At 42.3% G+C, this 63,031-nt stretch overlaps 3 protein-coding genes across 6 annotated transcripts; 1 reads left to right on the plus strand and 2 right to left on the minus strand.

Annotated features, from left to right (window-relative positions):
* Nucleotides 1–3,320: 3,320 nt before the first annotated feature.
* LOC139368841 (sarcolemma associated protein b) lies at nucleotides 3,321–17,628 on the minus strand. Of its 3 annotated transcripts, XM_071108248.1 has the most exons (11): nucleotides 17,376–17,498; nucleotides 17,150–17,259; nucleotides 16,764–16,820; nucleotides 11,977–12,102; nucleotides 11,681–11,755; nucleotides 9,972–10,277; nucleotides 8,864–9,113; nucleotides 8,259–8,430; nucleotides 6,054–6,188; nucleotides 4,710–4,797; nucleotides 3,321–4,313 (listed from the first exon to the last, which is right to left on the minus strand). In XM_071108248.1, exons 3-10 carry the CDS (start codon nucleotides 16,810–16,812, stop codon nucleotides 4,714–4,716), a joined length of 1,197 nt encoding a protein of 398 aa, XP_070964349.1. In that variant the 5' UTR covers nucleotides 16,813–16,820; nucleotides 17,150–17,259; nucleotides 17,376–17,498; the 3' UTR covers nucleotides 3,321–4,313; nucleotides 4,710–4,713. The 3 variants fall into 3 exon arrangements, with proteins under 3 accessions (XP_070964349.1, XP_070964348.1, XP_070964350.1); XM_071108247.1 differs by having other exon boundaries at nucleotides 17,150–17,628; XM_071108249.1 differs by lacking the exon at nucleotides 4,710–4,797 and having other exon boundaries at nucleotides 17,150–17,517.
* Nucleotides 17,629–23,491: 5,863 nt separating this feature from the next.
* LOC139368843 (ceramide synthase 5-like) lies at nucleotides 23,492–29,967 on the plus strand. The gene is made up of 11 exons (XM_071108252.1): nucleotides 23,492–23,896; nucleotides 25,566–25,668; nucleotides 26,080–26,210; nucleotides 26,318–26,375; nucleotides 26,598–26,648; nucleotides 26,807–26,899; nucleotides 27,936–28,064; nucleotides 28,599–28,705; nucleotides 28,893–29,049; nucleotides 29,299–29,472; nucleotides 29,584–29,967. Exons 1-10 carry the CDS (start codon nucleotides 23,724–23,726, stop codon nucleotides 29,458–29,460), a joined length of 1,164 nt encoding a protein of 387 aa, XP_070964353.1. The 5' UTR covers nucleotides 23,492–23,723; the 3' UTR covers nucleotides 29,461–29,472; nucleotides 29,584–29,967.
* On the minus strand, nucleotides 29,933–37,459 carry LOC139368842 (NACHT, LRR and PYD domains-containing protein 12). 2 transcript variants are annotated; one of them, XM_071108251.1, is made up of 9 exons: nucleotides 37,109–37,459; nucleotides 35,175–36,804; nucleotides 32,442–32,603; nucleotides 31,929–32,102; nucleotides 31,645–31,818; nucleotides 31,312–31,485; nucleotides 31,018–31,191; nucleotides 30,696–30,863; nucleotides 29,933–30,284 (listed from the first exon to the last, which is right to left on the minus strand). In XM_071108251.1, exons 1-9 carry the CDS (start codon nucleotides 37,134–37,136, stop codon nucleotides 30,215–30,217), a joined length of 2,754 nt encoding a protein of 917 aa, XP_070964352.1. In that variant the 5' UTR covers nucleotides 37,137–37,459; the 3' UTR covers nucleotides 29,933–30,214. The 2 variants fall into 2 exon arrangements, with proteins under 2 accessions (XP_070964352.1, XP_070964351.1); XM_071108250.1 differs by having other exon boundaries at nucleotides 30,017–30,284; nucleotides 31,018–31,485; nucleotides 37,109–37,302.
* Nucleotides 37,460–63,031: the final 25,572 nt, after the last annotated feature.

Here is a 63,031-nt window from a genome sequence, read left to right on the forward strand (position 1 = left end):
CTTTAGTTAATTACATTTACATGATTAGCTCAATCAGGTGATATTAATTACGGAGAAATTATTTTATAGAATAGCATGTCATATCACTTAATCCGGCATAGCCAAAGACACGACAGGGGGCTCCAGGTTTCAGTTGAGCTTTGGGGAACATGGAGAGGTAAGTCATGATGGACTGCTCATCCTCACGAGGGTCGATGATCTTCTCTGGGGCAATGTCCTGGACGCAAAAGAGAAACAATGGTTATGTATATGTTTGTATGTCCTTTCCTGATGAATTATGCTAGCACCAATTATTCCCCAAACTGGCCTCTTCAGGTCACATGCAGGGTGACATCGACTCCTACAAGCTAAAACAACGTGCATGATGTAAATCTGCTACATTTCATGTATTCCTTTCACTATGAGCAAAGGACTCTACTTCCTGAAGGCTTTGTTAGTGTGGTGAATTCTTACATGCCCGATGATGTCGTAGGCCAAAAGATTATCCTCCAGAGGCTGTTCCGAGAAGTTAAAACCTAAAATGAAATCTGTACAAATTCCTAGAGTTACACCAATGTTTTCCAATGTAATGGGAACCATATGGGATCTTGAGGGGTGTTGACCACTCTCATAACAATTCAGGGCACGTACGTTTTGAAATGTCAGCCCTGTTCCCCTGTGATTTGGTGGTTTATTCAGTATGTAATATGTGGAAACCACAAGAGTGTTGATAGTCCGAGGACTCACCTGTGGCACTCCCAGCCACTCGTCAGCCTGCTGCATTGCCACTCTGGCATTGTCTACTTGCTGTACCTCGTCCCAGCTCTCCCAGTCTGGACTAAAGCCTGCAGGCAGGGAGAAAGACAGAGTATCAAAGATCAGGTCCTAGACTATATACGCTATAGGAAGTATGCTTTACCCAAAGCTGGATTTTGTTTTCATGAATCCAGTTATAGTTCACCTGGGGCCAGTCTGTCCACCAGTGTCCCAAGAGCCATGCCATTCTGCCAGTCCTGGCTGAAGTTGGTGATAGGCAGTTCGGGCACCTTGTCCAGGATCCACCCAACAGCCGTAGCTCAGGGGTCTGTTTCTTGGTCTTGTCCTCCAGTAAATGAGAAGAGATGGAGTAGTGTAGGATCCACACCAACCCCAAAATCAGCTTCATATTCCAGTCCACGATGGCCTTACTGTCTGTTGAGGCAGCACCGTATTATACCCACAAGAATGGATGGGAGATCCAGTGTTATCTAACACAAACAGTATCGCACATCTCCCAGGGTAAATCAAACAGTCCTATAGTCTTTACTTTTATAACAAAAATAATTGTGGCAACATGTGCAATGACATGACTGTACACAGTAACTGTGAGGTACATTAAACATAGACTAAACTGAATCATAGAAAACTGGCCAAATTGTATACTGTATAATTACAAGTAATGGTACCTAGAAATTAAAAATAAATATGGTATCTGCACAATGCAACCTCATGTAAAGTGTAACCAAAGAAGTGTGACTTTATCTTTTTCCTTAACTTGGCCTGGCTGCCAGACTGAAAATGATCCCTGAGCATTTCAACATGTCCCTTACCTATGGACATCATCTTGACATTCTCCTGTTCCAGAAACTCGAGCGCAGCAGAGACATTATCCAGCCTCATCTGTCTGAATGTGGGCCTGGTGTGGTACTTCCTGAACATCTTCTTATGGCTCAAGACCTCCAGTAGGGCGATGAGAGTCAGCCCGTCATTTAGGTCAAACTGAAGGTCATCTATGAACCTGTTTACACACTTCAGGTGCTTGTTGCACCACCGTGTGATGGTGTTCTTCTGGATATTCTTCAATGGTACATCATCTGTCAGGTTACACTCAGCGGCACACACACTGTGTTCAGCCAGAGAGACCTCGCTCTTGGTAAATGGCATACTGTAATATACTAACGTTGCTTGTTCCTTGTTGCCTTCTTCCCCTTCCTCTGTTGTTTTGAATCTGATCTGTCTGTCTCCCCATAGTGTGGTGGAGCTTTTAAAGAAGGGCGAGGTGTGGAATATGAGAAGCGATAACCTCACAAATTTCAGGAGTTTTTGCTGGAGGAGAGGGATAAAATATTCCCTCTCCGTGTTATAACACAAAACATTGTCCAAACTGTTAGCATAGAAAGAAGTGCATCAGACACTAGATTTCATGACCTCACTAGGATGTGTATTTAGGGTTATTGGATGGAGGTCAGTAAGAATATCCCTCGGATGTAAAGCTGATCCCCATCTGGGGGCCCTATGTGTAACATCTGCTTCCAACTCATACCCTCAAACATGTAGATCCCCTGAACGCAGCTCACTCTCCAGATCCCAATCACCTGAATTCTAATCACCTGCATGTCATTATCACACACTATTTAGTTCAGTTCTTTGCACCCCTTCACTGTGAGGTATTGTTTGTTTTGTGACACGTCTTTCAGAGCGCTGGGTTTCCCGTGTGTTATTCCTATGTATGATAGTTTTTGCCAGCCTCACTAACGACACCTTTTGCCTGTTGGATTTCCTGTTATCTACCTATTGCCTAATCCCCCGGACTACGTTACTAGCCTTTTCCCTGCCTGTACTGTTGCCCTTTTGGACCTCCAGTGTATGACCTTCTGCCTGCCCCTGGACCCAGATACCTGCTGCCTCCTGTGGTCCTTTGCAAGAAACACCTGCTGCGCCCTGTGCTTGAAACCAGCTCTGTCTCCCCTCGTGTTCATTACACTATGACTAATATCCAGGCCTGATTTCATCCCTAAACCCCCTGCCTGCATTGATGTTATTCATTATTAATATCAGGATAAGACTAATACATCATTTGATGGGCTAGAAACAGCTCACCTTACGTTGTCGGTGTAGCATCTGTAGCTCAGGGGTCTGTTTTTTGGTCTTGTCCTGGCCCCCGTCCTCATTGAGATGGACTGCAGGACGGCATTGAGGGGTGTGTGTGCATGCGTGATATTGAAAAATGTTGACTCTACATCTTTGCAAAATACTGAAACAAGAGTCCTCTAAACGCCAAACACATGTCCAAGTTTAAGGTACTTTCCTCTTTCTTCCGAAAGCACCTTTTCTGATTATCAATAGTAAAGTAATATCCATCAGAGATGCCTGCAGAAGTTAAAAAAAACCTGGCATGATAGATACTTTTTAGCCGATGGCCAAATCAACAACCGTTCAACATGACTCACATGCCATACTGTAAACATTGAGATTTCATACAGTCAATGAGAGTTTTCTACCAACCCAAACTTAACATGTGGCTCCACTTATTGTCTAATATGTGGTACTATCAGGGTAATGGAGAAAAATAATCATGATCATGAGATTTAGAAGGTTTAATTAAGGTCACACAAAGTACATTTTAGAGCAAATAGTTTTACTTCAAACTTAAACTATACCATCACCTATCTTTTTCAAAATACAGTATACTCCGCACAATTATTTACATTTGAAAAAGCAATGCTTGAATTACAGTATGTTTTGTGGTGAATTTAATTGGATGACAAATTAATTGATACTAGAGGTTTAAATTGCATGCAAACATTGATTCAAAAGGGAGGTAGGCCTACTGAATAGTCAACAGTTAACATCAAATTGAGGGGGAACTTCTAACTTCTTGGCCTCAAGATCATTAATCTCTGGTTATTCCTTAACCCTTTTTACCAGAATTATGTGAGTGAGTGTATGCAAATGATCTAAGATCATTCACCATGTATTCACACAGAGCTTAGGCGTTGCAATGCAGCAAATTAAAGTTTAAGGTGAATTTACATATTTTACTGGACTCTAAAACAAAGTGTTTAGGGCAGTTGGACCTCGAAGACAGGTCTTTCTGCAGAAATATTAATCATTATCAGTGAGGATAACAGTGTACAGTATCTTTAGCCTATATTCATTGTTGAAATCCTATTAGAAGATAGCCCTAATGTAAAACATAAAGAGAAAACCAAAAATGCATTTATGAGTTTCTGAAATTATACATTTAGGAAGATTGAACTTGTCTATAATTGTACAGTATATTCATTTCTCAAATTTCTCTAAAATATATCAGTGAAACTATATAAGTATTCAACTAAAGGGCTCTCCTTTTTAAAACATCTGAACATGAGTAAACAACTGAACAGATCAGGAGGCAATGCATTTAATAGGTTTAGTGTACAGAAGTCTGACCATATGTACGTATGTGTGCATGTTTGCACTAATATCCTTGTGTGTGTATGTGTGTCTCACACTCAGGTCCTGGCGTAGAGCACAGCAGCAGTCATAGTCGCTACCACGGCAACTGCATGAGGCACCCAGACGATCCATCCACTCTGAAATAGGAAGTGACACAAACTGAAACACTGACCTCAGCACCGTCTGACAGGCTGCTCTAGCCCTTTAATAGCACCTGATTGGCCAAAGCTGTCATGGAATGCACAGAGAACAATGACGGTTGAAAGCAACATGTTCACGTAGAGCAAGACGAGACAAAAATCAGCCCATAGAAAGAGAGATTCGTTAGATATTAATGATCCAGGCAAGAGGAGAAGATGTCATATTAGAAATGTTAGTTCTGCCATGGGGAGACATCATATTTTCCTCAGTATTTCAGAGGAACGAGAGAGACTTTTCAATTTCGAGACTTGAGATTTGTTTCATGCAGTGTGCTGACAGAGACAAACAATGCGAGATGTAGGCCGGGTTGACTGGACAGGAGTACGGTGTACCTTTCTACCACAATGCGCCGAAGCACCAATACAGCAAAGCCAGGATAAGGCCGATGAGTATGGCTTGGACAGGCAGCAATAGGGAGGTCTACAGGAGGGAAGGGATATTAAGACATCATTGGGAATGGGTGAGTTTGACCCCAGGAGAGTGGGTCAACTCATCAAATATACTGAGTGTATTAAACATTAAGAACACCTGCTCTTTCCATGACATTGACTGACCAGGTGAATCAAGTTTTATTTTTTTTATTTTTACATTTAACCTTTATTTAACTAGGCAAGTCAGTTTAGAACAAATTCTTGTTTACAATGACGGCCTACTCCGGCCAAACCCGGACGACGCTGGGCCAATTGTGCGCCGCCCTATGGGACTCCCAATCACGGCCGGATGTGATACAGCCTAGATTTGAACATGGTACTGTGGTGACGATTCTTGCACTGAGATGTAGTGCCTTAGACCGCTGAGCCACTCAGGAAAGCTTAAAAGGTTAAAGCTATGATCCCTTATTGATGTAAATTGTTAAATCAATTTCAGAGGAGAGAGAATTGAGACATGGATTGTGTATGTGTGCCATTTAGAGGTTGAATGGGCAAGACAAAATATTTAAGTGTCTTTGAACGGGGTATGGTAGTAGGTGACAGGCGCACCGTTTTAAGTGCGTCAAGAACTGTAATGCTGCTGGCTTTTTCCCACTCAACAGTTTCTCGTGTGTATCAAGAATGGTCCCCCACCCAAAGGACATCAGCCAACTTGACACAACTGTGGGAAGCATTGGAGCCAACATGGGCCAGCATCCCTGTGGAATGCTTTCAATACCTCGTAGAGTCCATGTCCTGACGAATTTAGGCTGTTCTGAGGGCAAAAGTGGATGCAATTCAAAATCAGGAAGGTGTTCCTAATATTTTGTACACTCAGCATATATTGATATTGGTACATAAAATACACAACACAATATGTATGTGACCATATTCTAACATACTACAAGGGTGTCCAAGCGTGTCTAAGTCTAGAAGTAATAGTCAAGGGACAAGCTGGTTGGGAGGAGGAGGGGAGCAGTTGTGGTGTGATTAGAAAGGCTCTGGTGAACACCTGTTGTATCTTGTGCACGTGTCGAATAAACTCTGAAACTTTTCAACTTGAAACTCAAAGGAAGAGGTAGCCTGCTACTGGTGATGCTTGAAGTCAATTTCATCTGAACTCATCTCAACTCAACATTTGAATTCAACCCAACATTTCCAAAACATATATATTTACAGAATGCATGTTGAAGATGATTCATGCAATATTCCTCCCTCTTCTTAGTCGCAGTATATTTTTTAAAGTCTTGATAGTGGATAACTCACTTTGTTTCCTTTCTCCCGCAGCATTTTCAGGTCAGCTTTACACTCCTCAAGCTCATCAGTGATCGACTGCTTTTCCTGTTCGGTCCTCTCAAACTTCTCCTTCAGGTCTGACAGCTCAGTCTGCGTCTCTTCGTACTGAAAACAGAGGTTATAAATATTACAGGGCATTCATAAAACATGCATAGTTTGAGCAACCGTAAGGATTCTGTTTCAAATGGGATAAAACGGCGGTTGTAAAAGTTCAGGCCCTCATCAAATACTTTGAACAAATACTTCCTTCCTCCCTTCTGTCATGACGTTGGCCTCTTTGGGTATAGCAAGCCCATCCCCCTCTCCCCGCCTCCCCCTTTTCTCCTTCAACTAGGTTGCTGTGGTCAGAGAGACGTCATAAATTCCTGAGAATCTCCTCATGGACACACAGTATAGAGAGAGTAGATTTTCATGGAGAACAAAGGAAATCCTTCTACCTCACAGAACTTGAGGTACGAAGAAATGTCATGTTCCGGAGAAAGTATAAAAGATTGGTGAAGAATCCAGCTACGAACTGGTCCGTTTGTCACAACTTGGGGAAGCTCATGGGAGACGGTGTGGCCACATTACCATAACACTGTTTATATAATAGCCTCAGATACGAGGTTTACATCTAATTGTTGTATAAAATGAATGAGTGAGTATGATACAATGTGATTTTGGACTGTTTAATGAAGGAAAACTCAAAAAGGGAATTGGATTTGAACTAAATCAGAGGACCGCCTCTGAGCCCAGTTAGGGTCAGACATCCTGGGACAGCCTTTTCTGCCATTCCGATTTAAACCCCCACTCTGGTTTTCGATCAGCAGACCGAGCTTACCTCAATTACGAGATGGCTAAAGGTTGCAGACCATGATTCTCTCAATCAAGGGAGGACAAAAGGTTGCAGACCATTGCTGAATCTTTTAACCATACCACGTGGTTAAACTCTTAGACTATCGATACCGACAGAATAAGAACAAGTCTTTGATATTAATTACTAGTCTGCAGCTAGGAATTCAGTATCATTGAACGCGAAGAACGACAACCGCCGAAACATCCATTCTATAACGAAACAAATTAATGTCACTCTGAACTATCCACTATAACCACGACAGAGAGAGAGAGGGAGAGACGGACAATTCTACAAAAGAAATTAACTTTTCACCAGCGATCAAGACGACACACTGAGAGTAAATCTATATATTGATTGCAATTGTTCCCGAATGAGTGAGCGTTCATGTGCAAAGGATTAGCATTTCAATTGTTATAATTATCACTTTGTAGTGACTTAGTCGATCCCCACTTCCCCTTTTGTCTAACAAGCCCCAATGCCGGTTTAGCCCACTAGGGCACATTCTCATTTCATGTCACCACATTTACCTTGTTTGTTTGTATATGAATTTCTGTGAATTACTTAGTTAGTAATAAATAAATTATTTAAGACAATTGATGTATGGATGACTCATGGTGAAGACTAGGTTTGTGCAGATAACCAACAATTTACGACGTTTGGAATGAGACTAACATGAGGTAAAGTAAATAATTCATTAATCAGAAGACTATGGATCAGATATGAAAATATCTGAAAGGTTATATTAGGAAATTATAACCTTGTAATCTGAATATTTTTCCTTGGTGCCCCGACTTCCTAGTTAATTAGTTACATTATTAATCAGTTGATCGTGCAATACTAATTACAGAGAATCTTTGATAAAAACTATAAGTCTTCAGTTAATGATAGTAAAGACACGACACTTCCATGAAGTGACCACTGGGCTAACAAGATAGGATTGTGATCCTTATGGGTTCCATTATATACTTAAGCAATAAGGCCCAAGGGGGTGTGGTATATGGCCAATATACCATGGCTAAGGGCTGTTCTTATGCACGACGCAAAGCAGAGTGCCTGGACACAGCCCTTAGCCGTGGTATATTGGCCATATACCACAAACCCCTGAGGTGCCTTATTGCTATTATAAACTGGTTACCAATGTAATTAGAGCAGGAAAAACATTTTTTTTGTCATTCCCGTGGTATACGGTCTGATATACCATGGCTGTCAGCCAATTAACATTCAGGGTTCAAATCACCTAGTTTATAATGTAGCTTTTTTTTTCTTCCTATCCAGTCATGTCAGATCATAGATCAGGGATTACTTCAAGGAAGGGAGGAAGACAGCATGCATGTGCCCACCTCTCTCTGCAGGTCCTTGGTGCGGCTGTCTGACTGGTCCAGCTGGCTCTGAAGTTTGGTGTTGTCCTGCTGGTGCTGCTCCTGCTGGGCCCCCAGCCTCTTCTCCATCTCCCCCTGAGAGAGCTCCAGGGCCTTCAGAATGCTGCCTAGCTCAGCACTCTGGGCACGTGAGCTGGGGGAGAGAGAGGGGTTGAAAGAGAGAGAGAGAGACAGAGGTTCAGGAACAGTGTTACTGTCTATGAATGATTTGTAGACCAATGTATTCTAATTGTGACCATTTCAATGTCAAATGTATTGGTCTGTTAATGTGTGTGTGTGTGTGTGTGTGTGTGTGTGTGTGTGTGTGTGTGTGTGTGTGTGTGTGTGTGTGTGTGTGTGTGTGTGTGTGTGTGTATATGTCTGTGTGTGTCGGTGTGTGCACGAAAGAAAGAGTCAAAGATAACTGGGCATTAGAGTAAGGGAGAGTGTGAGAGTGGCAGAGACAGACGTGCAAATACTGGGACCATTTTTGAGTTGAGTTGTGCACCGTCGAATCTGTGTATGATGTTTAGGCACAGATGCTCTTTTGTGATGCTCTCCAGTTGTGTTTCAGACTACAGACTGACCTGGCCAAATCCTTCTCTAGCTCCTTTTGTTTCTTCAGCATGGCCTCTTTCTCTGAGCGCATGACAGAACTCTCATTCTGTAGGTTCCCCTTCTCCTTCTGGTGAGCCCTGAGCAGTTCCTCCTTCTCCGCCCTGAGGGCAGCACTCTCCTTCTGGTGTGTATTCAGCACTTCCTGTTTCTCCAAGCGCAGGGATGACACCTCCCTCTGGAGGCTGGTGCACTCCCTCTGCATGGACTCCATTTCACCTGCTGTAGAAAACCATAGGGATGCTCAGACGTGGCATTATATCACAGCCTGGGTGATTGTCTGTTTCTGCTTCAGCCAACTCCTTGATACTTTCAGTAAAACTATTTAGTCAGTCTATTCGGGGCTAATTAGCTGCCCAAACTAAGTTGATGTGGATATACTTTCATATGGATGCAACTTTGTGTACAAATGCTTTATAAATCACACATAAATAGCACTCATTATTACAGATAAACATTGTGTGTACAGAATATCAATATTTGTTATGTATTTTCTATGCACTGTATATGTAGTACCTTGCAGTGGTAGAAAAAGTACCCAATTGTCATACTTGGGTAAAAGTAAAGATACCTTAATAATAGAACATTACTAAAGTAAAAAGTGAGACACCCAGTAAAATCCTACTTGAGTAAAAGTAAAAGTATTTGGTTTTAAATATACTTTACATATCAAAAGTAAATGCTAAAATATTCTTAAGTATCAAAAGTAAAAGTATAAATCATTTCAAATTCCTTATACTAAGCAAACCAAATGGCATGATTTTCTGGATAGCCAAGGGCACAGTCCAACACTCAGACATAAAAAAAAAGCATGTGTGTTTAATGAGTCCGCTAGATTAGATGCAGTAGGGGTGGCCAGGGATTTTCTCTTTAAGTGAGTGAATTAGACAATTTTCCTGTCCTGCTAAGCATTCAAAATGTAACAAGTACTTGTGGGTGTCAGGGAAAATGTATGGAATAAAAAGTACATTATTTTCTTCACGAATGTAGTGAAGTAAAAGTAAAAGTACAGATACACAAAAAAACAACTTAAGTAGTACTTCAAAGTATTTTTACTTAAGAACTTTACACCACTGGTACCTTGTGACTCGGCAGCCTTCTGCCACTGCTTACTCTGCTGCTGTAGGTCACCTTGCAGGCCGTTAATCTCACGCTCGTACTTGCTGGCTGTCTCTCGCCACTTCTCCATATCCTTGGAGACGGTTGCTAAGTTACCCTGGACCGTAGAGACCTCCCGCTTCCAATCGGCGGTGGCAGCATCAAGGGTGCGACGCAGAGTCTTCACTTCTTCTCGGGATCTGTGCAGTTCATCTTGTGAACTCAGGGAGGCGCTGTCTTTCTGTTCTCTAAGGACCCCCAGCTCGTCCTGTAGCTGTCGCAGCTGGCCTGCTCACATAGAAGACAGTGGACATTTTTAAGGAGGAGAAGAGTTATATCAAGGCCGGTCCTTGCTGTTCTGCCCCAGCAAAACTAGAATAGTCCCAGTAAGCAAAATGATGTTGAAAATACATATTTTTCCAGATGTTGAAGTTAGGTTAAATTTAGGTTCTGAATGAAAGGTGAAAAGATATTTTCCATGTTAAAAATACATATTTTCCAGAACGTTAAAAAGGCATTTTTCCTGATGCAAAAAATACCTATTTTCAGGACATTGAAATCAGGAAAATTTTCTGTTGACATTTTTTTGTCATTTAGCAGATGGTCTAAGAGTGACTTACAGGAGCAATTAGGGTTGAGTGCCCTGCTCAAAGGCACATCAACAGATTTTCACCTAGTCAGCTCAAGGATTCAAACCAGCAACCTTTCAGTTACTGTCCCAACGCTCTTAACCGCTAGGCTACCTGCCACCCATGAACTATTGCTTGCTCTCGTGGTTACCCTCAACAGCTCAGGAAACCTGGGCACATGGAAAAGGCTAATACTAACGTCAACACTTGCTACAGTGGTCCCTAACAGTAAGTCAGGCCTGGAGTGCCACCCCAGTATCCATGCCCCCTTCTCTGGCTAGACAGAGCCCAACCATTGTGTCCGAAGGGCTGGGTGAGTCTGCCTTGGGGTCTGAAGCCATAGTGAGGCGGACATGGAGGGCCATTTTATCCTTTACCGGGCCCCATCTTCTTCTGCTTGGGCACTGGAGGACGTCACAAAGGAGCAGCTGGGTAGATCACCTGGTGTGTGGCGCGATTTCGGGAGACGGTAGGGGAGGGACGATTTCCCTGAGGTCACTATCCTCATCTGAGGATGAACCGGAGTGGTAGTCAGACGTCACCCTCTACACAGCGCTGGTCACCTTAGTCACATCCTCATCACTATCACTGTTCTGAATGAAAGTTGAAAATACGTATTTTACAGATGTTGAAAATATGTATTTTACAGATGTTGAAATGTTGAAATGAAGCAAATTTTTGGTTCTGAATGAGAGTTTAATATATGTAATTTATAGAAGTCTATGTTTAGGCCAAATCAAGGCTGGTCCAGACCGGACAAAATCTGAACCAAACATAGACGGCTTTGGATGTGGAAATCAAGGCCGGTCCGGTACTGCACCAACAAAAGACATCCAAAAGGCGGTGAAGCTCTCTCTATCTCACAGAACTGAACCAACAACACAACTACACACAAACTTTAACCACATATACAGTAGCCTAGATTCATGAACAGTCACGCATACAAACAAAAATCCAGCTCTACCCACACACATTCCTACACATTTCTCACACACCCCAAAGTAATTCTAGTAAGGAAGATCCAAGGCAACTTCAAACACACACACTTTGGTCTATAACTACCGTGTAGGAATTTCAACTGTTTTGCAGACTCGTCAGCTTGCTGCTTGTTGGCTCTCCTCTCCTCCTCCAGGAGACCTATAATGTATGACACAAATAATACAATAAGTTAACTTCTCTAACTATGAACATTCACTGCTGCAGCTGTTGTGTGAAGGTGTGTATGCTTGTGCCTGTTATCTTTGTACAGTATTGGCTAATGTCTGTAAGTCGCTTTGGATAAAAGCATCTGCTAAATGGCATATATTACTATTATAATCCACTGTTGGGTGAGTGTCATTCCTAAGCTTTTCCATTACCTTGCAGTTCCATGCATTTCAGTTTCCCTGTGTTGGAGAGCTCCTGGGCCTCACGAAGCTCCTCGTTCAGATGCTTGATGACTTTCTCTGAGTCACTTGTTCCTGTGTTGGATCGGTTCATCTCATCTGGGAAAGGAATGGAGGTAAATACAGTGTTCAGCAGAGGACAGACCAACATGACAGGGTGGAGACTTACAGTGTATACGGAAAGTATTCAGACCCCTTGACATTTTCCATATTTTTTTAGGTTACAGCTTTCTTCTAAAATTGCTAAAATCATCCTGAGCGCTCTGGAGCTGGTTTTCATCAAGAATCTCACAGTACTTCGCTCCGTTCATCTTCCCCTCGACCCTGACAAATCTGCCAGCCCCTGTGTAACAGTATAGCTTCCGTCCCTCTCCTCGCCCCAACCTGGGCTCGAACCAGGGACCCTCTGCACACATCAACAACAGTCACCCACAAAGCATCGTGACCCATCGCTCCACAAAAGCCGCAGCCCTTGCAGAGCAAGGGGAACCACTACTTCAAGGTCTCAAAGCGAGTGACGTCACCGATTGAAACGCTATTAGCGTGCACCACCGCTAACTAGCTAGCCATTTCACATTGGTTACACCTACTACTGAAAAACATCCTCACAGCATGATGCTGCCACCACCATGCTTCACCGTACAGTTGGTGCCAGGTTTCTTCCAGATGTGACGCTTGGCATTCAGGCCAATCTTGGTTTCAATCTTGGTTTCATCAGACCAGAGAATCTTGTTTCTCATGGTCTGAGAGTCTTTAGGTGCCTTTTGGCATGTGCATTTTACTAAGGAGTGGCTTCTGTCAGGCCTTCTGGAAGGTTGTCCTTCTGGAAGGTTCTCCCAGAGTGTCAGAGTGACCATTGGGTTCTTGGTCACCTCCCTGATCATGGCCCTTCTCCTCCGATTGCTCAGTTTGGCCTGGGGGCCAGCTCTAGAAAGAGTCTTGGTGGTTCCAAACTTATTCCATTTAAGAATGATGAAGGCCACTGTGTTCTTGGACCTTCAATGCTGCAGAAATGTTTTGGAACCCTTCCACACATCTGTGCCTTGACACAATCCTATCTCGGAGCTCTACAAAAAATTCCTTCGACCTCATGGCTTGGTTTTTGCTCTGACATGCACTGTGGGACCTTATATAGACAGGTGTGCGCCTTTCCAAATCAAGTCCAATCAATTGAATTTACCACAAGTGAACTCCAATCAAGTTGTAGAAACATCTCAAGGACGATCAATGGAAACAGGATCAGTGGTGGATAAAGTACCCAAATGTCATACTTGAGTAAAAGTAAAGATACCTTAAAAGAAAATGACTCAAGTAAAAGTGGAAGTCACCCAGTAAAATACTACTTGAGTAAGTCTAAAAGTATTTGGTTTTAAATGTACTTAAGTATCAAAAGTAAATGTAATCGCTAAAATATATTTAATTATCAAAAGTAAAAGTATAAATAATTTCAAATTCCTTATATTAAGCAAACCAGATAGCACAATTTTCTATAATTTTTAATTAACGGATAGCCAGGGGCTTCAACACTCAGACATAATTTACAAACAAAGCATTTGTGTTTAGTGAGTCTGCCAGATCAGAGGCAGTAGGGATGACATGGGATGTTCTCTTGATATGTGCGTGCATTAGACAATTTTCCTGTCCTGCTAAGCATTCAAAATGTAACTAGTACTTTTGGGTGTCAGGGAAAATTTAAAGAGTAAAAAGTACATTATTTTGTTTAGGAATGTAGTGGAGTAAAAGTAAAAGTTGTCAAAAATATAAATAGTTAAGTAAAGTACAGATACCCCAAAAAACGACTTAGTACTTTAAAGTATTTTTACTTAAGTACTTTACACCACTGAACAGGATGCACCTGAGCTCAATTTCGAGTCTCATAGCAAAGTGTCCGAATACTTATGTAAATAAGGCCTTTCTGTTTTTAATATTTTATAAATGTGCAAAAATGTCAAAAGCCTGTTTTTGATGTTTTGGCCGATTTATTCAATTTTAGAATAAGGCGATAGTCAAGGGGTCTGAATACTTTCCCAATCCACTGTATCTACAGTAGGGGAAAATGAGGACAAATGTTCTCGTAAAATTATAGATGACTGACATTAGCCACATGTGGTCTGGTACTTTCTATGACCCTCGTTAGGCCTTTGCGAGATTCCAAAGCTAATGTCAAACTTGACTGAATGTCTGACTCTCTGGACTATTTTGCCTCCCCACTCCCTGCCAACAGATTACATTTAGCCATGGATGAAATGTGAGATAATTTCCCAAGATGACCAAAAATTGTACTATTACATAAACTAATTACATCCCAAAAATAGAATAATTAATAATGTCATCTGAACTCACATATTGGGGTCCGCTTATATTAGCGGGCACTTATAGTAGTCAAGCCCTTTGATGTACCCTCAAAGTAATCACATTTCTCACAGTTTCAAAGCAATGACCTCTACTGACTATGATTTCATAGGTCGAAAAGATGACTAGTAGAGAAAGCAACGCATAACTCTCTCTCAAAATAGACGGAATAAAACCCAGCTAAAACTCTTCTTCTAATCTGCCAGGGCTGTAAAAAGAGACGACATCATCCTAGATCAAGCGTTTGGCAGAGGCCAAAACAAGACGCCATAACAGACGGAGCCTGTGCACCATAAATGGTAATATAAGAGGGCTATGATATCACTGTGGCAGACACTGTATCAGTGTAGAAACTAACAATATGTTTCAGATAACAGACATGCACGCACAACCTCTCACACTCGCTGGCTCGTTTAAATACACATGTGCAAATGTTACTGTGGAATATTAGCTTTGACGTCAAACCAGATAAATAATTAGAGATGTTAGTTATGCTAATAAATGTCCATAAACAAAGCAGTGTTTAGAGTCTGCTGGAGGCTGGTGGTGCACCCACCCCCCATCCCTGTTCAAGCACATGACCTCCCACTGTGTGTGAAGACAGGGAGGAATGCTCTGGCCTCTATCTGAGAGAGTGCGTGTGTGTGTGTTTGTGTGTGCGTGCATGTGTGTGCATGTCTGTAAATGGCTGAATGAGCATGAGAATGTGTGTAGGTGTGTGTATGGATGTTTGCGCCGAGCATATGTCAGGAGCTGAGTGAGTTTCGTTGTGTGTGTTTCTCTGAGGAAATGGATTCTTCGTGAGGAGCTGAGTGAGGTTAAATGTGTCCGTCCGTGTGTGTGAGAGAGAGCGAGAGAAACTGAGAGAGAGAAAGCAAGAGAGAGGGAGAGAGAGAGAAAGCAAGAGAGAAAGCAAGAGAGAGTGAGAGAGAGAAAGCAAGAGAGAGGGAGAGAAAGAGAGGCTGTGTGTGTGAGAGAATGTGTCCGGTGGTAACAGGATGTGTTAGCGCAGGGGTATCAAACATATGGCCTGTGGGCCCCAAAATATACAAATAAAAAGCTCTATTTAATTTAAAATCACTAAATCCAAATTGAAATGACAAATGACAATGTAGAAAATTACAATGGACCTACCATACTGTTTCGTGACTGTGTTCAGCTCGCTAATAATCACCAAAATGAAAGCTAGACAGTCAGGGACCTTAGAAAATTCCAAAAACGGTTGAGGACTATTTTATGCAAATTCTGACCGTGAGGAAATATAACTAATTTTCATCCGGATCTCGTTAAAAACCGAACACGGCCCCGGAATGTATTTTTTTGTTGACATCCCTAAGTTAAAGGTTTATCTCTCACTGACACATCATGGTTGCCCATTACTTATTGGGATATTTGGTGTCATCAAATGATGCCGGATGAAAAAACACAACTGTGGAATATTCCTTTCTACGTCTAAACATATTCCAGACTTGCTTGATCATCGACCATTACGTTCCCTCATAGGCACCACAGAATGAATGTAATGAGAATCCTTCTAACCCTTTTTCTATTTTTACATCTCATCATGCTGAAGGCTATAGCCGTCATGCTCCATCCACCATAATGTCTAAGCCCGCTACCATTGTGGCAGCCATTCAAAACCGAGTCAGAGGCTTCGTGATTCCCTGACCGGTACTCTATTTGTATACATTAACACTCACAAAGAAATCTTCTGGTCTAGGCCTGATGCTTTGGATTACAGCTACAGAATATACTGCAGGTATAATGATTCCTATGTTATAAGGGTAACTTCATATTATTAAACTCTGATGAGATTTACACTATAAACTGTGAAAAAAGATAACCCTAAGGTCAAATGTGTTATTGTTGTTATGGTGAATAGCCAATGTGTTCTGTATAGCCGATGTGACTAGTGGCATTACTAATTAATTGATCATGCACAATTGATTCACTCACAGACATGCATCAGGAACATACACAAGGTACTCCAGTGTCCTCTCTCAAATGTTAACTTCTTGTTAGAATTGGTTGTCAATCCTGTCAACCTAAATGTCAATACTGTCATTTAACAGTCATTTGAGTTGATCCCTAATGTATTAAAGGCTCCTTCAGATTACGGTTTGATTCCACTTGAAACCAGAGAACTGTATCCCTAAACACAATGCCTTTTATAGCAATGCGAGCTCTTAAATGTCCTGTTTCCACACCCAGTCTTTCCTTTACAAAGTCTCTCTCTCTTTGACCCTTTCCTCCTCTCTCGGCAACGAGGTCTGGGATGACTTGCACAAGTCAGTAATAGAATAGGAGATGACTAGTTAAAGACATCAGAAGTGACCCAACAGATCCCGGTCAGTTATTATAATCTGTCCAACTACATGTAATAAGAATAAAGAGAAGGTCTCACTCACCTTTAATGAGTGAGACCTTCATGGGTTCTTTCAGCTCCTGATGATCCATTTGCTTATCTGCAAAAAAGGATACATTATCATTTCATATGAGTACAGTGACTTTGCAAACAGTTCGGGGTGAGAGATGAGCTAACTTGAGAATAAAATATTAACAAGATATCATAGCAGAAGAAGAAATCAATAACATAACATATGAAGCACAAGACTGAAAAATGTAATTGAATGTGAAATGAATGTGCATACAACGTACATTGAGGACTTTATGAAGAGATGTTGTATTACAATTCTATGAAAGGAATTAAAAATGAAAGGATAATAATTGAAAGTAATAAAGCCTATATAAATAAGTACATTACATTTCAAAACATATAATAATGTGATATTACCTCAGGTCAGGTGTTCTCTGCTATTATCAGTGCTGGGGCTACAGCAGTCCCTGGCATGAAGAATTCTTTCCAACTATCTGATTTTTCAGATGCGAAATGGAATAGTCCATCTGAAGAGGGGGACATCAAATGCAATAACAAAGACTCTCCATCAGACTGCCAAGCTATTTTCCAAGGCATGTTAGGAAAATAACCACTGGTACAGTAAAAATGACTGGTTGATTACATTGAAGGTAGTCAAAATCTAATGATAGAGGTCATCCAGATCAAAACAATAATTGTCACAAATAGTCCCCCCTCTTCATGGTGGAGGGTCCCAGTCTTTCCACACTAGGTCATGAATCTGACTGGGGCATCTCGGAAGCTGCAGCTGCATACTGAAACAGAGGGAGGTTTTGTTCAGGGAATGAGCTGCTCCCAGGCCAGTTGGTACTGATGTAGAAATGGGGGCTTAGCCTAACAATAGGACCTTCCAATGTGAGATTGTGTGAGAGTGGGTAGTGTGTGAGTGTATGAGTTTCGGAGTGTGTGTGTGTGTATGTGTGTCTGTGTGTGTGTGCCCTTGTTATGCCAAGTAGGGCACTGCCATTTCCCTTTAATTTAACTCCATGCTGACCATATGTTTCCATAAGGATAAATTATGCTGCAACATTTTGAGCTCTGAATGGGGTACTGTTGACAATAAAAGCAGGACATAGAATAAACAGAAACAAATGATGTGGAGTATGACATAATATAAACGGGTGTAATGTTAGATGTGGAGAATGCAACTAATACACTGAACTAATGTGGTGTGACATTACAAAGGTTAGGAGGCTTTGCCAGAAGTTCAGAATGGGACAGAATAATAAAAGAGATTTAGCAAAACCGCAGAGACTAATCTAGGAAAACCATGAATGAAGGAAATACTGCCAGTACACTTCCCTGATACGTGTACATATTGTAATATAAATTGTGCATTCCTGTATTATACTTATGCTAAAAACATTTTATTATTTCTTATTGTTGTTGCATTGTCGAGAAGGAACCTGCAAATAAGTATTTCATTAGACAGTGTATACCACGTGTATCCTGTACATTCAACTAATAAAACTTGAAACTACACAGTCTCAAGGACAACCTAGAGAACTGTGACCAAAACAGAATGAAAAAATAGAATGTAAATACCACCAGGGTAATACTGCCACTCTGCTGTGCATTTGTGGGTGTGACAACCAAGTACTGTGACTTCCACAGTACTACAACGTTTTTCCTCCTAGACTGAATGGATGCATTTGATCATCCATGTACAGATGAGTATAAATGAAGAAGGGAGTTAATAAAATATTTCCTGTAGGGACCCACGTTTTTTCTGACCATGTGATGTCACCTGGAGTGGAGAAAATATGTAACCTAATTAAAGGGTTGAACTAGGGCCCAGTTTGTACTAGTCAGGTCATGTGGTTACCCTTAAACATAGAACTAAATCTGTATTAGGCCCTACCAGATCAATACATTCTCATCAATGTCCACTTTAATACAACTTATACTGTATTGTGTTTAAGCTGGAGACACACAATATATGTTTTTATATTTCCTGGAAGTATCCTGTGAGAAAAGGTAGAAAAGCAAGAGAGCTCTATACATAGACCTTCTGAATAGTATGAACAAAAAAACTAGGAAAAAGAACAAGGTCACTTCAGTTAATTTCCCAGTTGAACCGTTTGGGAGTGTCTTATGATGAGATTTTGTAGAACTATCGCTAGAAAAACTCAAGACTAAGTCATCTCAAAAAATCCCTTCTCAATAATGAATACATGAATTCCAAACAAAACCTATTTTTTTTATTATCCTTTCTTCAACAATCTAATTATCTTCATTAACACGCGCTCCAGCAGGTGTATCTCACTGATCATCCCTAAAGCCAACACCTAATTTGGCCGCCTTTCGTTCCAGTTCTCTGCTGCCTGTGACTGGAACGAATTGCAAAAATCGCTGAAGTTGGAGACTTTTATCTCCCTCACCAACTTCAAACATCTGCTATCTGAGCAGCTAACCGATCGCTGCAGCTGTACATAGTCTATCGGTAAATAGCCCACCCATTTTTACCTACCTCATCCCCATACTGTTTTTATTGAATTATTTTCTGCTCTTTTGCACACCAATATCTCTACCTGTACATGACCATCTGATCATTTATCACTCCAGTGTTAATCTGCAAAATTGTAATTATTCGCCTACCTCCTCATGTCTTTTGCACACAATGTATATAGACTCTCCTTTTTTTCTACTGTGTTAATGACTTGTTAATTGTTTACTCCATGTGTAACTCTGTGTTGTCTGTTCACACTGCTATGCTTTATCTTGGCCAGGTCGCAGTTGCAAATGAGAACTTGTTCTCAACTAGCCTACCTGGTTAAATAAAGGTGAAATAAAAAATAAATAAAAAATAAAATTAACCCACTACCAAACCCCTTTTTTTCTGTGCTAGTCGAGCAAGTGACAATAAGGTATAAGCCTGCCTCAATATTAGACAGAGAAAGAACTCAATTTCATATAGGCCTGCCTACCATCCTTTATTAGTGTCCTCATTCCAGCGATCTCCACTGAACCCTAGCCTGAAGGCCCAGCATCATACTGCCCCCTTTTTCTCTCTCTCACAGATGAACCATCAAACAGGCAAAGCATCAATACATGACTAAGATTGTATCCTACTACACCGGCCCTGACACTCGTCGGATGTGGCATGGTTTGACTCTTTCTCCATGGTGAGGATCAAAGGTGCCAGATCATCTTGGCACATGGCAGACAGATAGCCAGACCCCCCTCCCACAGGAGAGGAGAGAGGGGGGAATTGGGTCAGTTTGATGACTTAACAGCCGGTCATAAATAGTTTGCAGAAACTCTCCTTCCTTGCCCTGCAGTATTGGGAAATAAATTAATTTATCTACAGAAGACCTTTGCCGCCTTAAAATTCTAATGGCCAGAGAATTAACTTTGGAACAATATTCATAAGACAGGAATGGTAAGAACAGTCTGTTGGGATCTAAAGAATAATCCTGTCATATGGTTTATTATTTTGTGATGTCACTAAGGGCAGTATGACAAAGTAACTGTAACTCTGAAAGTGTATACATCCTATGTAACAAATGTTGTATAAAATATATGATTAAATATGAAAATACTTTTGTGACGGTAACAATGTGATTTTAGCCTTCTAAATGAGATAATTGCTTTTCATATAAACTTGTGCCCTGTCAGTAGCCATGCCCAAGTGAACTCAGAGTTCGTGTCAGCAAGACGGAATGCCCCCTTTGGCCAGAGTTCTTAAAAAGACTCACTAATGAAATTTACATTAGACAATCCTGACTTACAGCATGAGCTGAACCTTACAAAGTGGTTTAAACTCTACAGACCAGAAAACACTCTCGAGCGGCTAGCTGTTCTTTACCATTCGGCCATCAAATTTGCCACCAATGCTCCTTATAGGACACATCACTGCACTCTATACTCCTCTGTAAACTGGTCATCTCTGTATACCCGTTGCAAGACCAACTGGTTGATGCTTATTTATAAAACCCTCTTAGGCTTCACTCGTCCCTATCTGAGATACCTACTGCAGCCCTCATCCTCTAAATGCAACACCCGTTCTGCCAATCACATTCAGTTAAAGGTCCCCAAGGCACACACATCCCTGGGTCGCTCCTCTTTTCAGTGTGCTGCAACTAGTGACAGGAACAAGCTGCAATTTTTTTTTACTAAAACTGGAACGTATTATCTCCATCTCTTCATTCAAAGACTCAATCATGGACACTCTTACTGGCAGTTGTGGCTGATTTGTGTGATGTATTGTTGTCTCTACCTTCTTGCTTTTGTGCTGTTGTCTGTGCCCAATAAAGTTTGTACCATGTTTTGTGCTACTGCCATGTTGTGTTGCTACCATGTTGTGTTGTCGTGTTGCTGCCATGCTAAATTGTGGTCTTAGGTCTCTCTTTATGTAGTGTTGTGGTGTCTCTCTTGTCGTGATGTGTGTTTTGTTCTACATACAGTTGAAGTCAGAAGTTTACATACACCTTAGCCAAATGCATTTGATCTCAGTTTTTCACAATTCCTGACATTTAATCCTAATAAAAATTCCCTGTCTTAGGTCAGTTACGATCACCACTTTATTGTAAGAATGTGAAATGTCAGAATAATAGTAGAGAGAATGATTTCTTTCAGCTTTTATTTCTTTCATCACATTCCCAGTGGGTCAGAAGTTTACATACACTCAATTAGTATTTGGTAGCATTGCTTTTAAATGTTTAACTTGGGTCAAACGTTTTGGGTAGCCTTCCACAAGCATCCCACAATAAGTTGGGTTTTCCTACCTCATGATGCCATCTAATTTGTGAATGTGCACCAGTCCCTCCTGCAGCAAAGCACCCCCACAACATAATGCTGCCACCCCCGTGCTTCACGGTTGGGATGGTGTTCTTCGGCTTGCAAGCATCCCCCTTTTTCCTCCAAACATAACAATGGTCATTATGGCCAAACAGTTCTATTTTTGTTTCATCAGACCAGAGGACATTTCTCCAAAATGTATGATCTTTGTCCCCATGTGCAGTTGCAAACCGTAGTCTGGCTTTCTTTATGGCGGTTTTGGAGCAGTGGCTTCTTCCTTTCTGAACGGCCTTTCAGGTTATGTCGATATGGGACTCGTTTTACTATGGATTTAGATACTTTTGTACCTGTTTCCTCCAGCATCTTCACAAGGTCCTTTGCTGTTGTTCTGGGATTAATTTGCACTTTTCGCACCAAAGTACGTTCATCTCTAGGAGACAGAACGCGTCTCCTTCCTGAGTGGTATGACGGCTGCGTGGTCCCATGGTGTTTATACTTGCATGCTATTGTTTATACAGATGAACGTGGTACCTTCAGGTGTTTGGAAATTGCTTCCAAGGATGAACCAGACTTGAGGTCTTGGCTGATTTCTTTTGATTTTCCCATGATGTCAAGGCACTGAGTTTGAAGGTAGGCCTTGAAATACATTCACAGGTACACCTCCAATTGACTCAAATGAGGTCAATTAGCCTATCAGAAGCTTCTAAAGCCATGACATCATTTTCTGGAATTTTACAAGCTGTTTAAAGGCACAGTCAATTTAGTGTATGTAAACTTCTGACCCACTGGAATTGTGAAATAATCTGTAAACAATTGTTGGAAAATTACTTGTGTCATGCACAAAGTAGATATGCTAACCGACTTGCCAAAACTATATTTTGTTAACAAGAAATTTGTGGAGTAGTTGAAAAACGAGTTTTAATGACAACCTAAGTGTATGTAAACTTCAGACTTCAACTGTATATTTTTTTTTAAATCCCAGCCTGCGTCCCTGCAGGAGGCCTTTTGCCAGGCCCTCATTGTAAATAAGAATTTGTTCTTCACTGACTTGCCTACTTAAATGAAGATACGAAAAAAAAACATTGGTTCCACAAACGACAGAAGACGACGATGTGCAGGTTCGCGAAAAAAAATGTGCTGTTGATTAGTGATTGTCAGATAAAAAAAAATCTATATGTTTTCTATCGACTAAGAGAGCTTCAAAAACGGTTTATTCGATTGTGGGGTTTGAATATTGTGAGAAGTCAACAACATATTTGGTGAGAATCACAAGATAGGGTACAAAGTCAATTATATTCTAGGGACAGAAGCCTACATTAGGTGTTCAGTTTTCAGTTACAGCATTATTTAATCTGCAGTTGTTCTTTTTCTATTTTACTTTTTTGCAAATAATATTTAGATGTTAATAGTATCTTCTGATGACAATTATCACATATTTTAACTAAATGCAATCTATTAACTTCCAAATATAAGTAGGTACAGTATCTAGCTTTCCGATTACACGTTATGATGGAAATGATGGTCCTTTACTTTGTAAAAACCTTGATTGCATCGAGTGAATGTTGGACAAATATATTGGTTCCTTTCTAAACATAGCAATGTGAATGCAAATAGGACTGGGACCACAAATATGTGAAGTGAACTGGCAAGAGTTGAGTCCTTATTCAAAGGCAAATGCAGTGTGAGTACAAAGATAACTGAGTTATTGTTCTTTTTACCCGAGTTCTCTTTAAAGGGGACTGAGATCGGTTATTTTGTTGTGGACTATATGTGAAAACACCCAAAGTTATGCAGCCTCTCTCCATATTTTGTATTTTTAAATAGTTTATTATTGCTAACGTTATTGTTTTTAGTTTTGCGTAAGCTAGTTATTATGCAATTCATGACACACAAAGGGATGCTCGAAACTCTGACACATCGTGGGCGTTGCCAGTTATGGGCGTTACCTGTAATGTATCGTCGTGACTACGCGGTCTCATGGGAATGAGAGTTTCCAAAAATGCCAGTGAGCTGATGGTGCTGGGGAAGAAGGAGGTGACACCGCGCACCTAGCCTACTTCCTCAACTTATCCAGGAGTAGCAGACTCTCTAGCTCCACACATTTATGGGAAGTCTACCAAAGTAGTGCCTGAAACAGGTGGATTCTCCCTCGCACAGCTACACACAACATATTGTTTTTTTTTGTTCTGAGAAGGACCGGAATCACCACAAAATGAATTCGCTCTCAGCTTGGTTTTGGAGTGAGAGTTTCTGGCTTCCACCGAATGTTACTTGGGCGGAACTCGAGCACCCACCACCAGGAGAGGAGTACCCCAGAGCTGACCAGCTACTCTCATGCTTACCGCTTGCTTTTGGCGTGTTGGCTGTCAGGGTGTTATTTGAGAGGTAGGCTATGTAACAAAGTAACGTGTATTGACTTGTCTTTGTAAACAAAATATTTCCGCATTTGATATGTCTCAAAGATTTAGCGGTATAAACCAAGGCCAAGTCCTTGGCTAAACTGATTGTGTGTGTGTGTGTGTGTGTGTGTGTGTGTGTGTGCGTTTAGTAAGTGCCAGTCAGAGGAACTAATTAGCGAACTGCCCTTGGGCCATGATAGGCCTATAAGGAGGCATTGTTTTCTGATGATAGGTCCCCAACACTACTCTAGTCTATATAATTTAGACTATTGACACAAACACTATTGTGGATAATACTTTTAGTATGCTACTGTGTGTAGGCCAAAAGTAGGCTACGAATAGCCATTGAGTATACGTTTGGATCATAGGTGTCTTGTTTAACCTGAAGGGTAGCCTAATTTAGGGGGAAAAAATTGTGCCACTGGTGTGAGAGAAACAGTTACCCTTCTGGCTTCATTGACCTGTGTTATATTAAACGCCATAGAGTCACTTAGTAACCAGGCTTTGAGTAATCTCTGTAACCAATAAATACAATCTCGCGAGTAATTTGGTCAGCTGCACTGATGCTAATCTTTGTAGAGGGACGAAGTTCACGCAAATTGACTGCTGCAAGTGACATGGCCATTGGATTATATTGTGTGCATCTCTAACGTCTAAAATGTCTCTTCTCTCTGTGTCCTTTCCTTTCAAAGTCCTTATCTTTGTGTCCCTTTTGACTGTTTTGATGTGAAATAAGCAACGGAACTGGTAAAAGTCAACAGTCGATGTGTCTATCCATATTTGTATTTTATGAGTTAATTACAAATTCATAAGAACAGTGGGTTAACTGCCTTGTTAAGGGGCAGAAAGACAGATGTTTACCTTGTCAGCTGGGGGATTCAATCTAGCAACCTTTTGGTTACTGGCCCAAAGCTCTAACCACTAGGCTACCTACTGCCCCATCTGCTTTCTATTAATTATCCATATGATTTCACATTATTGTAAATGAGGGTGAAGGATTGGGAAAAACAAGATTATTGATGATATGCACTACTGGTGTTCTCTTCTGTGTACCGCAGTAGAATTGGATGCTGGCTGTCTGCTTATCCAAATAGGTAATTTGAATTCTCTGCATAGCAAGGCCTCTCCTGAACAGATGCTTTCTGAAATGTTAGCTGGGCAAATGTTTAGGCCTAGGTAGTACATTGGATTGTGTGATAGGAAGGAAGTGAATGTTGTTTGAATGGGTCAAAGAGGCAGTACACTGAGGTCGGGGAGGTCTTGTGATAGACCTCAGTTTGCTGGTTAGTGTCTGTCTCACTCTCAGCTAGGAGCTTTCTCCTCCTGACCCACCGCCCTCTCACATGACAGCTCATCAGCCTCCTCAGTTTAGAGTTAGTGCTACATTCCTCCTCATACTCTCCCTCTGACTGTGTTTTCCTCCACATCCCTTTCTCATTCTAACTGCTTTTCTCTTACACACACACACCCATTGCACATAAAATACATTTGTGGGTAAACTGTGAAGGCGCTGTGTCTGTTTGTGGAATAGGCCCCTGGTGAAAGCCATGATCTTCTCTGCTGAGGTTTCTGGAGAACTGTTGGTACTATAGAGCCAACCCTGTGTCCATGTTTAATATTGCTCTCTCTCTCTCTGGTGCTGTGTGTGTGTTTAGGCTAGTAGCCAAGCCCTGTGCCAACATACTTCAGATTCAGGCTGGAGAGAGCCGACGAGCCCAGCCCAACGCTGTCCTGGAGAGGGTGTTTACATCCACAACGGTACTTAAAGCATTGGTCTCATACACTGCTGCTGGGTGGGCAAATGCAGCATTGTGACCTGAAATGTTTCTTATGTTATTGCTCACGATGTAAAAGCAATTCACCACATGTAAATTAACGGGATATTCTGTAAATGCAAGTGGATTAGTGGAAGTAAAAAAATAAATAAGTGGAAATGATAAAAATCCAACCTATCGTAGATGTATTCCACGCTGGTGAACTTGATTTTTACTTGCTACTCGGGAAAGTGTGATCAGAATTGGTTGGTTACTGTCCAAAGCCAATTAGATCTGTTAGATGCCAGTCTGTTTTGTCTGTAGCCAACTTTCCTTAGACTTGTTTAGTAGGACAGCAATGTAGTGTTTTTGACTCTAAAGCAGTGTCTCTGTGTCTCCTGTGCCTTTTCCTCAGAGTCCAGAATCGCGGCGGGTCGAGGGGCTCTCTAAGCAGCTGGACTGGGATGTGCGGAAAGTCCAGAGATGGTTCCGACTCCGGAGGAACCAGGACAAGCCCAGTACACTCACAAAGTTCTGCGAGAGCATGTAGGTTCTGAAAAGTCTTAATCAATCTAGATGCACTAGCTTCAGCATTGCTGTTCTGTTCTGTTTCTTTTCTTTATGTTTCCTTTGCTGTTTGTTTTGCATCATAGGTGGAGGTTGACATTTTATACCGGTATATTTACCTATGCAATTCGCTATCTGTGGGTGGTGAGTTGAATTGACTTCTACTGCACTAAACTAAACAACTTGAATATAATTCAAACACACTTTAAATTGAAAGAAGCCCTTTTAAAATTGTTGTTACTATAGGAATGAAAGTAACAATAAGAATAACATGCTGACTATGCAGATCGCTTTCAAGAGGAAGTCCTATTGATAAGCATTGTTATCCTCTTTGATTATCTTTGACTTGTGCATGTCCTCCTCTAGTCTCCTTGGATGTGGGACACACGGCAATGCTGGTACAACTACCCATTTCAGGTGAAGGATCTACATACCAAGTACCTATATACCATGATCATTAATCTAAATAGTCAACAGATGAAGATTCAATTCCTAACCCTAGGGGTTGTTCATGTTCTCAATATGGCCCACTTTTGCTAAGGATACCGTGTTATTGTTCTTCCTTGCTTCCACAGACGCTGAGTCCTGGCCAGTACAACTACTATGTAGCCGAGCTGGCCTTCTACTGGTCCCTCATGTTCTCCCAGTTTACAGACATCAAAAGGAAGGTGAGCCAGGTGACTGGTTTGGAGGGGCACGGTGGGTGGACTTGTAGTGGGGTAGGTGGACATTGAAACTGCAGCTATTGTGCTCCCCTCTCTCAAAAACACTAATCCTACCACCACTTCAGTCAGTGGCTTTCATTCATGCTAATTGGCCAATCTATTGTAGCTGGTATGCAAGCCATTTAAATCCACTTGATTTTCTGGAAAGTCTTTGGTCGTTTAGCAAGAATTGTTACCAGTATGTCCTGTTTTTGTTACTTCATTTCAGAGACACTTTCCTCTCACTCTAGGTTAGCAAGGTAATTATTGTTTTGTATTAGAAGGCCTACGATACTGTGTGAACTCTGATGAACAGGTTAGACGCAGCAGTGAGTTTCTATAGAGGCATAGTTTGGGACAGGAGTTTATGTATGAAGCACTAGCCCAGAGTCCAATCCTACTGAGAGTAGACCTAATCCATTGTCACATGGGTGCTGCTGGAAGAGGTAGAATTACATTAGCACTGTGCTGTTCTCTGGTAGTGGGTCAAGGGGAAAGGAAGATTTTTTATTTGTATCACTTAGCAAGTTTTGCATGTTGTAAAGTTTTCCAATACTCTTATGTTTGACCCTAGCATCTTTGTACATCATTACAAATGCAAAGATCCTTAATAAGCAGGAGCAATGAAGACCAACACATTGCAAAATCGTAAGCCGTTTCAAGTTAAGAAAATATACTCAGTACATGCGATCTAGTTTAATATATAACTAAAAGTATCTGGTGAAGTTTCTAGGAGATCATTAATCATGTGTGGAAGAATTCTCATTGCCAAGCAGATGCAGCCTTTTCAAAAGCTGGTGACGACATTGTGTCAGGTCAATGAACTTGTTGGGATGGTTTAATAGACCAGGTTGTTGTGACCTTGGTTCCACTCACTCACTAATTCTATGCGTTTTATTGGAATGAAATGGCATGTGTGTAAATATTTTTCCCTCCCCCTCTCTCCCCCCTTGTCTACCTCTATCCCTCTATTTCTTTGTTTACCTTTGTCCTCTGACAGGATTTCCTCATCATGTTTGTCCATCACCTGGCCACCATAACTCTCATCACCTTCTCCTACTGTAACAACATGCTGCGAATAGGCACTATGGTCATGTGTGTCCATGATGCCTCCGACATCGTGCTGGAGGTAGATAAAATGTCAAGTGCCTATACCAGAGCCATGCATTTAGAGAGTTGGCCAATGCGGATTCTGCATTATGATGTACTTACATGACACTTCAACATTCTGTGGCAGCCATGTTAGCTCCCCATTAACATTGCATGGGGAATATTTAAACAATGCTATGTAACTGAATGTCTAGAATTAGAACAATATTCAAAAAGGTATTTACTTTTCTAAATATTAGGCTTTGGCCTATGCTATACTGTATGTGTAGAGCTGTCTTTTTACGGGCTGAGGTGGTTCCACACACAACTGAAATATTATTTATGGTCTGTGGGTGTGAGAGTACAGGGTTTCACCCTGGTGTGTGTTTACTCTGTGTTTGAACAGCTGTGTGCACTACTGCTGCACTTAGTTAATACCTGTTTAACTGGAATCTGACTGTTTAACATGTCTGTTTACCAAGGTACAGCGAGAGGTGTCATTGAAGGAGAATTAAACATGTTTGCTGGTTTGCTATCTGTACTCATGTGTCTATTCATTTCCTTCCCCCCCAAGTTGGCCAAGTTGGCCAATTATGCAAAGTACCAGCGGATTTGTGACACCGGCTTTGTAGTATTCAGCATCGTCTTCTTCATCACGCGACTTGTCATCTATCCCTTTTGGTAAGGGGGGTACATATTGAATTATGCAACAAGGCACAGAGCTGCGTTATCTAACTCCAGCCATTCTGTCCTCAGCACTATAGGATAGATGTATAATTAATTTGATTTCTATAAAGGGATTTGGCTCTTTGGCGTCTCCTTGTGACAGTGCCCTGGTAACGCGTGTGCTTGGTTGTGTGTGTTGAAGGATAATATACAGTGTGCTGGTGGAGAGCTGGGAGATTGTCGGTCCGTACAGGTCCTGGTGGCTGTTGAACGGCCTGCTTCTGGTCCTGCAGTCTCTTCATGTCTTCTGGTTCTACCTCATCGCTAGAATCGCCATCAAAGCCATATTCAAGGGCAAGGTGTGTTTAACTTTACTCTGTCTGAATAATAGTGAACCTATGGTAGCAACAGTGATAGTTTGTATAATATGCTCACGTTGTAGACCTAAAAAATAAACATTGCCAATATCGAAACATTTGTCCTTTTACACAGACCACCTGTTTAGGTTTAGGGAGGAAAAACAGTAATACGTAGATCAGATTTTTTTGTATGATTCCTTTGCAGACTATTCATTGTTACTGAGCACAAACTCTGTCCCTTTTTAAAAGGTGGCGAAGGATGACCGCAGTGACATCGAGAGCAGCTCAGAAGAGGAGACGGACACCAATGTCAAGAGCAGGAACAAGTCACATCCCAACGGTAGCGAGCAATCACCAAAAAAAGAGAACGGGACCAATGGCTTCGCCAAAGGTGGAACAAAAGACCACTGAACACAGGGAGAGGTGATTATAAACTGGACACGGAGGTCTCTGAAATGGATCCCCTCTGCTGTGTGCCACTTAAATGGGTCCCAGCTCTGTTTAACTGAACTTCAACTCTTCTTTCACTTTCAGAAAAACAAACCCTCTCAGGACTGGTGTGGGCTGTGAAGACGATGATAAAATTGACAATGTTTGCTGCCTTGAGGACCTCCTATTTATCACTGTGTGTTTCTTTGTATCAAGTTTACAACTTTGCCTTTGCTTATAGTAGAAATAGGAGAGGAAAGTTTTCATTAAGTTTTACTGGTCAAATACTGCTTCTTCATTTCTACAATGTCGTTTTGATAACTCACTTTTTTTACTTGGAGAGAGCTTTATAGATGAAACCGGTGATATTTTAATGGTTGTAAGAGATTGTGTGCCTTACTGAATATGCTGCCTCCCCTCATCCGAGGGGAAAAAATAAAGTAGTAATGATCTGTATTTTTCTCATTAAAAACCTTTATTTGAACCAAATCATTAGTTAACATCTTTTGACAACCAAAACTTTAGCAATGGCACTCAAGTAACCTCATGAATGTGTTCACTATCAGACACCGTTCAGCCCATGGCTGTTTGAAGCCCATTGTCATGTAACTCTATACTAGTAGAAAGAATGGAGGGATCAAACAAATACTGTCAATGGATTGGTTTTTATTTAGCCTTCTCAGGCTAAATTAGTCAAGTTTTTTTGGTGGTGACATTTTTCAAAGGTCATTTTTGTTTAGTATTTGATTTTTGCACACTGGTCCATCATCTCAAACATGTCTTCACTGAAGTCGTTATACTGCAGACTGAAAGAGACGAAGGCAAATGTCAGAAGAACCCTTACACTTTTCACATGACAAATTGTGATAGCACAAATTTCACAACAGCAGTAGGGATTACGAAACAACGTGTCTTTTGCGTGTGGTACAGAGGAGGTTGTGAAAGGAGCTATAGGAGGTCGGGCTCATTGTAATGGCTGGAATGGATTTCTTTGGAACGTATCGAACACAGCAAACATATGGAAACCACATGTTTGACTAACATTTTATTCCAGCCATTACAATGAGCCTGTCCTAAAGCTCCACCCACTAGCCTCTGGTGTGGTCCTATCAAAATATAAATTGCACCGAACACTAAAACATGAATACTATTGTATAGAGAACCATCAATACTACTACAATGTATCAGTGGAGTCCACCACTACTTGGCTCACTCACTTCATCTCCTGCATGGTGCGACTATCCTGCATGACTTGGACCAGGGCTGGGACTGAGGTGTCAGTCAGATGGTTGTTCTTCAGGACCAGGCTCTTCAGGGAGCCACTGGCCCTCACCGCCACACTCAGGTCTCCAACACAGGCATCCGTCAGCTGGATCATCTCAACACTGTAACACACACACCATTATCTAAGTTTTGCCAAGGACTTAAGCCTTGGTATATACCTCTAAATCTTTGATGTGACATATGAGGATTCAAGTGTTACACTGATCCGCAGCAAAGCAAAACCGGTCTGGCGACACACACTGTCTGTTCACTTACTCCAGGTGCTCCAGACTGCACCGTTTGTCTCCCAGTGCGACCCAGAGGTGTTTGGCTCCTTCGTCTCCTATTTTGTTCAGGCCCACAGACAGTGTTCTCAGTCCAGAGGTCCCACTGCTCAGCAAAATGCCCAACTCCTTGAAGACCAGGGGAGTCAACTCACAGCGGACCAAGCTGCAACAGAAAACCCTAATTGGTACTGATACAAAGGCATGAATCGTCTCGATTTCCAAGGGGGTCCCCAGACTACAACAGATAATACACAATACATAAGTATTCTGTGGACTGTAGTACCGCAGTTTCTCCAGTGGGTGTCCAGGCTTGTTGAGGGCCTTACACAGCTGCAGTGCCCCCTCCTGGCCCAACGCATTCACAGACAGATCCAGCTCAGTCAGCCTACAGCCTTCTGACTGCAAGGCCTCAGCCACACCAGCACAACACGCAGCTGTCAACTCATTATCAAACAATCTGGCAAGGGATAGAGCAGAGAGGGAATCAGGAGAGATACTACATGTCATATCACACATCTCCATATCTGAGCAATGTGTTGGTTTTTGATTTGTCCTAGAGACTTGAGTGAGATATTATAACTATAATAACAGCATCCGTTATCTATCTGGTCCTTACATCAGGCTTTGCAGTTGGCAGCAGGGATATTGGAGTGCCTTGGCCAGCCAATCCACCCCCTGGTCGGTGAGGCAGTTCTGTGCCAGGTTCAGTATTCTCAGCTCTGATTGGCCAACGCACAGTGCAGTTGACAAGGCCTCCATGGACCCCCCCGTCAACTCACACCTCGGTAACCTTCACAAAGTCAACTAATTACAGGCTAATAATGATATTTGAACTGTCAATCATAGATGTATTCTTCTTCCAAAATGATACCAATACAATATCTTTGCTAGAGTACGTACTGCAGCTCCTGCAGTTTGCAGTGAGGGCTTCCCAGTGCATGGCTCAGCTTCCTGAGCCCCTGGTCATGGAAAGTATTCCCCCTCAGCTCCAACACGCGGAGCTGTGATTTCTCTGACGTCAGGACTGCCACCAGGTCCCCACAGCAAGCCTCTGTTAACCCGCACACTGGAAGTCTACAGAAACCAATCATCATCCATTTAGATACAACAAACAGACCAGGTGACTTTACTATTATGTAATTCAATAGCATGCGCCAAATGCCAATATAACCCTGTTATAAGGAAATTATAATAGTGTTATAATTAAGTTTATGGTGTCATATGTTTTAAATGCTTTATATTCCGTGTATGAGTAGTATGGGACCTCATCTTCAATAACCTATTGAAGATGAGAACATTTTGAAATCGTAATTTACTGTAACACCGACATCAATATTAGATTGTGCATTACATTTGAATGGCATGATGCAAACACTGTAAATGTCATATTCTGTGAAGTAAGATGGAACTCACTTTAATGTTTGTATGTTGCAGTCCCCAAGTCCTGTGCAAAGAACTTTGAAGCCTGTGTCACCCATGGGGTTGTAGGACATATCCAGCTCTGTGGTCCTTCCCTGGCTGAGGGCCGAGGCCAGATGAGCGAGAGCCCCAGCACTAAGAGAGCTCTGAACCAGGCTGTGGACAAAACAGATGAAAAGATGTGCGTGTGTATGCAGCTCTGGTGATGTTTTAAAAGGAAAATCTGCAGTTGAAACAATAACAAAGCAGCCACCCCACCAGTGTTGGGAAAAAGCTGAGTAATGGAGCTGGAGAAATGTAACCACTCAAATTCATATACAAGGACTGACCATCCACGATATCAAAATTATAGTTTTAACCATGTTGAGGCTAGTGTTTGTTTCCAATTGTTGTTTCCAAACATGGGAGTAAAATAAGCTTATATTTGGGGTTCTGATGGGGTAAGAATTTTGTACTAAAATCATGAGGCATTTATATTCTTCCAAGAATCAACGGGTATATATCAGTCCTAAAATAAATGTAGCAACTGCAAATTTCCCCTTTAAAGAACTGTTAAAATTGTACAAAATGTAACATTTTTGTTACGTAAATGTTTTGGAATGAATTTATACAATGTAACCTACATACCATGCATACAGTAAATCATACTGTAATATGTCTCTTTCCACTATCTGAAAAGGAACAGTAATTTGTTTGCGACAGAAAATCAAATCATATTTTAATTGTCACATGTGTTATTTGTTTAACCTTTATTTAACTAGGGAAGTCAGTTAAGAACAAATTCTTATTTACAATGACGGCCTACCCCGGATGACGTTGGGCCAATTGTGCGCCGCCCTATGGGACTCCCAATCACAGCCGGTTGTGGTTTCTTTGCAGCAATTCGACCATAAAGGTCTGATTCAAAACCTATTTCCCCTCAGGAGACTGAAAAGAGTTGGCATTGGTCCTCAGATCTTCAAAAGATTTTACAGCTGCACCATCGAGAGCATCCTGACAGGTTGCATCACTGCCTGGTATGGCAACTGCTCGGCTTCTGACCGCAAGGTACTACAGAGGGTAGTGTGTATGGCCCAGTACATCACCGGGGACAAGCTTCCTGTGCCAAGTCTAAGTCCAAGAGGCTTCTCAACAGCTTTTACCCCCAAGCCATAAGACTCCTGAACAACTAATCAAATGGCTACCCAGACTATTTGCACCCCCCCCCCCCCACGCTGCTACTACTCTCTGTTATTATCTATGCATAGCCACTTTAACAACCCTACCTGCATGTACATAATTATCTCAATTACCTCGACACCGGTGCCCCCCGCACATTGACTCTGTACCGGTACCCCCTGTATTGAGCCCTGCTATTGTTATTCACTGCTGCTCTTAATTATTTGTTTTTTTATCGCTTACTTTTTTCTTAATTTGTATTTTTTAGGTATTTTCTTAGAACTGCATCATTGGTTAAGGGCTTGTAAGTTAGAATTTCACTGTAAGATCTACACCTGTTGTATTTGGCGCATGTGACAAATAACATTTGATTTGATTCATGCAGTCTCCTCTGAACAGTTGATGTTGAGATGTGTCTGTTACTTGAACTCCGTGATGCATTTATTTGGGCTGCAATCTGAGGTGTAGTTAACTCTAATGAACGTATCCTCTGCAGCAGAGGTGACTCTGGGTCTTCCTTTCCTGTGGCGGTCCTCATGAGAGACAGTTTCATCATAGAGCTTGATGGTTTTTGCAACTGCACTTGAAGAAACTTTCAAAGTTCTTGAAATGTACAAATTGACTGACCTTCACGTCTTAAAGTAATGATGTAATATGAAAAAGTAATATGATTAAAGTAATATGAACGTTTAATATGAACTACAACAGGTGTAGTAGACCTTACAGTGAAATGCTTACTTACAAGCCCTTAATATAAGCCCAACAATGCAGTAAGTAAAAAAAAGTTAAATAAAAGTAACAAATAATTAGAGCAGTAGTAAAATAACAATAGCGAGGCTATATACAGGGGGTACCGGTACAGAGTCAATGTGTTGGGGCACTGGTTAATCAAGGTAATTGAGGTAATATGTACATGTAGGTAGAGTTAAAGTGACTATGCATTGATAATAAACAGAGTAGCAGCAGCGTAAAAGAGAGGGGGGGGGGATGCGAATAGTTTGGGTAGCCATTTGATTAGCTGTTCAGGAGTCTTATGGCTTGGGGGTAGAAGCTGTTAAGAAGTCTTTTGGACCTAGACTTAGCACTCCGGTAACGCATGCCGTGTGGTAGCAGAGAGAGCAGTCTATGACTAGGGTGGTTGGAGTCTTTGACAATTTTTAGGGCCTTCCTCTGACATCACCTGGTGTAGAGGTCCTGGAAGGCGGGAAGTTTGGCCCCAGTGATGTACTGGGCCGTACGCACTACCCTCTGTAGTGCCTTGCGGTCGGAGGCCAAGCTGTTGCCATACCAGGCAGTAATATGTATAGCTGTAGAATAGTAGTATTGCGATCCACACTTATAAACCAGGGTCGTTACAGTAGATACATAATTTTTATGTATGTATGTGGTCCCACAGTGGTAGGATTGGAAAAACATGCTTTAGGTTTCTGTTTTACTTTCTAGTTGCAGACGAGAGGTATTGATTGCCACTGTACCATATAATTTACCAAACTAAATTGGGTCACACTTACTAGCAGCAAAATACTAGACAACAAATCACATTGATTTTCTGTTTCCTCAATTACTCACATTATTTTATGAGAGAGACGTATGGCAGGAACCAAAAGGTTGGCTTTTTCCTCAGTTAAATCCTTGCTGCTGTACAGATTCAGCTGATCCCATTCCCCCAGACATGTCACTATGTAGCTGAGAGACACACAGTCATGTACACCCAGAACTCCATAGCTGATGCCACGGGCAGACGGAATGATGATCTCCTTCACCAGCTTCTCATTCTGACGTTGATGGAGCAGATGAAAGTAATGGAGGTGTCTGTCTGTGTGATAGCTCTCCAGTGCCTTCCGAGAGGTGCTTTTAAACCAGCTGCTGAAGTCCATGATGTGGTCAGTGTTGAACTCTCCAAGTTCAGATTCCAGAGGCTTCCTCTGAGAGGGCTCACAAAGCCCTGCCAGGTAAAGGTCGAGAAACTCTACACAACCCTCATGGTTCTCTAACATCTCTTCCACACTCACTGCTTCTGACTCGTCTAAGTAGAAGGATGCAGCCAAGAAAAACTCTTGGATCTTCTGGGTGTGGAAGGAGAAAATGCAGTTGTCCGATTCCAGGTCACCATCAACGTGCAGGAAATCTTTCAGTGATGTTGGAGTTGTTAGGAACTGTTGTACATCAGTGGAGGCCATTTCTTCTTTGGAGCAGTTTGAATCCGGGCCAAGACAGCAATGGGAAGCCATTCTACCCAGGGAGGTCACCAGGTCTCTGGCATTGGTCGTGTCCAATGACAGTGCCCGAATAAGGTGGACGGTGATATAAACAAACAGCTGGGTTAGTGTCTCAGGAAGAATCTCTCCAGCCTCCATTAGAGACTTGTAAATGGAACAAGTCGTCCAGCAGAATCTAGGAGAGGTGCAGAAATCATAGAACCCCATTGTCCTTTCTATGTTCTCAAACGCTTGACTGGCTACAATTGGATCAGAGAAGAACCTTTCACAATAGGCCTTCCTCTGGGGTTTCAGAAACCCCAACAGCTCCACACGGTAGCCGTCTAGAGACTCAAGACTGGCTGCGGTAGGCCTTGAGGTCAGCAGTATGGCTGCCCCTTTGAGCAGAGGTCCATGCACCAGGCTGGCCACTAACATAGAGACTGAGGCTGGCTGCTGAGGGTCCGAGCAGAGGGTCAGGGATGTGGGGGGTTCCAGGCTGTGCTGGTACTGATCCAGCCCATCAAACAGAAACAGCAGAGACTTTGGATTCTGCAGGACTAGAGCCAGGGACTCAGGGGAAAGGTGACTGTAGCACTGAAGCAGCAATGCCTGCAGAGACAGCACCCCCTTATGGGCATTCAGATCCCTGAACGTGAAATGGAAGACACAGGAAAAGTGCTGGAGATGTTTGCCAGTGGCCCAGTCCACTATTAGCTTCTCCAGGGCAGTGGTTCTGCCAACTCCAGCTGGACCAACCACTATAACAGGTTTTGGCTGGTGTCTATCTTCAGGCAATGCAATTAGAATGGCATGTTGAAATGACTGTGGTTTCTCTTGCATCTGTTTTTCTGACACATCAGGACCAGTAGTCATGAGCGGAATGTAATTATTATCATGCACAACTTTATTTGGCAACTGGCCTCCAAGAAGGGTTGATGTGTCCTCTGACTTCTGCTTTCTATGGGCCAGCAGTGCTTCCTTGTGCATCGTGTGGATAGCTGTCGAGAGAAAACAGCAGTTTGAAAAAAGGAACGTTGAGAAACAGAGGGACATTGTTAGGTGACGCAAGCACATGCACGCGCATCAACGCAAAGTCGGCACACACATATTGGAGCACAAAGTAGACACAGACGCACAGGCATGCGAAAACAAGCATGCAAATACATTTTTCACTATAAGGTAAACCATATTGCGGTTTACAGTTTTTCTAGGCTGTTGCACCTGGTTTTAATGTCTATGGATTTCACAAAGTAGCCAACATTTACATGAAAATCAAATTGTTATGGGGCGGCGTACACTTACTTTGAAAACAATCCTTTGATGTCGCCATAATGTATCTATAATTCCCGCTGGTGTCCTGTGCTTTCTTTCGTTCTGAACAATAGGCAATAAAATGCTTGGCAGAGGCTTGAAACAGTATGTTTTCGCAAATTAATAAAAACTAATCGCAGCCGATGTTGTATCTGTGCAACTGTACAATATGTTCCGGGTGGCAGCTAGAATAGAGGATGAAAAAGAAGGAAGTGATATGTGCAATATCCTTTATGGACAAGATTCAACAACTCCTTTTTGGGAACGACTTATTCCAATGAACATGCGGAAACACCTAACGGCAGCAGGGTAGACTAGTTTCAGCCTTCATATACTGTGATTAGTTTCAGCCAGCCAATACTATAGAGCAAGGGTATTCAACCTGGGGTCCGAGGACCCCTAGAGGTACTGCAGGTGGTCCGCGAAAATATGTTGATTTTTTTTTATTTCAATGTTTTTATGAATGTAGCTAGCAACCACATAATTAATTAATGAATTATGAATAACATACATACAGTAGAAAAGAGGAAAATATATTATTTCTAATGATTATTTATCAACACTCAGTATCTGACATACACTTTGAAAGAATACCCTCGAGTAGGATACTGCCGCGCTGGTGAGGAATGTGGTCCCGGTTCCAGGAATGGACATAAAGTTCAATATGGCTGCCAACGAAATGCCATATATTGACATGTGTATATGATGTCCGAATTCAGTAGCTCTACTCTCATTGGTCCTAACAATTTGTAAAATAAATATGTGCATGTAGCTGTCGACACCAGCCATCAAGACATCATAGATGAGATCAATGGATCATCAGAAATGGGTACAGAGAGATATTTAGATATATAGCTACCACAAACAGAACAATGATCCAGATATTTCACTGGATGTATAAATGTGAAGCATCAGGTTGGCGGTTCCACTCAGTTGCGGTCAGTGCCGTTTAAGATTTTTTAATTTTTTATAAGCGTTATTTGTATTTCTATTAAAGCATATTGGATGACTGCCATGCATATTCCATTCACCCAGCTCAATGTAACATCGATAGATTTAGGCTACTACATGATACTTAAATTTCCCCTATACCCATCAGGTTGCTACAACCTAGCCTATAAATCAGTCCCTCCAGGATTCTGCGATCTCATAATTCAATGCAAAATCAACCAATCAGGGCATATTATGCTAGAGCCCTCAATTTTGACCAATACAATGAACAGAAATCAATATAATTTGCCAACTAAAATAACATCTAACGATCGTGCAAAACAATTTCCACAATCTTTTTGGATTTTTTTATGGAAGAAATGGAATAATAATCAACCACAAGTCTATTTTTACCTGTCCTGTTCTATATCTCCCTTACGACCCTTTCAGAAAAAAAATCACAATCTCAATCATTTTTTAGACAACTTTTAAAAAAGAAATATCGATCCATCATGTTCAGCTTTGAATCTATTTTTTTAAGAGGAAAGAGAGAGAGAGAGAGAGAGAGAGAGAGAGAGAGGAGAGAGAGAGAGAGAGAGAGAGAGAGAGAGAGAGAGAGAGAGAGAGAGAGCGAGAGAGAGAGAGAGAGAGAGAGAGAGCAGGAATGGGAGGTGCATCTTGTGTTGGTATCAAGCCCCAAACCTGATGGAGAGGAGTGGTGTATGTGAGTGAATGTGTGAGTGGATTATGACAGAGCTGTTTGTTCAGGAAAATAAACAGAATTGAGCACTAGATGATTCAAATTGTTTTTATATTATGTATTCTGCTTAAAACCATCCTAAAACTGAGCACATATTACTTTATTTATTGCTTTATAGGAAATTAACGTGTTAAAAAAACATTGCAAAATGTATTGTAGAATTTCAGAAAGCTGCCGCAAAATCAAGCATTTTTGGCCGCAGAAATCACAAAAAAACACCCTTGATAAAGATGAGCAAAAAAGACTGTGTAAATTAAATTATGCAAATACTGAGCTAATGTTGTATGCTCAAAAATATGCGGAAATTCTATTATTTTATATTAATACAATTACTTAGAGAAAAATATTTTGTCTAACAATACATACATTTTGATGTATGCTTGGGGTTATTTTGTTGCTGGAAGATCCACTTGCGGCCAAGAGTCAGCCTCCTGACGGAGGCAACCAGGTTTTTGGCAAAAATGTCCTTGTGCTGGGTAAAGTTCATGACGCCGTTGAACCATCTTTCTCAAGGCTGCCAATAATTTTGGGTCTGACTGTACAGTGTCGCAACCTGGTCTCAGAGCATTTTGTATAATTCTGTAAGTAAATCCGAGACATCATTTAGTATGTATTTTTTGTGAATGTCCATCACCCATTTCGTATGATATGTTATGAATTACAATTCGTATTATATGTTACGAACTTGCAAAACATACAATATGTTTCCGAATTTGCCAAATGAATGTACAATATGTTATGAATTTGAAAAACGTATGATATGTTCCGAATTTTAGCTAGTTAGACTAGGGTTAAGTTTAGGAGTTAGGTTAAAGGGTTAAGGTTAGCAAAAATGGTTAACATTAGGGTTAGCTAGAATGGTTAAGGTTAGGGTTAGCTAGCATGCTAAGTAGTTGCAAAGTAGCTAAATAGTAGTAAGTAGTTGAAAAGTTGCTAATTAGCTAAAATGTTAAAGTTGTCCTTGATGAGATTTGAACTCACAACCTTTAGGTTGCTAGAAGTTTGCATTATATGCCCACCTATCTACCCCGACCAACCACCCTTCTTTTGTTTTGGCCATAATTTACCATCTGTCTTATGTAACCATCCCAAACATAACATATAATACTAAATGGAGCGTCCCGGATTTACATTTATTATGTTACGTCTAGTCTATGAGACCAGGCTGGCTGTCGTGGTGGGGCAGCATGCATCACCTGTCTCCAGGACCCTGTGGGCTGAACCCTTACTCAATGCTATTGAAGCCCTATGCTCCATGGGGCTAAAAGAAAAGTAAGTCATATGTCACCACCAACCAATATATGACTTTACAAATCTCAATCGTATTGAAATTACAGCTTGAATACTCAGTGTCTTTTTTCCCTTAATGGCCACCATACACACTCAGATTGTAAAACTGATAAACAAAGCATTTGACACAATGGTTGTGTAAATATTTTGTGCCAAACAACTGTTGTGTTAACTGCGTTTTACAACCTAGGCGTGTGTGTGGGAAATGTGTTTGTTTTTCAGGTTGAAGTTGCCCTCCATCCAGCCCTCCTCAAGAGTAAAAGCAAGGAGAATGATATCAAATCTGGGTCTGGAGAAACCTTAGCGGTTTAGACCGTCGGGCCAGTAACTGAAAGGTTCTTGGTTTGAATCCCCAAGCCGACTAGGTGAAACATCTGTCCTTGGGCCCTTGAGCAAGGCACTTAACCCTAATTGCTCCTGTAAGTCACTCTAGATAACAGTGTCTGCTAAATTACTAAAATGTAAAATGTGAAGTGTGTGTATATTTACAAGCATATTATTCCAATATGATCCTATGAACAAATCTGAAGTCCGATGTATCTTCTACATAAATAAATGTATGTCATCAATAGGACCATGGGAAGGGTGGGTCCCCATAAACCATGTTATAAACTGATTGACCTCATGAACCATATATACAAGTATGTGTCTGTGTGTGTGAACAGTTCATATACTGTATGAAAAAATACCTGATTAAATTAAACCAATTTTACGAAAGTAAGACTGTTGAATCCCTGATAGTTAAAATAGCATGAGAAAATATATTGTTCCTTCATAGATGATTGCTGTGTGAGGTTAAACCAACCTTTTGTTGGTGTCTCTATATTTTCAGAAAGGGGGACATTGGCAAATTGAATAAATAAGGCCTGACAAAATACTACATCTATCCTGTTTACCAAGGACCTCCTCCAGTATTACTGTCATCACCACAGCAGCTAGATAATTGCCGATGCAAGACTCCAAGCAGAACATACTGCAAGCCAAACATGTTGAAGACCAGGTTTATTCATAGAGTCCACAGTCATGATGTGATTCCCTAATGGATTGCAGTGAAAACCTGACTCATATAGGACACTTTCATCCAAAGGTGAATGACTTGAAACTGCATTTTCCTCGTGATGTATAGCATGTGTCAAATAAATCAAATTCTCCAAACATGTTTAATCCATCATGTGACACCTGTCCTTAATCCCATCACATAAAGGCTGGGAATACAATCAACACAATATACTTTTGGTTGTAAACCATAAATATGAATCCCTGTCGATCCATCCTGTTCTGATCTAATGAAATGGATTTAGGATCTTCTATGTATGTCATAGAGGACAGAAACATGCAGCTGTGCCCCTCACTGAAGACCATTACTGAATTGGGGGAAGGTCAGATATTGTGGTAGTACACACATTATTCACAGGTTAGGGTTAGGCATTATATTCCATGTCAGACTCTTGTCTGTTAATGAACTCTTTTTAAGCTCATGATTTTTAATATTTTGTGAGGGCTGAAAGCCACAACCGAGTGGGTTACAACTGACAATTTCTCACTAGATATGGCCTCTTACACAGATCACAGGTTAGGCGTGAAATTCCATGTTAGTCTCTTCATTGCCACTTTCTCAACATCCTAGACCCCAAAGGTTATGCATTAACCCATTTGAAGCTCCAATGATTTGTAATATTTTGAGAGGGCTGAAAGCCACAACCGAGTGGGTTACAACTGACAATTTCTCACTAGATAGTGCCTCTTACACAGATCACAAGTTAGGGTATATTTTCCATGTCAGACTCTTCAATTCCACTTATCTCAACATATAAGACCCCAAAGGTTGCCAGGTCATAAAATTGAGATTTAAACAGAGTAATGTGAAAAATAGGATGGTGCAAAAACATACCAAAAAATGTGTAGTCTTGAGTGAATAACATAATCTCACTTTTGTATGTGCAATAGGTTATAAAAAAGTAGCAACAATTTAAAGTGACCTTATGGTGAGAGATGTAATGATGAAGTGAGACGAAACGTTTGGATTATTATTTACGTTCTTTATTTCAAGTTCTTTCTGTACACATACAATGGCTTGCAAAAACAACCCCAATATAAATTAAGAAAAATATCCAAAGAGGAATGTTAGAAAAATATCCAAAGAGGAATGTTAGTTGGTTGTCTACACGGTGAAAAAAATCCACATTTGGTTTTGTATTCACACACATCTATTTCCTGCTCTTATGCAAGATTAACTTTTTATATCTTCAATGGTCTTAATAATAACTGAAAAGCCAGGCTGAAACTCTCTCCCAAAAGAGTCTTTATCAACGGGATCATATTGCCCCTTTCAGGTTAGAATGTGGTTTAAACATCAAGGATGCAAACTGTGGGTTAACTGAGACCTGCATGGAATGACTCTGCATGTAAATCCATCTCTCGTGAGGTATTAGTTACAATATCTGCTGTACAGAAACTATTCTACAATGGATGGTACCACATACACATAGTTCTGCAGTAGACTCTTCATGCTATAAAAACACCTGTTGCCAGACAACATGTCTAATCTAATTTAGTCTGCCTGACCTCTGATCATGCAGGTAACATCAGTGGACCAATCCTCTATATGTTTTCAAGGGGGAAGGATAATGACGATAAAAAAAAACATCTACAGAAATATAGACATTAAAAAAAAGCAGACAACATTTTTTTCAAAGCATGAGTAAAAACACTGTCCAAGCTCTGTCCCACTCCCAAAATAATATCACCCAGGAATACACTGGGCACATACGACACTGCTCATTCAGCTCTCCTCTCCTTCTTTCCTCTCTTCATGTACCAAGGACATGAATTCTTTGCCATTCAGCCTCATCTAGCCTTGGTATAGAATAGCTGATAACTAGCCTTAGGAAATCATTGGGGAAAGAAGTCACACTTCCAGTTTGCACAAATCTTTATTTGACTTGCTGTAATACAGAGATAAAGACCGTGTTAAAGGCATACATTCAATCTAACAATGTCTTCATTGTGTCTTCATTGAAAATGAAACCAGTCTTCCTTTATTCCCCATTTCAATAAGGAAAGAGCAATACCAGTATGCCTGCCCCTCCAGCATCACTACTCTGGACGGTTCTGACTTAGAATATGTGGACAACTACAAATACCTAGGTGTCTGGTTAGACTGTAAACTCTCCTTTCAGACTCAAGGCATCAAGCATCTCCAATCCAAAATTAAATCTAGAATTGGCTTCCTATTTCGCAACAAAGCATCCTTCACTCATGCTGCCAAACATACCCTCGAAAACTGACCATCCTACCAATCCTCGACTTTGGCGATGTCATTTACAAAATAGCCTCCAACACTCTACTCAACAAATTGGATGCAGTCTATCACATTGCCATCCGTTTTGTCACCCAAGCCCCAAATACTACCCACCACTGCGACCTGTACGCTCTGGGCTGGCCCTCGCTTCATACTCGGTGCCAAACCCACTGGCTCCACTGGCTTCATCTACAAGTCTCTGCTAGGTAAAGCCCCGCCTTATCTCAGCTCACTGGTCATCATAGCAGCACCCACCCGTAGCACGCGCTCCAGCAGGTATATCTCACTAGTCACCCCCAAAGCCAATTCTTCCTTTGGCCGCCTTTCCTTCCAGTTATCTGCTGCCAATGACTGGAATGAACTGCAAAAATCACTGAAGCTGGAGACTCATATCTCCCTCACTAGCTTTAAGCACCAGCTGTCAGAGCAGCTCACAGATCACTGAACCTGTACATAGCCCATCCAACTTCCTCATCCCCATACTGTATTTATTTATTTATCTTGCTCCTTTGCACCCCAGTATCTGTACTTGCACATTCATCTACTGCACATCTACCATTCCAGTGTTTAATTGCTATATTGTAATTACTTCGCCACTATGGCCCATTTATTGCCTTACCTCCCTTATCCTACCTCATTTGCACATACTATATATAGACTTTTTCTACTTTATTATTGACTGTATGTTTATTTATTCCATGTGCAACTCTGTGTTGTTGTATGTGTCGAACTGCTTTTCTTGGCCAGGTCGAAGTTGCAAATGAGAACTTGGTTACCTGGTTAAATAAAGGTGAAATACATTTTTTAAAATACTGTATGCCTACTTTTGTTACTTTTCTGAGTCAATTCTGGTAACATTCAATGTCCTGCGTTGGTGTTAAGCATGACAAACAGCATTGTAAATAAAGAGATGTGCAGAAAGATAATCTGGCAGAAAAATCGGAACATTCTATCATAAGGTGAGAACCAGATGATCCCAATGGTATGTTCTATTGCAAACTGTCTGGGACTCGTTTCCCTGTTTACTACTCAAAGATATTTTACTTATTAAGTCAAAGACGAAATTAACTGCAATACATTGGTCTCAAATATATTAACTAGGTTACACAGAACTACGGCGGACCCAGTGTAAAATGAGAGGCTTTATACCGTATATTTATACCGTTAAAGAAAACGTGTCCCAGTGCAAAATGCCTAGCTCTGCCCACTGGGTTGTAGCTGACAGAGCACTTTAAAAAAAAGGGTCCAATCCTTTAAGAGGTTTTAATTAAGAGAGCAAGCTAGTGGTTTGTTTACATGTAGTAAAACAAATGCTAGCGCTGACACCTTGTGGTGCTAATTTTGAACTGCACATTAATTACACTGGGATGATACTGTACATTACATGAAGCAAACAAATTGCAACTTTATTTCAAGCAGCAATATTCCTTTCTGCACACATCTCTCTCCTGAGCATGTCATACTTAAGGCCTACCTTCATTACATGGGTGGGGCTTGCACTAATCCATTGTACGGCATGTACAGTAGCTGTAGAAGTCTGGTATCCTTCAAAAAGGCAAAAGGGGGTGTGTTATATGGCCGATATACCACGGCTAAGGGCTGTTCTTATGCACGACGCATCGCGGAGTGCCTGGACACAGCCCTTAGCCGTGGTATATTGGCCATATACCACAAACCCCGAGGTGCCTTGTTGCTATTATAAACTGGTTACCAACGTAATTAGAGCAGTAAAAATAAATGTTTTGTCATACCCGTGGGATATGGTCTGAAATACCACGGCTGTCAGCCAATCAGCATTCAGAGCTCGAACCACCCAGTTTATAATGAAAAATAAAAACCCACTGATCTTGCCACCTTCAATCGGCCTTTTCTTTTTTTATTAAAGGAGATGGCTGCATCGCAACTAGCTCTTAGAAAACTTTGCAGTAGTTTGTTTTTTTATGTACTCTTTTTTACATTCTTAGTTCAGGAAATGTTTTGTGTCATTTCATACAGCCGGAAATAACTATTGGATATTAGAGTGGTGGTAACTCACCAGAAATATCAGCATTATGACCAGGAATACGACTTCCCTGGAGCAGATCCTTTGTTCACTCTCTCCAGAGCAATTTAACATATTCCAGAGGCCGACCCAAAACATCGCTAGCGGAGGAGAGGCACTGGAGGCGGCCTGCTGGTTTGACTTAGGAGGCGCGCACACCACCCACCTCTTCCAGGTATATTCCTCGCTAATGTTCAGTCTTTGGATAACAAAGTTGATGAGCTTAGAGCAAGGATTTCTTTCCAGAGAGACATCGGGGCCTGTAACATACTTTGTTTCATGGAAACATAACTCTCTCGGGATACTCTGTCATAGTCAGTAAAGCCAGCAGTACACCGCGCAGACAGGAATAAATATCTCTCCGACAAGCAGAAGAGCCAGGGGGGGGGGGGGGGGGTTCATGATTAACGACTCATGGTGTAATTCTAGGAACATACAGGAACTCAAGTAATTTTGTTCACTCAATCTAGAATACCTCACATTTAAATGCAGACCATGTTATCTCCCAAGAGAATTCCTCTCCGTCATCGCCACGGCCGTTTACATACCACCTCAAGCCGAAACCTCGATGGCCCTCAAAGAACTTCACTGGACTTTATGCAACCTGGAAACCAGATATCCTGAGGCTGCATTTATTGTAGCTGGGCATTTTAACAAAGCAAATCTGAGGACTAGGCTGCTGAAATTCTATCAGCATATTGACTGTCCTACTCGCACTACTAAGACTCTTGACCATTGCTATTCAAACTTCCGGGATGCTTACAAGGCCCTTCCCCGCCCTCCTTTCGGTAAATCTGACCATGATTCCTTCTTTCTCCTCCCGTGCTATAGGTAGAAACTCAAACAGGAAGTACCCGTGCTTCATACTGTTCAACGCTGGTCTGACCAATCGGAATCCATGCTTCAGGATTGTTTTGATCACGAGGACTGGGATATGTTCTGGGTAGCATGCGAAAATAATCTAGACACATACATGGATACGGTGACTGAGTTCTTAAGGAAGTGTATAGGAGATGTAGTACCCACTGTGACTATTAAAACCTACCCTAACCAGAAACCGTGGATAGATGATAGCATTTGCTCGAAACTGAAAGCGCAAAAATACCGCATTTAACAATGGCAAGGTGACTGGTAATATGCCAGAATATAAACAGTGTGGTTATTCACTCCGCAAGGAAATCAAACAAGCTAAACGTCCGTATAGAGATAAATTGGAATCACAATTTAACTGCTCAGCCACGAGACGTACGTGGCAGGGACTACAGACAATCACAGACAACAAAAGGAAAAACAGCCACGTCGCCGAGACTGACATCTTGCTTCTGGACAGGCTAAACACATTCTTCTCACGCTTTGAAGATAACACGTGGCCCGCTATCAAGGACTGTGGGCTCTTCTTCTCCGTGGCCGATTTAAACGTGTTAACCCTCGCAAGGCAGCCGGTCCAGGCGGCATCCATAGCCGCGTCCTCAGAGCATATTCAGACCAGCTGGCTGGTGTGTTTATGGGCATATTCAATCTCTCCCTATTCCAGTCTGCTGTCCCCACTTGCTTCAAGATGGCCACCATTGTTCCTGTACCCAAGAAGACAAAGGTAACTGAACTTAATGACTATTGCCCAGTAGCACTCACCTCTGTCATCATGAAGTGCTTTGAGAGACTAGTCAAGTATCATATCACCTCTACCTTACCTGCCAACCTAGACCCACTTCAATATGCTTACCGCCCCAATAGATCCACAGACGATGCAATTGCCATCACTCTGCACACTGCCGTATCCCATCTGGACAAGAGGAACACCTAAGTAAGAATGCTGTTTATTGACTATAGCTCAGCATTCAACACCATATTACCCTCCAAGCTCATCATTAAGCTCGAGGCCCTGGGTCTGAACCCCGCCCTGTGCAACTGGGTCCTGGACTTCCTGATGGGCCGCCCCCAGGTTGTGAAGGTAGGAAGCCTCTCCTCCACTCCGCTGATCCACAACACTGGGGCCCCGCAAGGGTGGTGTTCAGCCCCCTCCTGTACTCCCTGTTCGCTCATGACTGCATGTCCAAGCACGCCTCCAACTCAATCATCAAGTTTGCAGACGACACAACAGTTGCAGGCATGATTACCAACAATGACGAGACAGTCTACAGGGAGGAGGTGAGGGCTCTGGGAGTGTGGTGCCTGGAAAACAACCTCACACTCAACGTAAACAAAACAAAGTGTTACATCTGCTCTTGTCACACCCTCTACTGCTCATCTTGTGTCTCCTTGATCTGCCGCCACTCTCCCAGTACTCTCTGTGTGTGTGTGTGTTGTGTTGTGTTGTGTTGTGTTGTGTTGTGTGTGTGTGGGCAGAGACAGGTATGATGGAGTCAGAGCAGATTCCCACCATCCGAAACCTGTTCCATAGTCAAGAACTCTACACATACTCAGCTCTCCCACTTCCACGCGGCCAGATCGTAATCTCTGCTCATTCTGCCCGTTCTGTCTCTGGTTCCTGTCTCCAGTCCCAAGTCTCATCATCCTGCTATTCCCCACTCTACTGCTCCCTTGCATTCCCCTCCGGACCTGCTTACCCTACTCTAACCCCGCTCCAGCCTCAGCCTCCACACCTGGTTTCCTGACTTGCACTCCATCTTCCCCGTGTTTCAATAAATACATTGGTTACTTCCTCCCAGTCTCCTCATCTGAGTCTGCTCTTGGGTTCCCCTGTTCCACTCCGCATAACAGTACGATCTGGCCAAAGAGATGAACCCAGCAGACACAGATCCTTTCCACCAAATCCTCGCCGGTCAATGCGCTCTGCTTGAGCAACATGACCAAGTCCTGAAAACCCTTCTGGAGCACATCAAAGAGTTTTCACAGAGTCTGTCTGACCTACAGAGCCGAACCTTCGCCCAGAGCTCATAACCAGTCCCATGTCCTTCTTCTCCGCCCCGGGAGCTGTTTGTTCTCCCGAGCGTTACGATGGCAACCTTGGAGCTTGCAGAGCCTTTTTGGTACAATGTTCACTAGTATTTGAGTAACAGCCCTACTCTTACGCTAGCAAACGGGCCACGATTTCCTTTCTGATTGGCTGCCTCCGTGGAGCAACCTTTTCCAGGGCCATGGCGGTGTGGGAGAGACAGTCCCCCATCTGCTTCTCCTACTCCAGATTCACGGAGGAGATGAAGAAAGTCTTCGACCACCCGGTCTGCGGTAAGGATGCCGCAAAATGACTCCTGTCCCTCCGTCAAGGCCCCCATAGTGTTGCTGAGATAGCATGTGAGTCTCGCACCCTCGCCGCTGAGAGCGGCTGGATTGAGGAGGCCCTTCAGGGAGCATTCCAGAACGCGCTTGTGTGGCAGAGCCAGGCTTTTCCTCAGTCTATTTTCATCGATTTGGGCGCCGACGAGAGCTTCCTGGACCAAGGTGTAGCTATCCAGTTGGGCTGGACACTGTCCCACTCGATTCACCCCTCAATGCCAACGCTCTCAATGGACAGCTCCTCGCCTGTGTCTGTGAGAGAACCGTCTCTGTCATACTGCGTCTCTCTGGAAATCACCAGGAAAAGATCAGGTTCCACATATTCGACTGTCCTTACTCTCCCCTGGTTCTTGGCCATCCATGGTTAAAGCTACACAACCCACAGATTGACTTGACCGCCGGAAAGGTAACCAGTTGGAGTTCATTTTATCACTCTAATTGTCTACATTCCGCCCTTCCCCCTGTCTTGTCTGTGCCCCAGTTCATTCCAGAACCTCCGGATCTGTCATCAGTTCCTCCCGAGTATCACGATCTAGCTCCTGTGTTCAGCAAGCACCACGCCCTGTCACTGCAGCCTTATCGGCCGTACGACTGTGCCGTTGACCTCCAGCCTGGAGCTCCTCTCCCAAGTAGCTGGTTGTTTAACCTCTCTTGCCCTGTGCAAGAGGCTATGGAGAGGTACATCCAGGATTCTCTGGCTGCAGGACTTATCAAGCCATCTACCTCTCCGGTGGGTGCTTGGTTTTTCTTTGTGAAGAAGAAGGATGGGTCACTGAGGCTATGCATAGACTTCCGTGGCCCGAATAATATCAAAGTTAAGAACAAGTATCCCTTGCCACTTATCAGCTCTGCCCCCTCCCCCCCTCCTTCCATGGTGCCATGGTGTTTACCAAACTCGACCTCCGGAATGCCTACCACCTTGTCTGCATAAGAGAGGGGGACGAGTGGAAGACTGCGTTCAACACACCACTTGGTCACTTTGAGTATTTGGTCATACCTTATGGTCTTACTTTATGATGTGCTGAGGGGTGTGATTGGATGCTTCGTTTTTGTCTATTTAGATGACATCCTGATTTTTTCCAAGGACCCTGAGGCTCACCAGCAACACGTTCGCCAAGTTCGTCAATGGCTGTTGGAGAATAAACGTTTTGTTAAAGCTGAAAAATGTGAGTTCCATGCTGCATCAGTGTCTTTCCTGGGTTATATTATTGCACATGGACAGTTACCTATGGACCCCGCCAAAGTCATGGCAGTCACAGAGTGGCCTGCGCCCTCCAACCTGAAGCAGCTACAGCGTTTCCTGGGGTTTGCAATTTTTTTTAGATGTTTCATCCGCAACTACAGCCGTCTGGCAGCACCTCTCACCACTCTCACCTCCACCTCCACTCCGTTCCACTGGACACCTGAGGCAGAGACAGCATTCCTGGAACTCAAGCGTCGCTTCACCTCCTCTCTGGTCCTTACTCAGCCCAACCCAGAACTCCAGTTCATCGTGGACGCCTCTGACACCGGGGTAGGTGCTGTTCTGTCTCAACGTTCCCCCTCTGATCAGAAGGTCCACCCATGTGCATTCTTTTCCCGTAAGCTCTCACCTGCAGAGAGGAATTTTGACATCGGAAACCGGGAACTCCTGGCAGTTTAAGCTGGCTCTTGAGGAATGGCGTTACTGACTGGAGTGCTCTGTACCCCCCTTCATCATGTGGACTGACCATAAAAACGTGCCCTACATCCAGACCGCCAAACATCTGAACTCCCGGCAAGCCAGGTGGGCCTTGTTCTTCGGTAGATTCAATTTCACACTCACTTATCGCCTCGGTTCGAAGAATACCAAGCCTGATGCCCTCTCCCGCCAGTTCACCACCGACAACATGGGTACCGAGCCGGAAGCCACTGTGCCATCGTCCTGCATTTTTGCCGCCGTCGCCTGGGTGATCGAGTCCCATAAGCGCCAGGCTCAGCAGAACCAGCCTGACCCGGGTAACAGTCCAAGTAATGCTCTGTTTGTTCCAGATTGTGTTTGCTCTGACATTCTTCAATGGGGCCATTCTACCCACCTCACCTGTCACCCTGGTATGAACCGGACCCTCGCCTTCCTGCGTCTGTCGTTGCCCACCATGGAGAGAGATGTCCAGGAGTTTATCTCAGCCTGTTCGGTTTGTGCCCGGAACAAAAACGCCACTAAACCCACTTCCGGTCTGATTTGCCCTCTTCCCATACCCAGTCACCCCTGGTCACACATAGCTATGGACTTTGTCACTGGCCTTCCCCCATCTAACGGTAACTCCATCATCCTCACCATTATTGACAGGTTTTCCAAAGTGGCTCACTTCATTCCCCTCTCCAAGCTCCCGTCCTCCAGAGAGACTGCGGACCTGCTAGTATCCCATGTGTTTCATCTGCATGGCATTCCCACCTACATTGTTTCCGACAGAGGACCCCACCAGTTTACCTCCCAGTTATGGAGATCCATCCTTCTCTCTTGGTATCAATGTCAGTTGTTCTTCTGGATATCACCCCCAGACCATCGGCCAGGCCGAACGGACCAACCAAGAGATGGAGACTGCCCTACGCTGCGTGACTTCTGCTAACCCTTACTCCTGGAGTGCTTAGCTACCCTGGATTAAATATGCCCATAACACCCTCACCAACGCATTGTCAGGTATGTCACCTTTCGAGTGTGCTCTGGGTTACCAACCCCCCTTGTTCCCCGACCTAAAAGGTTGAAGTTGTGGTTCCTTCTGTCCAGGACCATCTGCACCGTTGTAACCGTACCTGGAGGAAGGCCCGGGCTGCCCTTCTTCGTGCCTCTGACAGGACCCAGTCCTAAGCCAACCGTTGCCGGGCCTCTGCTCCAGTATACACCCCAGGTCAAAAGGTATGGCTCTTATCGAAGGACCTGCCATTGAAGGTGGCATCGAAGAAACTTTCCCTAGATTCATTGGTCCATTTGAAATTGTCCGTGTCATTAACCCCTCTGCTGTGCGTCTGAAACTCCCAGCCTCTCTCAGGATCCATCCTACCTTCCATGTATCCCTGATTAAACCTGTCTGCTCCAGTCCCATGTCTTCTCTTGCAGCGGCTCCTCCACCCCCTCAGCTCATCGATGACCATCCTGCCTATACCGTCCGGCGGCTTTTGGATGTACGCCGTCGGAGTCGCAGCTGGCAGTACCTGGTTGGCTGGGAAGGATACGGGCCTAAGGAGTGCTGCTGGGTGCCACACCGTCACATTCTGGACCCCTCCCTTTTATGTGATTTCTCTACCTCACACCCAGATAAGCCTGGTCGGGCGCCAAGTGGTGCCCGTCTCCTTGACCTTCCGCCACTCCCCCAGTGCTTTCTCCCTCTCTGTGTGTGTGTGTGTGTGTGTGTGTGTGCTGCAACCTGTTCCATAATCAAGACCTCTACAAATACTCAGCCCTGCCACTTCTTTGCTTCCTCTTTCAATATATAATTTGGTGAATCATGGATGACTCCATTTGTAACGAGTTTCTGTAAATTATTTTTGGTAGCATTTCTATGTTGAAGACTCAAGAACAATGTCCAATTCGATTTATTCTTGTAATACATTACACTTGATCCTTGTTGAATAAGTACCTGCAATTATTTTTGTTTTTCCTCTAACCCATGTTGTGCCTCTATAGTACAGTTTCCATTACCATCCACCTGCAATGTTATTTCCTCTATTTCCTTTATTAGTCTAATCTCTTTTGACCTAAATTGCTTTTGCTTTTGTTTTAATGAATATTATATTGAATGGCCTCTAAAAGTAAATTTAAAAGTGTCTCATACAATAAGGAGATCTGCTGTACCTACAGTACCAGTCAAAAGTTGACACACCTACTCATTCAAGGGTTTTTCTTTATTTTGACTATTTTCTACATTGTAGAATGATAGTGAAGAGATCAAAACTACGAAATAACAGATATTTCATGTAGTAACTGTGAGCGGACCAAGTAATTGGGCGTCACTCTAAAGCGGGAAGGTGGAATAAACGAGTCAGGAGTAGGTTTTCTTGATTGAACACAGTTCTCTATTGAGGGCATTTGGTCAACACAAACACTCCAACATAATCAATGAAAATCTTCCAAGGAAAAACATACAGATGAAACAGGAACACAATAGGATTAGCTTTAAACTACAACAAAAGTCACGGGATTGTCACCGTCTTAGTGGTTCTTCCTGGATAGCTCCTCTCTCTCGGTGGCCATCTTCCAGAGATAGTTTTCCCCTCCCCACTCTGCTGGTTCCATTCTCTCTCTTATAGGGGAAGGAGAGTATGTCATTAGTACCGTCAGCTGTGCTTAATTGCCTCTGGTTACCTTGTCTCCCATGCCTTGTTGGGCTACTATCCGTGAGCCCAGCCTGCCCTCTGGTGGTCCTTCCACATAACCAAAAAAGTGTTAAACAAATCAAAATATATTTTATATTTGAGATTTGTCAAAGTAGCCATGCCTTGATGACATCTTTGCACACTCTTGGTATTCTCTCAACTAGCTTCATTTGGAATACTTTTCCAACAGTTTTGAAGGAGTTTCTACATATGCTGAGCACTTGTTGGCTGTTTTCCTTTCACTCTGTGGTCCAACTCATCCCAAACCATCTCAATTGGTTTGATATTGGGTGATTATGGAGGCCAGGTCTTCTGTTGCAGCAGTCCATCCCTCTCCTTATTGATCAATTTGCCCTTACACAGCCTGGAGGTGAGTTTTGGGTCATTGTCCTGTTTAAAAACAAATGATAGTCCCACTAAGCGCAAACCAGAATGGATGGCGTATCGCTGCAGAATGCGGTAGTAGCCATGCTGGTTAAGTGTGCCTTGAATTCTAAATAAATCACTGACAGTGTCACCAGCAAAGCACCCCCACACCATCACACCTCCTCCTCTATGCTTTACGGTGGAAACCACACATGTGGAGATCATCCGTTCACCTACTTTGCACACACCTAACGCTCACTCATTTGGGAATAATTGCAATCAATATATATTTACGCCCAGTGTGTCGCCGTGATCTCTGTTGGAATCGTCAGTCCTTCTGTTGGAGAGTTCATCAGAGTCTCTCTCTCTCTCTCTCTGCTTCCCTGTAGATCAAAGTCTTTCGTGGTTAGAATGGATACTTCGGAGTACCATTCAGAAATGCTCTCATAGAATAGATATTTTGGTGGTTGTCGGTCTTCACATTCCAGATTGACATAATTTCTAGCTGCACACTAGTAATTATTATCTAAGATTTGCTCTTATTCTGTAGGGATCGATAGTCTCAGAGTTTAACTATTTCCAGCCATGTAGCCAATGCTCCACGTGGTATGGTTAGGAATTCAATAACTATTCTCAATCACAGCTCACGCTGTGGGCTTGCGTAGTCTAAACTCAAACCTTTGTCCCCTCAGCTGACCAAGGTACGCGTGGTCTAAAGAGAATTTCCTCAGGAGTGGGTTTTATTCGTAACAATAGAAAAGGCGGGTCTATGACGCCAGATCATGCCTGTGCTCACGGGGGCGGGCCAATGACTTAGTTAAACTTCAAAGGGAATATAATTATTTCACATTAAAGGTTTAACATCATATTACATCATTTCACAAATAGTATAATCTTTACTCATTCATTTTATACAAGAATTAGATGCAAATCTAATAATTGAGAAATGTACATATTCAGAGATATAGTTATGTGTGTTTCCTGTCCTCTCTGAGGTTACCAAATAAAACACACTCGTCATACCTGTCCCTTAAGTGTCCATGGACCATTCCCACCTCACAAGTGGACATTATGTATCAAATCCCCATTTTGGGGATTTAGGAGTTCGCCATGTGAAATCATTTGTTCTCTCTATGTGTCTCTTTCTGCATGGCCAGGGGGAGAGAGTCTCTGCAAGGAATTTATGACCTGACATAACAGAGCCTGAGTGTAGGAGAGGGAGGGAGAGAGGGGGATGCCACAATCTATACCCAGGAAGGGCCACGTCATGACACTATATTAAGCACTACACAATCGAGGGATACTACAGTATATTACAAAACTGCAGTATCCCTCGATCATGTAAAGTACTTACTATAGAATTTTGTAGTATACTGTAGAATACTATATTAAATAGGGCCTACTACACTATGTCCGTAAAATAAACTAGTTTCCACAAAACACCAGAGTTTTACTATCATTATCTTCTTATGGCTAGCGGAACGCCTCGAAAACATTTCGCTGAAAAGGCAGTGCGCGAATTCATTTTTTAATATGTAACTTTCATACATTCACAAGTGCAATACAGCAAATTAAAGCTTAATTTCTTGTTAATCTACCCATCGTGTCCGATTTCAAAAAGGCTTTACAGCGAAAGCACAACATATGATTATGTTAGGTCAGAGCCTAGTCACAAAAACACATACATCCATTTTCCAGCCAAAGAGAGGAGCCACAAAAAGCAGAAATAGAGATCAAATTAATCACCTAACCTTTGATAATCTTCATCAGATGGCACTCATAGGACTTCATGTTACACAATACATGTATGTTTTGTTCGATAAAGTTCATATTTATATCCAAAAATCTCAGTTTACATTGGCGTGTTATTGTTCAGTAATGTGCCTCGAAAACATCCGGCGAATTTGCAGAGAGTTTACAGAAATACTCATCATAAACTTTAATATAAGATACAAGTGTTATGCACAGAATTAGAGATATACTTCTCCTTAATGCAACCTCTGTGTCAGATTTGTTAAAAACTTTACGGATAAAGCAAACCATGCAATAATCTGAGTACAGCGCTCAGACAACAAAAACAAGCCACACAGATATCCGCCATGTTGTGGAGTCAGTAAAAGTCAGAAATAGCGTTATAAATATTCACTTACCTTTGATGATCTTCATCAGAATGTACTCCCAGGAATTCCAGTTTCACAGTAAATGTTTGATTTGTTCGATAAAGTCCATCATTTATGTCCAAATATCTCTTTTTTGTTAATGCGTTTAGTACACAATACAAACTCACGAGGCGCGGGCAAGTCCAGGTGAAAGTTCAGACGAAAAGTCATATTACAGTTCATAGAAACATGTCAAACGAAGTATAGAATCAATCTTTAGGATGTTTTTATCATAAATCTTCAATAATGTTTCAACCGGAGAATTCCTTTGTCTGTAGAAATGCGATGGAACGCAGCTAACTCTCACGTGAGTGCGTGTGATTCAATAATGTTCCAACCGGAGAATTTCTTTGTCTTGAGATCAGCTCATGGCACTCTGCCAGACACCTGGCTCAAACAGCTCTCATTAGCCCCCACTTCACAGCAGAATCCCCCAACAAGGTTCTAAAGACTGTTGACATCTAGTGGAAGCCTTAGGAAGTGCAATATGACCCCATAGACACTGTATATTGGATAGGAAATTAGTTGAAAAACTAAAAACCTCAGATTTCCCACTTCCTGGTTGGATTTGTCTCAGGTTTTTGCCTGCCATATGAGTTCTGTTATACTCACAGACATCATTCAAACAGTTTTAGAAACTTCAGAGTGTTTTCTATCCAAATCTACTAATATGCATATATTAGCAACTGGGCCTGAGTAGCAGGCAGTTTACTCTGGGCAAGCTTTTCATCCAGACGTGAAAATGCTGCCCCCTATCCCAAACAGGTTTTAAACTACAGCATTTTATTTGCATATACTCCAGCCATTCCTATCCCTCATATTACAATTTGTGCCATCCATGAGTGAGAAACGTACATGCCAAGTATAGACCATATATTGTGTTCCCAAAAGCTTATAGAAAGTAAGTGCTGAACAATCTGTTCAGTAGCCAGCCCTACCTACAGGTTATTGAAAATGTGCTCTTTTATTATTTCTTCAAGAAGGAAGTCCCCACATTCTATGTCAAAGATAATAAAACAAAATATCATAGTGAATACCACAGTAAAGTCTGCAAAAATACTACAGTAATTACAAAAATATATACTATAGTTTTTTTTACTATAGTAATGCTGCAGTATTTATACGATAGTAAACTATTAAAACAACAATATACTAGTCATGTCTGCAAAAACTCTACAGAAAATATGACAGTATACCACCATCATGTCCTCACAAACACTACAGCAGATACTGCAGTATTTTGTCATGTGTGCACACTGTTTGTTTCATGGCTCAATCCAGTATAAAATATTGCTTAGTTTATTTGATGAGAACTGAAGTATGACATTCTGTTGTTGTAGTGTCCCTCATTGGCCAGTAGATGTTTGTAATGGTCTATATACAGTCTATGATAATGGTCCTCGGGATGAATACAATGTATTTTGAATTTAACCTTTATTTAACTAGGAAAGTCAGTTAAAAACAAATTCTTATTTTTAATGACGGCCTGAGCCGACAACGTTAACTGCCTTGTTCAGGGGCAGAACGACATATTTTTACCTTGTCAGCTCAGGGATTTGATCTTGCAACCTTTCGGTTACTAGTCCAACGCTCAAACCACTAGCCTACCTGCCACCCCATTATCTTCAGTTCATGGGCACTTTAAGTACAATATGGAGCTGGGTATTCATGGCACTGCTAAAAGTTTATTAGAGGGCAATGGAGAGTGAGAGAGGCTGTATGTGAGCATACAAAGGAGTATTTAAACTTAACTCAGCATCAGAGTTCAGATGACTACGAAATGTCTGTCTGTCATGATTTACCTGCTGAACACAGGAGGTTGGTGGCACCTTAATTGGGGAGGACGGGCTCATAGTAATGGCTGGAATGGAATGAATGGACTGGTATCAAACTCATCAAACACAATGTTTCCATGTGTTTGATACAATTCCATTCACTCTATTCCAGCCATTGTTATGAGCTGTCCTCCCCTCAGCAGCCTCCTATGCTGCTGAAGTTGTATTGATAATATCACATCTCATGATTGCATCAAAGCAAACCCTGAGAAGTAAACTACAAATCTGATACTTGTGTTCATACACTACTAAACCAAAAGTATGTGGACAGCTACTCATCAAACATCTCATTCCAAAATCCTTAGCATTAATATGGAGTTGGTCTTTCCACTAGATGTTGGAACATTGCTGCGGGACTTGTTTCCATTCAGCCACAATAGCATTAGTGACATCGGGCACTGATGTTGGTCGATTAGGCCTGGCTCGCAGTCGGTGTTCCAATTCATCCCAAAGGTGTTTGATGGGGTTGAGGTCAGGGCTCTGTGCAGGCTAGTCAAGTTCTTCCACACCGATCTGGACAAACCATTTCTGTATGGACCTCGCTTTGTGCACGGAGGCTTTATGTGATGCAAAAACAGAAAAAGGCCTACCACAGGCAGCGAATAGTCATTTCCAAGTCTTGGTTGGCTTGCTCCAACTGGTCATTGGGCTGGGTGTGGAACCCGGAGGACAGGCTGGCTGACGACCCAATGAGTGTGCAGAACGCCTTCCAGAAATGGGACGAGAACTGAGGACCCCGGTCGGAGACCATGTCCACGGGCAGTCCATGGATCTGGAAGACGTGCTGCAACATGAGCGGGGCCGTCTCTTTGGCAGAGGGGAGAGCAATGAAGTGAGCGGCTTTGGAAAACATATCCACTACTGTCAGGATGGCGGTGTTGCCATCAGATGGGGGGAGACCCGTGACAAAGTCCAGGCCTATGTGAGACCAGGGACAGTGAGGGACAGGCAGAGTTTGAAGGAGACTAGCCAGATCTTGCCGAGGAGACGTCAGGTAGGCCACCAAAAGCAGGTCCATCGGGAGCCCGAGTGGCAGACAAGCCTGGAGGAGTGGGCCCTCTCTAGGACCGAGTAGCGGACCGGGTCAGGAACAAACTTTTTGTTATCTGCCCCCCCCCCACGCTTGGTGGTGTAGAGATATTCCAGGTTATTGTGGTCGGTCCACACAATGAATGGATGTTCCGCCCCCTCCAGCCAGTGCCTCCACTCCTCCAATGTCATCTTCACTGTGAGAAACTCACAATTCCCCACATGATAGTTCCTCTCCGTGGCATTGAGGCGATGGCAGGAGAAGGCGCAGGGGTGTAACTTGAAGTCTGGGGCAGAACGCTGGGACAGGACAGCCCCCACTCTGACTTCCGAAGCATCGGCCTCCACCACGAACTGGTAGGACAGGTCAGGATGAATCAAAATGGGAGCTGTGGGGAAACGGTGTTAAGATCCTGGAACGCCCGATCAGCAGCTGGGAACCATGTGAACAGAACCTTTGGAGAGGTGAGTGCAGACAGTGGGGAAACCAGGGTGCTGTAACCCCGGATAAAGCGGCGATAAAAGTTGGTGAATCCCAGGAAACGTTGCAGCTGCACCATGGACATAGGCTGGGGCCAATGCGTTCTGTGAGCTTGTGTGGGTTACCACTTCGCGGCTGAGCCGTTGTTGCTCCTAGACGTTTCCTCTTCACAATAACAGTACTTACAGTTGGCCGGGGCAGCTCTAGCAGGGCAGAAATGTGAAGAACTGACTTGTTGAAAGGTGAAATCCAATGACGGTGCCACATTGAAAGTCACTGAGCTTTTCAGTAAGGCCATTCTACTGCCAATGTTTGTCTATGGAGATTGCATGGCTGTGTGCGTGATTTTATACACCTGTCAGCAAAGGGTGTGGCTGAAATAGCCAAATCCACTAATTTGAAGGGGTGTCCACATACTTTTGTATATATAGTGTACAATCACAGCCATTTACACACAAAGTAACATTTAGGTTGAGTCATCACATACCACAACGAGACAGATAAGTGTATGATTCAGAACAACAGTAGGGTGTTAGCAACAATTCATCTAAGATAAAATATTTCTGCACTTCCTGAAAACAACATTCCATTCATCAAGAGGTGGAAGGAAGGAGAGTGCTAAAGTGGGCGGGGTTAATCTGTCAAGCACTGTCAATAATTATCAGCATCTCGCCCAGTAAAGGCTTTTTGCTCTTCATATCAAATAGCTTCGTTAGGTAGGGTCCAGTCGTCTTGTGTCTAGACTCTAGTTTTTCCTGAAGAAGACGTGACCTGATGCAGAAAAACTCCAGACTCTAGTTCTAGCCTATAACTAAGACCCTGAGTTTATCTGTTTTGGTCAGCCTGATGCTGGCATGACTGCCTATTATTCTCTTTTCTACATAACAGATGTATGTTGTGGGGTGGAAGGTAGCCTAGTGGTTAGAGCGTAGGGGCAGTAACCAAAAGGTTGCTGGATCAAATCCCTGAGCTGACAAGGTAAAAATCTGTTGTTCTTTCCTTGAACAAGGCAATTAACCCACTGTTCCCCAGTAGGCCCTCATTGTAAATAAGAATTTGTTCTTTACTGACTAGTTAAAAATTATTATTATTATTATTCACAAGATGTTGCTATCTGAATGTGCTGTTATTTGCATCAAGTGAATAAGCCCAAGTCATTGATATCTGAATGTGCTGTTATATAAGCCCACTCTCACCTGCCCCATGACCACAATTTCCTTTGGTTATACCTACAAACCCAGTTGTTGTCTTTCACTTATTGTTCCAAATTATACACAAGAAAACTATTATGAAAACATAAACCTATTTTGTTTTGTTCTCTCTTTCTCTCTCTTCTCACTCTCTCTCTCTCATTGTCTGGTTTCAGGTCTGCTGAGTGTGAAAATGTGTATTTATTATGGATCCCCATTAGCTACTGCCATTTCAATACATTCACAGATTTCACAACACACTGTGTACCCTACTCCACCACTACCACATGTTTACAGTACAAAATACATGTGTACATGTGTGTATAGTGTGCATGTTATCGTGTGTGTATGCATGTGTCTGTGCCTATGTTTGTGTTGCTTCACAGTCCCCGCTGTACGCTAAGGTATATTTTTATCTGTTTTTTTTTCATCTAATTTTACTGCTTGCATCAGTTACTTGATGTGGAATAGAGTTTCATGTAGTCCTGGTTCTATTTAGTACTTTGCGCCTCCCATAGTCTGTTCTGGACTTGGGGACTGTGAAGAGACCTCTTGTGGCATGTCTTGTGGGGTATGCATGGGTGTCCGAGTTGTGCGCCAGTAGTTGAAACAGACAGCTTGTTGCATTCAACATGTCAATACCTCTCATAAAAACAAGTAGTGATGAAGTCAATCTCTCCTCCACTTTGAGCCAGGAGAGATCGACATGCATATTATTAATATTAGCTCTATGTGTACATCCAAACGGCCAGCCGTGCTGCCCTGTTCTGAGCCAATTGCAATTTTCCCTTTTTGTGGCACCTGACCACACGATTGAACAGTAGTCCAGGTGCAACAAAACTAGGGCCTGTAGGACCTGCCTTGTTGATACTGCTGTAAAGAAGGTAGAGTAGCACTTTATTAGGGACATACTTCTCCCCATTTTAGCTACTGTTGTATCATATGTTTTGACCATGACAGTTTACAATCCAGGGTTACTCCAAGCAGTTTAGTCACCTCAACTTGCTCAATTTCCACATTATTTATTACAAGATTTAATTGAGGTTTAGGGTTTAGTGAATTATCTGTCCTAAATACAATGCTTTGAGATGTAGAAATATTTAGGACTAACTTATTCCTTCTGACCCACTCTGAAGCAAACTGCAACTCTTTGTTAAGTGTTCCAGTCATTTCAGTCGCTTTAGTAGCTGACATGTATAGTGTTGAGTCATCTGCATACACAGACACACTGGCTTTACTCAAAGCCAGTGGCATGTCATTAGTAAAAATTGAAAAAGTAATGGGCCTAGACAGCTGCCCTGGGGAATTCCTGATTCTACCTGGATTATGTTGGAGAGGCTTCTATTAAGAACACCCTCTGTGTTCTGTTAGACAGGTAACTCTTTATCCACAATATAGCAGGGAGTGTAAAGCCATAACACATACGTTTTTCCAGCAGCAGACTATGATCGATAATGTCAAAAGCCGCACTGAAGTCTAACAAAACAGCCCCCACAATCTATTTATCACAAATTTCTCTCAGCCAATCATCAGTCATTTGTGTAAGTGTGTGCTTGTTGAATCTCCTTCCATATAAGCTTGCTGAAAGTTTGTTGTCAATTTGTTTACTTTAAAATAGCATTGTATATGGTCAAACACCATCTTTTCCAAAAGTTTACTAAGGGTTGGTAACAGGCTGATTGGTCGTCTATTTGAGCCTGTAAAGGGGGCTTTACTATTCTTAGGTAGCGGAATGACTTTTGTTCCCCTCAAAGCCTGGGGGCACAAGCTTTCTAGTAGGCTTAAATTGATATGGCAAATAGGAGTGGCAATATCGTCCGCTATTATCCTCAGAAATATTCCATCCAAGTTGTCAGACCCCGGTGGCTTGTCAATGTTGACAGACAATATTTTTTTCACCTCTTCCACACTCAAAATTCAAAATTACAATGCTTGTCTTTCATAATTTGAAATGCTTCAAACTGTTTGCTCCTCATTACACACCACAGACCAACAAATATTCTTTACATCAACATACAATACATTTTGTAATGATTCCTATGACCTCTTATACACTATATTAGGCCCAGCCTTTGGAACTTTGATTTTCCTAGATATGGCTACTATATTGTGATCACTACATCCGATGGTTCTGGATACTGCTTTCAAGCTAATTTCTGCAGCATTAGTAAAGATGTGATCAATACATGTTGATGATTCATTCATGTGCTGTTTGTAACTACCCTGGTAGGTTGACTGATAACCTGAACCAGATTGCAGGCACTGGTTACAGTTTGAAGTTTTTTATTGAGTGGGCAGCTTGATGAAAGCCAGTCAATATTTAAATTAAAATGAAAATATACATTGGTTGATATCACATACATTGTCAAGCATTTCTCACGTTATCCAGATACTGACTGTTAACACTTGGTCTATAGCAGCTTCCCCCCAGAATGGGCTTTAGGTGAGGCAGATGAACCTGTAGCCATATTACTTCAACAGTATTTAACATCAGATCCTCTCTAATCTTTACAGGAAAGTGGTTCTGAATATAAACAGCAACACCTTGATCTTTTCTGTACATTTCATAACCTTGTTTTGCTACCACTGTGTCAAAGGTATTATCAGAGATATGAGAGTATGAGTGTCATCTGTTTCTAGCAAATTATTGATTTCATCAACCTTGTTTCTTAAGCTACATATGTTAATGTGGTCCATTTTGAGCACTTTTCTGGGATGCTTACTTATTTTATTGCTTTACTGGGAAGCTTAGCAGAAGTAGATATGCTCATGTTATTTATGTTAGTGCAGGGTGAGCTGCACACAGTGGACTTCCTCCTAGGGCACACCGGCTCAGTGTTAATAGTATAAATCTGGCTCATGAGTAATGCATACAACAGCTGTACGATCAGCAGAGGACAGTTAGAGGGACATAAATTAGGTTACTTACATTGTGTCTACCAACACCCCTGGTGTAATATACA

This window comes from Oncorhynchus clarkii, chromosome 16, assembly GCF_045791955.1.
Source record: "Oncorhynchus clarkii lewisi isolate Uvic-CL-2024 chromosome 16, UVic_Ocla_1.0, whole genome shotgun sequence".
Taxonomy (NCBI): domain Eukaryota; kingdom Metazoa; phylum Chordata; class Actinopteri; order Salmoniformes; family Salmonidae; genus Oncorhynchus; species Oncorhynchus clarkii.

What these genes read in the sequence shown, in the direction of transcription:
- LOC139368842 (XM_071108250.1), bottom strand. Translation starts at nt 37,136, where the DNA reads ATGGCGACATCAAAGGATTGTTTTCAAA. An exon ending in TGCAAACTGCAGGAGCTGCA is followed by an intron (nt 31,819 to 31,928) that starts GTACGTACTCTA and finishes GACTTTGTGAAG; the next exon opens with GTTACCGAGGTGTGAGTTGA. An exon ending in TGCCAACTGCAAAGCCTGAT is followed by an intron (nt 31,486 to 31,644) that starts GTAAGGACCAGA and finishes ATCCCTTGCCAG; the next exon opens with ATTGTTTGATAATGAGTTGA.
- LOC139368841 (XM_071108247.1), bottom strand. Translation starts at nt 16,812, where the DNA reads ATGGATCATCAGGAGCTGAAAGAACCCATGAAGGTCTCACTCATTAAA. An exon ending in GAAATGCATGGAACTGCAAG is followed by an intron (nt 11,756 to 11,976) that starts GTAATGGAAAAG and finishes CATACATTATAG; the next exon opens with GTCTCCTGGAGGAGGAGAGG. An exon ending in TGCGGGAGAAAGGAAACAAA is followed by an intron (nt 4,798 to 6,053) that starts GTGAGTTATCCA and finishes TCCCTCCTGTAG; the next exon opens with ACCTCCCTATTGCTGCCTGT.
- LOC139368843 (XM_071108252.1), top strand. Translation starts at nt 23,724, where the DNA reads ATGAATTCGCTCTCAGCTTGGTTTTGGAGTGAGAGTTTCTGGCTTCCA. An exon ending in GGTACAACTACCCATTTCAG is followed by an intron (nt 26,649 to 26,806) that starts GTGAAGGATCTA and finishes TTGCTTCCACAG; the next exon opens with ACGCTGAGTCCTGGCCAGTA. An exon ending in AAGCCATATTCAAGGGCAAG is followed by an intron (nt 29,050 to 29,298) that starts GTGTGTTTAACT and finishes CCTTTTTAAAAG; the next exon opens with GTGGCGAAGGATGACCGCAG.